General features: G+C 43.3%; 1 protein-coding gene across 2 annotated transcripts; it reads left to right on the forward strand.

Moving 5' to 3' along the window:
- Positions 1 to 33,928: 33,928 nt before the first annotated feature.
- Positions 33,929 to 59,644, forward strand: LOC136632246 (stabilizer of axonemal microtubules 1-like). Of its 2 annotated transcripts, none has more exons than XM_066606991.1 (10): positions 33,929 to 34,050; positions 36,495 to 36,604; positions 49,300 to 49,439; positions 50,710 to 50,932; positions 52,108 to 52,230; positions 53,830 to 54,049; positions 54,723 to 54,870; positions 56,512 to 56,694; positions 56,804 to 56,946; positions 58,690 to 59,644. In XM_066606991.1, exons 1-10 carry the CDS (start codon positions 33,953 to 33,955, stop codon positions 58,775 to 58,777), a joined length of 1,476 nt encoding a protein of 491 aa, XP_066463088.1. In that variant the 5' UTR covers positions 33,929 to 33,952; the 3' UTR covers positions 58,778 to 59,644. The 2 variants fall into 2 exon arrangements, with proteins under 2 accessions (XP_066463088.1, XP_066463089.1); XM_066606992.1 differs by having other exon boundaries at positions 33,970 to 34,046.
- Positions 59,645 to 63,371: the final 3,727 nt, after the last annotated feature.

The raw sequence follows: 63,371 nt of genomic DNA on the forward strand, positions 1-63,371 counted from the left end.
AATCAACTTTTTGGACACCACCATAAAAATTTCGAACCACTCAATACAGACATCCCTATACCGGAAACCAATTGATCGATCCACATACCTCAGGTGGGACAGTTACCATCCTAAATACATGAAAAAGTCCATCGTTTACAGCCAGGCCATCAGATACAACCGGATCTCCTCCAACCCAACAGATAGAGAGGAATATTTACACAAACTCAAAAAGACATTTTTAAATCAGGGCTATCATCCTATCTCAATTGATGACCAAATCACCAGAGCCAGCAGGATAACCAGAAATCAACTACTCCAGTAGAAGGAGAAAGAAAAAAATCAGACATGTGCCTCTAGTAGTGACCTACAATTCACAGCTAGAGGTACTAAGGAAGACTGCAATGAAACTTCATGATATGCTACACAAGGATGACCATCTGAGAACTATATTCCCAGACTCTCCCATTCTGTGCTACAGGCAAACTCAACTCCTAATTTGAGGAACTGTATAATCAGGAGTGCATTGCCTTCTGACACACAAAAAGGAACTTATCCCTGGTAAGGTAAGGACCTGCAAGACCTGTTCCCATGTACTGACCACGGACAGAATACAGATCCCAAATAATGATATCAGAGTTAGTCCGCAGCACTCTTCTGGTCTATTGTCTTAGACGAATGATCATGCAGATCCTTCATGCCCGTCACTTTAAGAGTCTTGAGCCAAAAGACTCACGTATACAGTCCAAAATCAATCAAGATTGACAAAGACCCCAAGAGGGTCGAAACGTCGCAAATGAAGGAATAAATTTTATGTCTATCATACGCCTGGCATGCTGTCACTCACCTGATTGATTTTGGACAGGATACTGATCCCCAACACACAGCAGGACTATAAGATCTCTGGGACATTCACATGTTCCACGTCAAATGTTGTGTACCTGATCCAGTGCAGTAAATGTCCTGTTGGGGGGCTTTATATCGGGTAGACAGGACAAAAACTGAGAGCCAGGATGAGATCTCATTGCCACTCAATTAGAGAGGGAAAGACTGAACTACCTGTAGCAAAAAATTTTTGTGGTCAGGGACACAGCATAGGGCAGATGGCAGTTATTATACTGAAGGGCAATTTCAAGTCGCAGCATCACAGAAGAATTTGGGAGTACAAATTTATGGCCATGTTTGATACCCTCAAGAATGGAATAAATCTCAGCCCGGGATTCTTGCATAAGTAGAAAATATGAAAAGTCTGGAGGAGGTCAAGAGGGATGTCCTCTTCCCAATCATTTTTTTAACTTCATAAAAATTCAGAACTTGACTTGTAATAATGTTGCCTTCAATAAGTGGTGCTGCATCTCATTCTATGTGCAGGTTGAAGGAGAGATAAGACACATCATAAAACTGTCTGAGGAAGGATTAATAGAGGATCCGAAAGCTCGCTGTAACATCATGTCTTTTTGTTAGCCATTAAAAGGTATCATATCTACAAGATTACTTGGTTTCACTTACTGAGAACAATCATACTTTGCTCTACTGGCTAACATGGTATCAAACCTTTTTTTGTGTTTGGAGACTATGGGATGAGCACCTCAATCCTGCTTTTCCCATGGAGTGGCACACTTCCCCCTGCTGCTGTGATGGTCTTGGGGGGCCATCATATATGACAGTCGGTTTTCCCTAGTAGTGGTACAAGGGACAATGACAGCTCAGCAATATATTCAGGATATCCTGCAGCCACATGTGTTCCTCTCGTGGCGGCTTCCAAGAGGCATTTTCCAGCAGGATAATGCTCGGTCGCACACAGCAAGGATGTCATAAGAATGCCTCTACAGCATTGTCACATTTCCGTGGCTGCCCGGTCACCAGTTTATAACCAATAGAACATGTATGAGACCATCTGGGACACCAACTTCAACAGCCTACGAGTTTGCACGATCTAGAGGCTAAGTTACAGCAAATGTGGACTGATATGCCACAGGATGCCATACAGAAACTGTATGCCTCCATGGCCACTTGTATCACATCTTGCATCCAAGCTAGAAGCAGTAAAACAGGGTACTAGAGCCTCCATGCCCTCCCTATATCACATCTTGTATCCAAGCTAGAGGTGGTACAACAGGGTACTAGAGCCTCCATGCCCTCCCCATATCACATCTTGTATCCAAGTTAGAGGGGGCACAACAGGCTACTAGAGCCTCCATGCCCGCCTGTATCACATCTTATATCCAAGCTAGAGGCAGTACAACAGGGTACTAGAGCCTCCATGCGCTGTTATAATTGTGTACTAAAAAAAAAAAGTATTATTGTTTCTCGTTGTACATAAGGTATTAATCGTAGGATTTAGTAAGTGTGGTTTCACACCTGCATCAGGGTTCCAGGTTCCAGCTCCATTCAAGGAGCAGGAAAGGAGAATCATCGTGGCCAAATGGTTCCGTCTTAGGTCGGAGCTGAACAGCGCCGAACAGACCCCTTGACTATAATGGGGTCCATTCGCTTTATGCTCAGTCACCTGGCTTGTAGCCAGAAGAAAAGGCACTGCATGTAGCGCTTTTCCTTCTGGTATTTTGTGCCAGACCTACGATGGAACCTCCGACTGGAGGTTCCAACGCAGATGTGAAACCACCCATAGTTGTAGCTAGGAGCAGGTGAATGTACAGTAAAAGTTGCCTGCTCGCTTGTTATTGTAGCATTACTCATTTTCATTTATTTGTTAGCAACTAAATATTGTTTTGTAACTCCTTCTACTGCATCGTATTCCAAATCTGAGTTGTGACACCAACCACCCGTAACAAAAGGGCCATTGCCTCCAATAAAGTAGCCATTCAGTGTAGCACAGTATCAACCTTCCACCCAAAAGTTGAAGTTTAGAAATTCTGATCACTTTTTAGTTTCTAAAACATAGCAGCAGAACAAATTCTTCATCAGTATTTAATTAGCTTGCGTTTGATGTGCAGCTGAGGAGTCTCTCGTCTCCCATTGTGAACCTGGGTGTATGTTTACAGCCTACAACAAAGCGCAAATAGAGAAAATCAGTGCTTGCTCTGAGGTCCTTATGTTCTGTTGATATTATCCAGGTATTCGGCTTAGCTAAATGGGTTTTCAGCTCAGGGATGAGCCTTTGTGTTGAGCTCCAGCTTTCAGCCCATTGTTTTATTATTTGCTGATTGGTGTTCCACAATAATAAAGTTTAACCATTTGTGATTTCACCCGTTTTTGCCAGAATCCCTGCAACCATATCTTTATTTATACGCGGAGACTGAAGCCAGAGCACAGCACCCAATGGAGGCAAAAAGATTATCATGACAAATCATGAACAATTCCAGTCTGTCACAATATGCCGAGTCCCCACACTGACAGCTGTTAATTACTCTTAAGCTAGTCCCTGCCTCCATTCACTAAGTGTAATCGACTGCCAAATATCCGTGTCAGCGGTTCCCAGCTATACCCACTGCAGGCGCGCCAAGATGACTTGTTTCATAAGAGAGACATTTGTCTGTTTTGGGATTTCTTGCTAACATTTTGATTAAATTAGCTTGGTCATAATTAATTACATTAAGAGGCGCACTTCATATTAGTTTATTAATCGAGTCTAAGTTAATTAAGTCAAGAAGTAAATGACAAACCCTAAAGCTCGGTTCACTCAGGACAGTTTTGGGGTGCTTATGCCCTTCCTGCAGCGTTTTAAGTTTTTATTGTATTGCCAGATGTGCGTTGTTAGTAAATGAGTTCTAATTACTTGTAGTCACACATTGCAGTTTTTGTTCTGTAATTTTTCAGACTGTCATAGACATAACTTCCAGGATAGCAGGCAGAGCAAGTATCGTATTACCTAGCCGACATAGCCGAATGCTGGTACTCAGCTACTTTATCTCAAGTAGTCTCATAGACATAAATGGAGAGGTAGTGCACAAATACTGTATATCCCCCATTCCATTCATTCCAGAACACTTGGAACCCTTGTTCTAATAATTATTAGAATTATTAGATTATAGATTATAATTGAAGGGGGTCCAAACTGTTGGACCCACATCAGTCCAGTACTTTTCACTTAACCTACGGATAGGTAATAAGTTAAAGGGGTATTCCCAAAATACACTTTTATCACCTATATATAGGAAAGGTGATAAAAGTCTGATCAGTCTGGTTCTCATCGTGGAGTCCCCCGCCGATCCGGAGAATAGGAGTCGTGTGTTCCCGTTTTCTCTTTACTGTGGGATTGCTTCTCCCACCCATAGTGATATCAGAATGAACGGAGCTGTGGTCAAGCATGCACCACCACCGTTCCATTTATTTCAATGCAGCTGACAGAAGTAGCCAGGAACTTGTACTGGGCTGTTTCCGGCAGACCCATTGAAAATTAACGGAGCAGCACCACACATACACAGCCATAGCTCCATTCAGTATACTTCTTACCGTGGGGGGGGGGGGGGAGTGCAGAAAGCCTACAATGAGAGTGATAGGAGAACTAGGACCATTAATTTCAACATCAGTGGGAGTCTTAGCGGTGAGATCCCCACTGATCAGACTATGACTTCTCTAAAGGGGTTTCCCAGGAGTTGAATCTTGATAACCTTACCTCATGATAGGTCATCAATATCAAATTTGTGGGGGTGCACTACCTAGGAACTCCACCCAGATCAGGTGTTTGAAAAGGCTGTAGTGCTCACCCACTTTACTACATATCAGGTATAGCATTGTACATTTTGTAGTTGCTGTGCCTGGTTCCAATTCCAATTCTAGCCGTTCAGTCATGTCCGAGTCTTTGATACTCTGTAGGCCAGTCTTCTCCATGCTTCTCTATTCTTTACGGCTACATTCAATTGCCTGTACATCCCCGTGTCCTCCTTGATGGTGTTCAACCAACATGTCTTTTGTCTTCCCTGTTAACCTTTTACCACTGACCATTCCAAGTACAATATATTTTTCCAGCGTATACTAAGTCAGTCTCTGTCTTGTGATATTACCTTCCAGGGACATCTCTTGGTTGATATGGTCCAGGACAGCTTTTTAGTGACCCTAGGTGTCCAGGGGATTCATAGCAGTCATTAATTTTTCCTATGTTTACTATCCTCATTGTCTGCGCCTCACAGCCATATGTTGCAATTGGGAAGACTATGGCTGGGATTTACCTTTGTTTGATGGTGACTGGGACATCCTTATACTTCCATATTGGGTCCATTCTCAACATGGCCATACACCCCAGTGCTAATCAACCTCTTATTTCAACCGTCGAGCTGCAACTAAGAAAGGACATTATCTACACCATGAGGGATTTCAAGTTGGAGAAAGAGAGGCTGCAGGAGTGGTCAGCTAATGCGGCCAAGGGGAGAGAAATGACGCTGGGGACTGCTTTGTGCAGTTCTACCAGGAGAATAAGTTTAGAATTACCAACATCTTCTTTACCCAGATGAAACAACAGCTCTACACCTGGACATCCCCAAATGGGCAGCATCGCAACCAAATCACCTGTATCCTCTTGCAGCAGAAATGAAAAGGTTCAAATTTTTTTGCATAAACACTATCAGGTGCAGACTGTGGTTCCGATCACCAACTCCTTATAACCAACGTCAGGGTCAGACTATGTATGCCAGCTCAAGCATCCTGCCATACAGAGGAAATTTGATGTCAGCAAGATCCCTGCACAATACACAGTTCAGGCGAGGAACAGGTTTAACTTGCCCAGTCAGGAAAGTGGGGACCCAAATGACCTGTGGGCAAAAATAAAGGAAAATGTCACTGAAATCACTCAAGAATATGTGCCATGCAAGAAGCCAGTTGGCAGTGAGAGATAGGTAATTGCCACCACCCTCCAGATTGCTGATAAAAGGAGAGCGGCTAAGGCTAAGGGAAGGCTGGACAAGGCAAGGTAACTCAATGCCAAATTCCAAAGAGAAGCCAAGAAAGACAATACAACTTCCTGAATGCCGATGCATGAGCCTTAAATTAGCCTATAAGAAGGGTTACTCCAGGAAATTATTTGCCACTGTGAAACAGGTGAAGAAGCCTTTCTACACACGCCAAGCAGCCATTAAGGACCATGATGGGAATGAAATCAGCAACCAGCCGGGTATCAAGAGGAAATAGAAACAATATACAGAAGAACTATATGCTGGCGCCAGCAGTGACCACACAGAATAGCATGGGGGCCAAGAGGATTTGGAACGCATCCTTTTAAAAAAGCTGATCGGAAGGGATCCTAGATAGTGGACCCTCACGATTGGAAATTGTTGACCTATCCTGAGGATTGGTCATCAATATCCTCTTCCCAGAAAATCCCTTTCATTTTGTGAGAAAATATTTTTAAGGGCCTTCTAGTCTGAGATGCAGATATATACCTGTGGAACTTGTATTGCAGACCCTGCCATGGTTTTTAATAATGAGGTGAAGTAGGTTTCTGGCATAATTTACACCAGTTTTTAGTCAAAATTATAGTTAAATATGTCTGCCCAGGGCAGTCATGCTCCCTACCAAGACACACCTACTTGTAATAGTGCCCCCTCCCAGTGGTCCCTATAGTAATAGCACATCTCTCCATGGTCTCGATAGTAATAGTCCCCACACAGTGGACCTTACAGTAATAGTGGACATAATAGTAATAATGCCACGTCTCAGTGGCCCCAGTTGTAATAGTGCCCTCTCTCAGTGGCCTCAATAGTAATAGAGTCCCCTTTCAGTAGCCCCAATAGTAATAACAACCTCTAATATTGGCCCCAGTAGTAATAGTGCCCCCTCTCACTGGTATGGGCAACATAAAAATTAAAAAGCTACAGTTTTTTAGGCAAAAACCAACAGTGCCAAAAACTGTAACTTGTTATTGCAATTTTTAGCTTGACAAATTCCACTCAATGCAAATCCTGTGTTTCCTGATGCTGGACATCTCTGTTTTCTTCAAGTATTCAGTACCAAACCACAGTGAAACAAAAAGCAGTTCCTCCCTTATGCCTCGTGAGGCGCAGAGTGTTATGGCAGCAGAAATGGAGTCCTAAGCTCTCACTCATGACCTGAAGGTTGTGAGTTCAATCTCCATGTGGTTCAGGTAGCCGGCGCAAGGTTGACTCATCCTACCAAGGTCGGTAAAATGAGTACCCAGCTTGGTGGGGGGTAATAATTACCTGAAAGCGCTGCGGAATAAGTTGGCGCTATAGAAATACCAAGATTTCTTTTATTTATTTTCGTTTATGCATCCGGTGCACTACAAGAAGGATTTACTAGCATCGGTGGTTCTTTTGCTATAAGTGATGCCTCTTCATAGCTAGGGAAAGGTAAATATGTCATCTCATAACCATAAAGCAGGCCTGTCAACACTCAGAAGGCAGGCGCTTACCGAGGATGTGCTAGTCTCACAATTTACCAAGGAATATTTTTAACACTTTCGATATATTTTAGATGTTCGTGAAATCCATTATGTTCACACATTAGTCGTGCTGTTCCCTCAGTTGCTAACACAAACTGTTGCCTCTTCCCATAAAATGATAGTAAGGTGCTACAGCGTTACCTATTTCTCTGTATATAAAAGAGCAAAAGCTGCTTCTCTAGGGATCCTTTATATGGCGCAAAATTGTCACAGGACGCAGAGCAGATTCAGATTTCATCAATTAGTGCGGATTGTGTTGCATTTTTAACTGCGAAATGCGTTCTAATCTTGCAGAATTTCTTGCAATTTGTTTTCCGCAGACTTTAGGAATTACATCTGTATGTTAGAAATCCGCAGGAACAATTCCACAAGACGTCCTTAATGCTGTAGCAGAAGCTTTTAGGAAGTGGAGTGGAATCTTGCAGTTTTGAAGTAAAGACACGTGGATTTTAACAAATGCGGAATTCAGGGCACATAGGGACAAAATGGTGACACAGAAATGTCCATGCAGACTAATTGTATCCTGTGTGAAAGGACCCTTCAAGGGAACCTGTCACTATAGAAATTAGAGTTGAGCGAACATACTCTGCCGAGCTTGATGCTCGTTTTTAGCTTTAGCGTACTCGATGGTGCTGGTTACTCGAACGAGGATCAAGCCGTGTTCGACCCCGCCCCAGTTTTTGGCTCCTCCCCACTGTGTCGCGCCTGTTTTGGCCCCTCCCTGCCGCGATGCAGCGTGCGTCATTGGCAAATATTTGGCTGACTGGAGAGAGAGAAAGAACGAACCTAGGAAAAAAAAAAAAAAAAAGCTCGGCACCCGGCGTCCCACATACAAAAATGCTCGAGTCTCCCATTGTAGTCAATGGGGTTCATTACTCGAGTAGAGCTCTTGAAGTTTACGAAAAGCTTGAATCGAATAACGCAGACCCGAGCATTTGGGTGCTGGTTCATCTCTAATAGAAATACTATCCAGTTTACTAGATGGAGGAGCTGAATGGATTGATATATAGCTTTGTTGGAAAGGGTTCAGTATAACTTGTTATTTGCTCATTTAGGCCGTTTTTACACGGGGGACGCAATATCGCCGCTAGAAAAATCGCAGGGATATCACATCGGTGTTCTGTGCGATATCGCTGCATTTTCTTAGGGTGATATCGCGATTTTGTGTCACTACAAAATCGTGCGGGTTACTACAAAGTCATGCAACTTTGTAGCACTTTTCTGCCATGATTTTCAGGGGGTGGGGGTGGGGCCTTGAAACATAAGCCCTACCCCGAAAATAAGCCTAGCTGTAAATCAGTGGACAGCACCGTTTAGGTAATGTATTTGTTTTGGGTTTTTTTTTTTACAGCTTTTACATTAGAGACTTCATGCGATGCGATGCAACAAAAAGGAAGGGCCCATAGGAAGACACAGGCTACAAAAAAAAGAAGAGAAAAGAAAAAACGCAAATTTAGGCTGAATAGGGCATGCCACAATTTTGTATTCTAGCTATGTCGCAGGCTACAAACCATCGCTCATGTGAAAGAACCCATTTAAAACCATTGGCTTCACTACATGTGTTTTCTTGTAGTGTTGTTGCATATGATTTTGTAGCCCATGTGAAAGCAGCCTAATAGTCAAAAGTAGCCAGCAGAAGTTGCACGCCAACTCAATGATATTACAAAATTACCTTTTACATGCACATGAAATAGCTTAGTAACTCCCACAATATTCCTCTGATACGTTGTTCTCATGTCTCCCCATTACACCAGAGCAGCTTCAGAAGGATTCTGTGGCTCTGAGGTGGAAGGAGCCAACCAACAATGGAGAGGACACTGAGAGCAGAGATCAAAAAGTTTGTCTGCAATGACTTGTAAGTGAGGCCAGCCTCAGTAAAACTCAAAGGCCTGCTATAAGGAAGGCTAATATGATGGACACTAACATTGTGCAACTTTCTGGCATTTCATTGACAAAAATGGTCATAGTGGCATCCGTCTGGTTTCCGTCACACTGCCTGGCATTTCAGCAGACACAATAACACTACATTCTATGCTATTTCATATGGGATTTTGTCCAGAATCTGCACTGGAGGCTCCAAACTGAGCTTCAACGCAGATGTGAACAGAGCTTTAGCAAAGTTTTTTCTTTTTGCCTTGGTTTAGCTACTGGTGTAATACTCATAAATAGTCAGGACACCAGACTTACCGCATAACTCACCATATGTCTCTGCTATATAAAGCTTTAATGATCACATTGAAATATTAGGCACCTCCAGACCCAGAGATCATATCAACAGTGTTGAGGAAAGTCGCTATAACTTTCAAATCGCCATCACCGGGAATTACATGACCATGAATCAGATTTTATAGAACACCGAAGAATATAACTATTTTTACAAGGCTACACTATGAGCTAAAAACTGAAATGTGGGGGGAAGAAATCTATATATATATGGATCCTATTGACCTTTTGTCAACTATATAAACTACGGCTGCTGCTGAGTTAATTAATTGTTCTCCATTAATACGAGTATCGGCGGCAAGAACAGATAAGATGAAATGCATAGCTCTGCCTCAGCAGTAATCATATCTGAAGATTTGTAGGTACACAATGCAGTTGGGAGCCGCGGATGCCGGCGCTCTGGAGTCTGGATAAATACAGTTTTTTGCCCTATCTGGTTTCTGTCAAGTCAGAATTTATCTGTCTGGAAGTGATAGTGATAAGCAATGAGCTTCAGATCCCAACTGATTGAACAGGCAGCAAGTAAATTATTCACGTGGATGTAATGAGTGTTTGACATTAATGCATGGAAGAAAATACGGCAAACTGTAACTTTGTAAATGGCGCTTAATAACAACCGTATTTTAAGAGCTAATATTAATAGATGCCTAATATCAGTGCGAATGATTCTCTAACGTATACAGCGATGTTATACTCTAGTAATAGGATGTTCAATACTGTTCATAGAAGGCAAAGGGGATTTCTTCTATTCCCAGCAGTATGGATTGTATTGTAAGGACTTCTGGGGATGGTTAATTTTTCATTTTTGCACTCAATTTGCACGCACACGAAAATATAAGTGATATACGTGGCTCTGTTTTTGTAAAGGCACCATAGAAGTCTCTGGGGGGGGGGTACACAAATGCACAGCCCATCCACAGAAAATCGTGCACTGAACTGCGCAATTTTGTGGGGTTAATCAATATCATTGGCGACTAATTAGGCTGCATAGCCTATTTATGCAAGGCGCGGGTGTGAATGGGCCAGGCAGAGCAGAAAAAGACAGTAGAGTACGTGGATACACGTGTGCTAGCCAGCTATAGCACTCTCTTCACAGCGCTACTACGTCACGCCAACCCGAGCCTATGTAAACCTAAGCTCATCTGCAGGAGCCCTAATAGACAAAAAAGGATAACACTTGCTCCATGGATAGTGATTGCAGGTAGTTCTGCATCTATTAGGGCTTCGACAGATGAATGTACGTGCAAATATGCTTGCCGCAACGCAGCGTGTTGGTGCATTAACAAGGTTTGAAAAGGGCAATAAACAGGCTGTTGCGTGCGTATCACCGCATAGTAATGTCATTTTTGCCTTGCAGGGCATGTTCACGTGTGTGAGACTCCTACATTTTATTCAGGCATGTACAGCGATTGAATGTATTTTTCTCGCAAAAAGCATTGCAATCACAGGAAAAAAATTTAGGGTGCCGACCTACTTGCAATATTTTTTCTTGTGATGTGAGAGCAATGATTATGAAGCCAATGATTTTCAATGGTTTCAAATTCATTTGCGATTTTTACTCTCAAGCGTCGCAGAGCACAGAAAAAATATGGCAGCAGCGCCAGCCCCATTGAAAACATAGGGAGTACATCACAGACTTCTGCCCTAGCTGTGACAGCTATGGGAGTGGATTCCTGAGCGCTGTCTGTGATTGGCTGAACGCTCAACCAATGAGAACAGTGCTTTCTGGGCGTGGAGATTTTTCAATCTCCAGCCTCCAGAAGACGGCAGCCGGGGCCGGAGAGAAGAGCCGGATGGCTCTTCTAGGTGAGTATAATTTTTTTTTTAACTTTTTTTTACAGCTAGGGATGATTTTCAGGGAAGAGCTTATATTTCAAGCCCTTCCTCAAAAATCATTGCTGCGGGGGTTGCAGTGCCGACCCCATTGAAAGCAATGGGATAGCCTTACGGACTTCTGCCACGGCTGTGACAGCAATGACAGCTGTGGCAGAGCATTCCTTCATCCCCGCGGTTCTTTTTTTTGTAGCTTATGTCTCCCTATGGACCCTTCCTTCCTGGCTAGTCTAGCACTGATGACCAGGCTCGCTGGAAAATACTCAGATTGCTTGATTTTCCCATTCTAATGTGGATTCACACTGAGAATGACACACGGAAAACTTGTCAAGTGATTTTATGCTTAACTCTAGGGCTACAAGTCTAACTTCTATAGAGGGAATCATGAAAGGGTCGGTGTTACTAATAAATTGACCATTCAGTAAAAGTAGCCATTGACAAGTTCACACACTTACTACACAGGATTCTAGCAACATGATATGTTCATTTGTCCTGGCGATGTTGCTATTCGTTCGCTTGCGCTGAACGTGTATGTGGCTGCTTTCCCTTTAAGAATATTTAATCCATTAGTTGTCTCCACTACAACAGCTGTTAGATAGAAATTCCAAATATTGGTGCTGGAAAACATGCTATTAAAAATTATGCTAATAAATAGCAGGATAACATTAGATCTCAGTCACTTGTTCCATCTCACAAACATCTGTTCTGGAGTGGAGCAAGTAATAAATACACGATCATTCCGAAACACATGCAGAGACGTGCATCTAAGGGCTTAAGCAGGCGACCGGGTTTTCACAACATTTTGCAGGCTTGAAAATCACACCCACAAAACGTGATAAAGCGAAACCATAGATTTTAATTGTTTCGTTTCCGTAGCAGCGAGCGTATTTTCTCATGTGCTCGTCTTTCGAAGCCCTTAATGTGTGGGGACGCATTATGTCACATTGCCAAGTTTGCTTGGTCTATCTCATGTTAGTTCTTTTTTATAACATATGAAGCACTGATACATTGACATGTCGAATACCTGTATTTAGCTACTTAAGCACATGGCCTATTTGGGTGATTTTTTGGGATACATATAATATATTGGGGGAGAAAAAGCACATTAATTCTGCCATTGCTTTTTCTTTTTAACCCTTTCCAATCCAATGTGTATCCTGGTTTTTCTAGGGGGCTTACTCTTTTTCTGCTGTTATACAATGGCGCTATATGCTGGCTAAAGCCAGTACTGCATGAGGTGACACGTTGCATAGGCTCCGACAGCAGAGAAGCTGGCAATATACAGTAAGAGAACCCCGACGGACGTCTTCCAACATCGGAGCTGTACAGTCTTAAATCATAATGTCTTCAGACGTCAGACAGTGGATTGAAAAGGGTCAAAGCTTTAATTATGCACCATTAATAACATGATAAAGTTTTCTGCGGGCTGCTACAATTACGACGATACCAAAATATATATACATTTTTTTTTTAGGTTTTCCAGTTGTGCACAATCAAAACCCTTTTTTTTTTTTAAACAATTCTTTTACATTGTTGCATTTCTTATTTTTCTATGGATGGAGCTCTGTGATGGCTTGTTTTTGTGTTGTAGTGTCCCAGAACCCCATCCTGGACCCCTCCATAATTGTCATATGTGTTTTGTCTCATGTGGATGCAAAGTATAAGCTGTCTTGTCATTTTCTGTATGTGTGTTGCACAACTGCAGTGTCTGAAGGGTTAACGTCCATACAATTATTGCCTGTCAGCTCTGTCTGCTGAATGTATCTATTCTCTTGTGTCATGTGGTATAAGTGAGGTTAAAAATGTGAGACTCTGAGAGCGGGAAAGGTTGTTGATGATTATCCATCTACCCATGCTGTTGGAGGACCCACAGTGATGCAAGGAAGCACCTTCAGCTTCCTTGAGTCGAAAATGGAGAAGGAGAGGCTCCCTTTGCAGAAGTTGAGGATCTTTCCTCTTCCCTGATCCATTGGAGAATCCGCAGGGGCACACTTCTGTTTTCCCTGTATTTAATATGCAAGAGAAGGAGAGACGCCCGTACCGCTTGTGAGTTGCATGGGATAAGTTGCATAGGATAAGTGAATGAGTCCCAACCAGAGAGAGAGAGAGCAACCCCAGTTTACTAAAACAGGCACCTAGTCACAAGACAGGCGTTTTTCCTGTGCGGCCATCCGCCATTAGGATCACCGCACAGAGGTACTTAATTGTGACACCCATACGGTTGGTGTGCGGGGTGTATCTAGGCTAAGCCGTCTTCTTGAGTAATTTGTCTGCCAGAATATATGTGGAGTGACCCCTACCCCTTTTCCTACTCTGGAGTATACCCAATTCCAGGACCGGTGACATATAGATAATGTGGACTGTAGGGGCCTTTTTGTACCTGTGTATCCTCCCTACCTCTAAGCTATAGCCTTTAACTGCTACAAGTGAATTATACCTGTAATTACCTGTTATACAAAGTTTATTTAAGTAAAGTTTTACCGGGCCTTAACCGTTCCTGAGGACCTGAGGTACTACATGCAAGTCTCCGCGTTATTTACTCTGCCACATTGAATAACGGTGTGTGGGAATGGTGGCGTCACGAGTGATATCTACTACAACCTCCCTCATCCCCTTTATTGGCACTCCCAGTCAAAGGAGTATTGAAGCTTGGCTGGCAATCTACACTGGCCTTGGTTGCAGGTTATCCCTCCGGGACCAGACCATGGTAAGTGCCACCATGACACGTCAGCACTTTACCCTCCCAGCTCTTCACGTTAACCAGGTGCCCAGGGTCACCCCTCTGGGGTGTTGCATATTCGCATGTGCTCGTCTGTCAAAGCCCTAAGTGAGTGGGGAGTCATTATGCCACATTGCCCCGTATGCTTGGTCTATCTCAATTTTACTTGTAGAACTTTTGAAGCACTGATACATTGATATGCTGATTACCTTTATTTAAAGGGGTTCTGTCATTAGAAAAAAAATCAATACTTATTCCTTCCCCGTCAGTCTTCTTACTGCATCTTCTCCCCGCTGATCTTCTCCCGGCTCTTGCAGTCCTTCGGGTCACATCACCTCCAGCCAGCTGGATCCTCTTCCTCCTGTTAAAGAGCATCCATTCTCTGCATTCTCCTTCTGTCAGGTCTGTATATGTTACGTCACTAGTGACAGCGTTCACTGCCTAGCAGGGAATGCCGACTCCTATGCCGGGCTACCGAAGGTAGGCAGAGTGTTAATAAGTCCCAGGGTTCTCGCTATGAGCCCTTTGGGGGACATAGGAAACACCCCTCCAGGGAAAAAGATTGTATTACATGAATATCAGGGCAAACATAATCTGCCTGGCAACAATGTGCCTGTTGATTGGCTGCGGTCGACCTATTATCTGATTGGTCCACCGCTCCTCGGGTAGGTTTTAGGGGATTGGATTAAGACTAGCGATGTAACCTCAGAGGCAGTAGTCGAGAGACGCCCAGAAAAGGAGTCAGTGTGGCAGAGGAAGTGTGTCAGCAGGGGAAGAGGGAGTGAGGAGATGAAGGAGAGTGCGGGAAGCGTGTGGAAGGAGGGCTGAAGAAGTGCAGGAGCGTAGCGCCTTGTCCCAACAGCACCCGTAGCAGGAACGGCTTCATTTTTAACCTTGCCGGATTGAACCAGAGCCAGGACAGACCCTGCGGAAGCTGGACAGAGAGTAGCTGGCACAACTGTGAGTCAGTCTTGCCCCTCTGCAGTTAGCAGTCAGTGAGCCCTAGGAGAGCCTGCACCATCCCCTCAATTCCTCCACAAATAACCTCTTAATACCGCAAGCATTTAACATAGTCTGTCAGTATTATCCCCCAGGAGAAAGAGAGTCAAGGAATCATTGTATGCTATTTTAAAAGCATGAACAGAAATTCAAGATTCTATTGCCGGCTAAACTGCCAAGTGTGAATATTGTATTCAGTCCACAAGAAATAAGTAAAACTGTGTGCCTTCGGTTTCACTAAAGCTCTTTGGACTTGTCTCGTTCTTTTGTCTTCACTAAGACACCATCACTCAAAGGCACTGGCGTCACATCAGATAGTATACGAACCACTTATTGTTGTTGCCAAAAAAACTAAATTGCAATCTGCCTGCTGCACGAGTTGCCATCTTCGACAGAGTAGCTATCACCGGGACCCAAGCCACCTAACTAGATGTCCCTGCCAGCAGCATAAATACTCATTGTCCCAACACCCGGGACCCCCAACACCAACATGGGCAGGAAAAGACCAGCCAGAGAGTTGGCTAATAAGCCGAAACAGCTCTACACACTCCGCCAGTGCATGGAAATACCTGATGGTTACTACAGGGAAAGAGGAATAAAAACTTCACCCCTCAGCATGTCTTCCACCCCTGTTGGAACACGTGACTCAACCCACTGCCTTGGAATAACTGTAGATTGGCCCACTGAAATCTCTCCCCAGTCAGATTGCTCTATAGCTACCCCCATGATCCTTAAAGAAATTATTGATTTTTTTTAATCCCCCTGTTGGCCAATGAGGTTGATTTTTCTGGGGCGAGATGCACAGGAAAATGGAGTTAGTTCAGTGTTGGGTAAAAAACTTTTTCTTTATTGAAAAATCCACACACACAGGGAGGAAGAAAGTGCCATCTTACATGTTTCAGGCAAACATGATGCCCCTAGTCATAGACATCAAAGCACGTGTGAGTAGACAGCCAATGGGCTTCAAACAAAGACACATGACAACAGAGATAAGATACTATTACAAGGAAACAGAATAAAAATAACTAATAGATTTTTTCTCCCAGCATGATCAATATCAGATATATGTCTCCTTATTCTAGTTTTTAAAATGCATACAGTACACCCACTGGATTCAGATGGTTTTGACAGATTCTCTTTAAGTGGGTTGTGCCAAGTTATGAAGTTTTCCCCTAACCACAGGATAAGGGATGACTTTATGATTGGTGGGGACTGCTGGAACTTCCACTGATCTCGAAAATAGGACCCCAAAGGTCCTCACATGAATGAAGCAATGGTCGCACGTGTGCACTGCAGCTCTATTAATTTTAATTACAAATCTGGAAATTGGCAAAGACTTGTGCGTGCCAATTTTTGATGCCCCCATTAAAATGAATTGAGCCCCAGCGTTCTTGCGTGACCTCAGCTCCATTCTTGTGGGGACCTTTGAGACCCCTGTTCCCAGGATCGGTGTAGGTCTCAGCAGTCGAACCCCCACCCATCTTAAAGTTATCCCCTATCTTATGGATACCCTATAACTTGGTTCTATCCCTTTAAGTAAACTGGTCCTTTGCAATTATCTGAGGCGGAAAGTCCCCATCCTGGGACCTCGTACGATAAACCTTGATCTCCAGAAAAGCCATGATGCCATGGGTTAAAGAAAAGCATCATACAGATGAACAGATAAGACTGTGTTCACACAGCTTGTGGCTAAGACTCTGACCTTATCTACAAGATTGTTCAGCCATTGGCTGCTGCAGCTGAGTAGAGTCTTAGTCGAAAGCACTTTTTGCTGAGTGGGATTGTAACACAATAGTTTTGCTCCTGTAAAGGATCTGGTCTTTGCAAAGGCTCTTGCTCCTAGAAGGGGGATATACCATTTATTCACAATTTATAGAACTCTGTAAATAGACAAGAGGAAAAAAATGTATTTAGCTGAGTATTCAGATCTCCCCAAACCAACAAATAAATAATCATTGCTAGTCTGAGCATTCAATGGAATTGAGCTGTGCACTGAAATGGTATTATTGATTCGGAGATTGAAATATTCCTCAATTTGCAAATGAAACTAATGAAATGGACCCACAGGGAAGACTCATATGTTAAATATAATAAATGACAATATGTTATGAAATGAAGCTTGTTAATTTAATTGAAAAACCTGATTGGAATTATAAGCAATCAAAAAATGCAGATGAGAACTTGATTTTATATAACGCGAGCAGCGCCAGTCTGGACTTATTCTCCAAGTCTTTCTTTGTGGCCTTTCTTAAAGTGTAAAATTCAGTACTGCCTACTTCCTCTATACATAACAGCTTCATTGTCTCCATACGATCCAGCAGAGAAGAAGGTAACATAGTAACATAGTTTGTGAGGCCGAATGAATACAATTTCCATCTAGTTCAGCCTGTTTTATCCTACTGTGTTGTTGATCCAGAGGAAGGCAAAAAACCCCAAGAGCAGAAGCCAATTAGCCCTTTTGGGGGAAAAATTCCTTCCCGACTCTCTAATGGCAATCAGACTAATCCCTGGATCAATCCCTAACAGTTCCTTCCTGCCTGTATACCCGGATTAACAATTAACCTAAGATTTATATCCTGTAATATCCTTCCGCTCCAGAAAGACATCAAGTCCCCTCTTAAACTCCTCTATGGATTTTGCCATCACCAGATCCTCAGGCAGAGAGTTCCACAGTCTAACTGCTCTTACAGTAAAGAACCCTTTTCTGTGTTGGTGATGAAACCTGCTTTCTTCTAGACGTAGCGGATGACCTCTTGTTTCTGTGGCAGTCCTGGGTATAAACAGATCATCGGAGAGATCCTGGTATTGTCCCCTTATGTATTTATACATTGTTATTGGATCGCCCCTTAGACGTCTTTTTTCTAGAAGGTGTTTCATTATACACGTGCTGAGGCCACTAGCGGGGTCTATGTTACTGCTAGGGCCACTAAGGGGGTTACTAATATTACTGGGGCTACTAAGGGGGTTACTATTACTACTGGGGCCACTAAGGGGGTTACTATTACTACTGGGGCCACTAACGGGGTTGCTATTACTACTGGGGCCCCTTAAGAGGGTTACTATTATTACTGGGGCCACTAAGGGGGACACTTACTCACTTCGGACAAGTTTCAATGACTTAAATATGTGTTGGGTATCTTGTGTATTGGAGCTTTCAGTGCCTGTAAAATGAGTGGGTGTTTTTGCCTCAGGTGGTACCATTTCGCACTTCGCCTCAAGCAACATAAAGTCTTTGGGCACCCATGGATATACTATAGTTATACAGAGAAACAACATTCTTCTAAAGATATATTCTTTATAAACAAGTCTTTTTTCCTAAAGCATGCTTCTCGCACATCGACATGTAATTGTATTCATTTTCTACACATCACGATAATGCTGCTAACATTAGGTGATATTTTAATTACTCCTATTTGTTGCCCAGGATCCGTCTAGCAGCCCACATGGTTAACAAGCTGCAATAGATTAAATTACTTCAAATTAGCATAAAACTGTCTTGTTTTTTTTCTGAGAGATTAAGATAATGTTTGGTCTCTGTGGTTTCAATTAATACGCTTTAGAAGGTGAAACATTTCATAAACTACATATGTTCTTGAAAGGGGTTTACTGAGAATAAACTATTGATGAACATGCCGTTAGGGTATGTCATCAATACTTGATGGGTGGGGTGTGCCACTTGGAATCCCCACTGACCAAATGAGTGACAAGTTGGTGGCACCTGGGTGAGTGCTGGGGCCTCTTCTCAGGCCTGTGATGTCTTATTCATCACCTAATAAAACCGCAACGACTCTCACAATGTTGCATGGACCAATTATACCTCTCCAGGTAAAGATGGAAGGACACCTGTCCCTTACTAATCAGGGAAAGTGGGGAACTCCTGCCTAAAAGCAGGGTGATAGTCCTGATAAGGACAGCCCCACTGTCTTCATCTGGGACCTGGCTATCCCTGATTAGGAACCTGGAGATATGTACAAAACACAGGACACGACACTGTTGAAATACACTGAACATAGAATACGATAGCTCACACCTAGAGATGAGCGAGCGTACTCGGAAAAGCACTACTCGCTCAAGTAATGTGCTTTATCCGAGTATCGCTGTGCTCGTCCCTGAAGATTCGGGTGCCGCTGCGGCTGACAGGTGAGTCGCAGCGGGGAGCAGGGGAGAGCGGGCGGGAGAGAGGGAGAGAAAGATCTTACCTCCGTTCCTCCCCGCTCTCCCCTGCAGCTCCCCGCTCCGTGCCGGCACCCGAATCTTCAGGGACGAGCACAGCGATACTCGGATAAAGCAAATTATTCGAGCGAGTAGTGCTTTTCCGAGTACGCTCGCTCATCTCTACTCACACCTCATGTCTGGCCACCCGCAGAAATACGGAACAAGTCCCTGTTTATACCAACACACAAGGTTATACATACCACACAGAAGAGGAACCCCACCCAGAACTAACATGCATACAAATAGAAAACTATAGCTAGTCCAAGTGTCACACCAAGGGAAAAGAGAGTCAGCCACTGTGTTGACATACAGGGAACAGTGTAAGGCATCACCCATCTGACACACACATAAGTCATCAGATATCTGGAGGCCGTACTTGTAAAGGGATAGGGAGAAACCTTCGTGTGTATGCACCTGTGCGGTCATCATACCACACTACTCGATGCACGCACCACAGAACGCAAGTATGGGAGGGATGACAGGTGTCCAGACCGTCCTCAGGGAAGGTAGAGGCACTACAGACAAGCATGCATAACACCAGCTCTGAGTGGGTTTACAACAGGGTAAAACAGTAAAATTAGTAAAATGACCAGCATCTTCTACCAAAAGAAACTGGTATTTATGTGCAGTAGACCAGGGGGATTGGCTGGAAAAACACTACACCCAGCCAGCTCAATTAACCCTCACCTGTGAAGCTGCACTCATGGAAACCTGTAGAACCACAGGTCCCAGACGCACAACCGAACAAATGACTCTCACTGTGGTTTTCTGGAGTCTTAACAAAGGCTTTGTAACCCTTTCCAGAATGGTAGATTTCAATGACTATTTTGTATCTGTATTTGGTTTCTTTAGAAAGTGGCATTGACTGCTGATTTTTAAGACCTTCTAGCTAGCTTCACATTGCCAGACAGGTTGTATGTAAGTGATGTTTAGATTTAGCGGGTCTGGAAGTAACCATGCATGGGTGCGGCTGGTGAAAGTAATCTGATTATCAATGCAATTTGGTTAACTGTCTGATTTATTAGCTAAGGGGACCTTACCTTTTCACAGGGGGCCAGACAGGAATGAACAGCAGTTTTTCTTCGGTAAATTCAAAAACAGCATTTTGTGATTACTGCATTTGATGATCTGAAACATCCAAGTGTGACAAAAATGTAAAGTTTAAACAAAGTAGAAAAGGGGCAAATACATTTTCATTGTGTTTTTATATTTTCACAACCCATGTCTATAGGCCTCTCACTAGCCAAGCCAGAAACCTAATGCACACTGATGAGGGGCAAAAACCCTGAAAAAGTTGTCTCTGTATGGTATTCTAGCTTGATTTTTAATTCCCAGTCATTGTCATAAGGCTTGTGTAAAGAGTCTGACATTGACTTGCAGCAATGCTGTCTTCCAATAGGTGTTCCATCTTCCTTATTTGCATATTTCCCAGAGAAGCATGGATGACCTTACAAGTCTCCTCACTCACCATCTAGGTGCTCTCCTTAAGGAGAAACGATACCCTTCCTGGCCCTTATATATATCTCCAAACAAGAGCTGGCATTCAGAGGCCTTTGGATACAACAACCCACGGTACTACAGACAAGCTGCTAGATGTAAATGCAATGTTAAAGCCATAGAACATTAAGGCACAATAGCAGATGATCTCATTGATTGCAAAAATGAATTGAAGCAGGTATCTTAACTCAGAACAGAAAATAAATGATGTGCTCCACACAACAGGTCTAAAGCAAAGACGCGGGAGCCTTTTTGTAAAACCAACCTAATAAAACGAAGCGCTGTGTAGAGGGGATGCGTGTCGTGTTCTCATGGTAACTTTGACAACATGATCTTAAGAAGCAGAACATACAGTAGCAGACGCTGCTTATTTCTATTCTGGGATTCATAAAATGTTTTTTTCTTTTGCTATATGGTTATACAAAACTAAATGTCAGCAACCAAATATAATTGCACTTTGGCAGGAGAATGTGATTATTGACTGTGAAAACGAGAGCGAAATGCTGGTTGCCATTTGGTGACAACAAAATGTAATATTATTCTCAGGCTAAAACTGATTTAGAGTAATTTTCCAGTTTATGTACTTTCTAGATTAGAAACTACAGTTTAGTTTTAAAAACTTTCAGTGGAACAAACTGAACATTTGCTAATATACACTCAAAAAAAATCCAGCCCCCAGAAAAAGTTGCCGGAATGGAATGAAACTTTATAAGTGAAATTCGTCAATATGACCATCCAGCTTCTCACATTCCAATAATGCACCCTCTCTTAACCTCTGTTTACTGGGCAAAATCTCTGGGATTGTGTTGTACTGGCGTCTAGTGGTCAACAAGCTCTACACAAGCGGAAGAAGAGGTCACTACAGACAAGGAGCCTCTGAGAGCCTTTTTATAGGCCATGGGGGGAACCACTTTTAGGGCCTCAGATGGCAAGATCGTTCATCTAATCACATGACAACTCTAATGATTTGCATATCTGCCCGAGATGTAACTGCATGCCGAATTTTTCAGAAAAATGATAATTTCTTTTAGGTGCTTTATTTTAAATTTTTTCAAAGAGCGCATATAAGCATATACAGTCTATATCCAGCAATCCACTAATATACTTCTGTAAGGGTGTTTTTTTCTCTTCTACCTTTTGGAAGATAAAGTTGGCATCGAGAGCGGATAAGAATTTGTTGGATCCATTACTTTTGCCTGAGAGAGATTCCCAACTAATGTCTGGATAGCTAAACTCTCCCATGATCACTATGTTGTGCTTTTTTGAGAGCTTGGACATCTGATGTAGAAAGAGTTCATCCATACTTTCTGCTTGGCCAGGTGGCCTATAGTAAATGCCTACAATGGTGTCCTTTCTGTTGTTCTCTCCTTGTATTCTTACCCAAACAGTTTCTACAGAACTACTGCAGCATCCGAGGAGCAGACCCACAGCCGAGGAGATGGTGGGGTAGATAAGGGCCTTGTCACGGTGGCTCTGCCATCTCCTTCCCTGGGAGTAGCCCGGGACCCGTCCAAGTTACTGCTAAGGAAGGTCACAAGGAAAGTGCAACGGGAGGTTACCTGAAATTTTCTTGTCACTCGTGACGCCACCGTTCCGACCTCTGCATTGAATATGGATGCCATCAATAACTCAGTCCACACACAGGGATACTTTCTGGACAAACCGGGAACGGTCCGTAATGTCCATCAACTGTAACTTCACTAATGTACAACAATTGTCAGGCACAAAGTACACTTCTGCAAGCTGGTGTGACAGGAAGGACCGGATGATCTGCAGTCCTAGTTATCTGTGAGATCCCAGTCATGACAACTCTACTTCTCTCTCCAACTCTCTACCAGTCAACATTCACACTTCTGAGGTCTCTTTCTCTCTTAAGCGGCGGTCCTTCTTTCTCTGTCTCTCTCTCTCTCAGTGCTTAGGAGTAGCATCGGAACATCCTGGGTAAAGTAGGCCCTGACCAAGCAGAAGAGACTCGTTCAGCTTCTTCCATACTCCTCTCACAGACCAATCTGTATCTGTGGGGTTCACTCAGCACTGACTCTTGACTTCCACTGATTTCTGCTAACTCCCTTAGACTCCAACTTTCTTTTACAAGAAGCCCTTTGCATCCACCTTGCAAACACACACACACATATATATATATATATGACACAGTCACATGACATACAACAAGATACATTTCCCAGGCATAACCTAGACATTAACCCATTCAGTGCTGCAGAAGTGCAATACACATTGCAAATGAGCACTACATGTAAGACACTCACAATACAAATGCACGAGACAAACATTTAACAATATGGAGGGTCCCCACTAACTTCGGGACACTACACTACCATTCTCTGAAGCGTGAATCTCTGTGGAGATTAATGTTTTGCTAACACACAAAACCTCCTCCTCTTTTATTAGGTCTGTTTCTTAAAGGAAAGTTGTATCCTTCAAGGCTTGTATTATAATCATGTGTATCATTCCACCAAGTTTTCGTGATGTATATGACATCATATTTCTCTTCCTGTGTTAGGAGCTCCAATTCTCCTTGTTTGTTTCCCATGCTCTGTGCATTTGCGTAAAAACATTTTAGTTTATGATCGGTGTCTCTTGCTCCTCTACTTTCCTTCAAAACTTTTTGTCATTGTTCTTTCTTTCCACTTCTAATAGCAAGGTTGTCAATTGATTTCATTAGCTGTATATTGTTGTCTGGCCTTTCTCTTGACTTCCCATATTGCTCTAATTTAAAGCTTTCCTGATGAGTGTAAGGCGACTCGCAAATATATGCTTACCTGTCTTTGTAAGGTGCAACCCTTCTCTAGCAAGGAGTCCATCATACAGGTACTTCACTCTATGATCTAGAAATCCAAATCTTTGCTGACGGCACCATCGAAGTAGCCAGTTGTTCACATCTAGAATCCTGTTCTATCTCTTTATTCCATGGCGATCCGCTGGGAGGATGGATGAGAAGACTACCTGTGCTCCTAGTTCCTTCACTTTGCTGTCTAGGTGTTCAAAGTCTCTGTAAATACCACAAGGTCCTTTTCTGCAGTGTCATTTGCCCCTACATGTATTAGTAGGAATGGGTGGTGTTCTGTAGAACTGAAGAGTCTTGATAGCCTATCAGACACATCTTTGATTTCTGCACCTGGAAGACAGTACACCTCTTATGAGGTTATGTCAGGTCTGCAGACAGCGGCCTCTGTTCCTCTCAATAGGGAATCCCCCACAACCACCACTCTCCTTTTCTTCTTCACAACACTTCTTTTTCTCCATCCAAGAGGTCTCTGAGTGCTTATTAGACTGTTCTTTATGGGTAAAATAATTTCTTGATGTACCTCTTCATTGCTTTTCCTGCTTGTGAGCCTGGTACCGATTCCTGAGCAGTATGGGTGCTGGCTGACTCCTGATCCTTTTGCTTGTTTTGGTCACATGCTTCCATTCCTCTGCTTCTGCAGGTACATTGAAATTTTCTTTTCCTTCAACATAAGGGCTTTTACCCACTAAGGTTTTTTTTGCTGCGAATTCGCAGTTTTTTTTCCCAAATATCAATGGGACTTTCTAATGTTAAATCCGCATCGCACAAAAAATGCAAGTTTGCGTTTTTGCATTTTTTGTGCGACACGAATTTAACATTAGAAAGTCAATTGATGTTTGGAAAAAAACTCAGCAAATTTGCAGCGAAAAAGAAACGCTAGTGGGTAAAAGCCCTTATAGAGAGTTACTTCTGCTCGATCAAGGAATTCCTCATCTTCCCTAATGAGTTTCAATCCAACCTCATCTGAACCTCACCTAAAAATGTCTCTCTTTCTTTTTTAGTGCATGAACTGCCCTCCGCACAATATCTCAGTCCAAAAGTGGCAATTTGCTCGACAGTACAATTTTCTCAGTGCAGTTGTGGAGCCTTTAACAGGCCTATCGACTACCTAATAGTGTGCCTAACTGTGTGCACACCTAATCTATGAATTGAGGCCGACCTCACTTACAATTTGTTGTGTGAGAGTTGCAGCTGCTACTGGCCCAGGCTTAACCATGGTCAGGAGCGCAACTCTACCACAGCCCCCTTGGATACTTGTTGCAATTCAGATACCCAATGAGTTGGGGACTTTGTGTGGACAACCTCTCTCTCCCTCTTTAGTGGCTCCAGGCAGTCTTGTTTCCTCAGTTCAGAGCCCATTGTTCTCTTCAAGCAGTCCCTTCTCTCCATCAGACTCAGTCTCTGCAATCCTTGCCAACTACTCCTAGTCTGCAGAGCTCCAACAGCACCTCCAGCTCACTGTGCAGTACTCTGTGCTCTCCGCATTGCAATACAGAAATTCCTCCTTTTATGTGACAGACTCATCCAATAACCTAGGGTATATTAGGGATGTGTAAGAGAGTATGGGCAAGAAAGGTGGAGATGAAAGTGGGGGCAGCATGCTGCAGGGCAGGGAATCAGAGTTACCCGTTCATGTTGTGTATTCCGTTCCCAGGAGCCTCTGAGATAGGGGACATGCATAGCAGAGATTATTAGAGTCAACTACTCTGATATACAGAGAAGGGGAAATCCAAATGTGAGGAACTTTAAAATCAGGAGTTCATTGCCCTCCGACACAAAAAATGAACTTATCCCTTCAATGTAAGAAGCTGCAATACCTGCTCATATATACTGACCACAGACAAGATATGGATCCCTAAGACTTCATGTCCACAGGCGGATGTGACTTGCAGAATCCCCGCGGGGCACCTGCATGGGAGATCTGCAAATCAAGCTACCCACAGGGATGCATGAGCATCTGCAAATTAAAGGGGTTGTCCCACGGCAGCAAGTGGGTCTATACACTTCTGTATGGCCATATTAATGCACTTTGTAATGTACATTGTGCATTAATTATGAGCCATACAGAAGTTATAAAACGTTTTTCACTTACCTGCTCCGCTGCTGGCGTCCTCGTTCCCATGGTTGCCGTCTAATTTTCGCCGTCTAAAATGGTCGAATGGCCAAATTAGACGCGCTTGCGCAGTCCGGGTCTTCTGCTTTTCTGAATGGGGCTCCGTGTAGCTCCGTGTAGCTCCGCCCCGTCACGTGCCGATTCCAGCCAATCAGGAGGCTGGAATCGGCAATGGACCGCACAGAAGAGCTGCAGTCCACGGAGGAAGAAGATCCCGGCGGCCATCTTCAGCAGGTAAGTATAGAAGTCACCGGAGCGCGGGGATTCAGGTAAGCGCTGAGCGTTTTTTTTTTAAAGTCCCTGCATCGGGGTTGTCTCGCGCCGAATGGGGGGGGGTTGAAAAAAAAAAAAAAACGTTTCGGCGTGGGACAACCCCTTTAACTAAAGCATGCAGATTTGATTTGTGGACCTTCTGGTCTGGAAAAAAAAATGGAAGCATATTCCATTTCAGTGTGGATCCCGCACATACGGCTTATATTGAAGTCAATGGAAGCCGTCCGATCCACAGCACACCCATAGTTGGCACTGCAGATATGCCGCAGATCCGCAGGGAAAGCAGGAGTTTTAAAAAAAAGTGTACTGCGCATGCACACGGCGCAAGTTGGCCGGCGTGCCTGCACGCATCCTCAGTGCAGGAAAAAAAAGATCCGGAGAAGAAAGAGAAGACACGGACAGGATCGAAGAAGATCCGGACAGGTAAAAAAATGTCCTTAGCCGCCGGCAGGATCGGCTCCCAGCGGGCTTCCGTGGGCGGAATCTGACCTACCCGTGAAAAAATGAGCACAGAGCAGGAGTATAAGATCCTGAGGACATTCACATGTTCTATGTTCAATGTTGTGTACCTGATTTTTTGCACTCAGTGTCCCGTTGGCTGACTTTATGCTGGGGAAACAGGACAAAAACTGAAAGTCAGGATGAGGTCTCATCGCCACACGATGAAAGAAAGCCATTACCTGTGGAGGAGCATTTTTCTAGCAAGGGACACAACATAGAACATATGAAAGTTACTATATTAAAAGGCAACTTCAACATGATAGAAGAATGTGGGAGTACATCTTTATAACCATCTTTGCAACTCTCAAGACTGCAATCAACATTTCAAGAGTCTTCATGCATCATTGGAGAATATGAGAAATCTATAGCAGAGATAACACACAGGCCTGGTGACCCCCTAACACCAATTTAGAGACCATAAAACTGTCACATCCTTATCAGTGGACTAATTTGAGTATTTACTCCTCTACTCATCCCGTTCTGGGATTGTTTTTAGTGCAAATATACATATGACAAGACACCATGTCTGTGCCTTGACAAATATATATATATATATATATATATATATATATATATTAGATTAAGCTGATATTCGCTATGCAAACATAAAATGTTTGGAAAAATGGTCGTAAATGTTTTAAAAAGTGATCATTTTAATATATGTATATATGTGTATATATGTATGTGTGTGCTTATATATGTGTGTATGTGTATGTGCATGTATGTGTGTGTGAGTGTGTATGTGTGTGTACGTGTGCATGTGTGTATATGCGAGCATCTACGTGTTTGTGCATGCGTGTGTGCATGTGTTTGTGTTTATGCGTGTGTGTATGTATGTATACATGTGTGCGTGTGTTTATGTGTGCGCATGTGCATGTATGTGAATATGCGTATTTATGTGTGTGTGAGTATGTGCATGTGTGTGTGCATGCATGTATGTCCACAGGCGGGTCGGATTCCATGGGCAAGAGCCCGCCGCAGAATCCCACCCTGCCAGCAGCAAGATGACATTACTTACCAGTCTGGAGTCTCTACTTTTTCAAATCTCCTGCTTTCCCACGGGATCCGCAGCACTTTTGCAGTGTCAGCTGTGGCTGTGCTGCGGATTAGACGGCTTCCATTGACTTCAATATAAGCCATCAGTGCGGGATCCACTGAAAAATGGAGCATGCTGGGATTTGTTTTCCAGACCAGGAGGTCCGCAAAACATATCTGCATGCTTAAATTATTTTGTGGTTGCTCATGTCTCCCTATGGGCGGCTTGATTTGCGGATCTCCCACACGAGACACGAGGCCTATGTGTGTGTATATGTGTGTGTACATGTGTGTGTATATGTGTGTGTACATGTGTGTGTATATGTGTGTGTGTATTTATGTGTGTATTAGAGATGAGCGAACGTACTCATCCGAGCTTGATACTCGTTCGACTATTAGCGTGTTCGAGATGCTCGTTACTCGTAACGAGTACCACGCGATGTTCGAGTTACTTTCACTTTCATCTCTGAGACGTTAGCACGCTTTTCTGGCCAATAGAAAGACAGGGAAGGCATTACAACTTCCCCCTGCGACGTTCAAGCCCTATACCACCCCCTTGCAGTGAGTGGCTGGGGCGATCAGGTGTCACCCGAGTATATAAATCGTCCCCTCCCGCGGCTCGCCACAGATTTGTTCTGACATAGAGGAGGGAAAGTGCTGTTGGTGCCGGAGCTGCTATAGGGAGAGTGTTAGGAGTATTTTTGGCTTCAAGAACCCCAACGGTCCTTCTTAGAGCCACATCTAACCGTGTGCAGTACTGTGGAGGCTGCTTTTTGCAGTGTTGCACTTTTTTTTTTTTTTGTATATCGGCCGTGCAGAGCATTGCGCCCTGCAGTAATTATACATACTCCAGGGCCAGTAGTGGTGGTGAGGCAGGGACAGAAGACATATATTTATTGAATATAGGCAGTGGGCCTTTGCAAAAACATTTGGGGAAAAAAATCTATTTGGGCTGCCTGTGACTGTCCTCAGTGTTCTGGGTCTGTGCTGGGTGTAGTTGTCCTCCTAATTCATACGCAGCCAGCTAAGTGTTACAGCAGGCTTGCGCAAAATTATTTCCTGGCGTTCCGTAAGCGAAGTCAGCCTCCAACCACAGGCCAATAAGCGGCACATTTAATTACAGCGTTCTGTTTCTGCACTACTGGTAATACACCATGCTGAGGGGTAGGGGTAGGCCTAGAGGACGTGGACGCGGGCGAGGACGCAGAGGCCCAAGTCAGGGTGTGGGCACAGGCCGAGCCAGTGCGGTGGCCAGGGGTAGAGGCAGGGCCAGGCCGAATAATCCACCAACTGTTTCCCAAAGCGCCCCCTTGCGCCATGCCACCCTGCAGAGGTCAAGGTGCTCTACGGTGTGGCAGTTTTTCACAGAGACGCCTGACGACCGACGAACACTGGTGTGCAACCTTTGTCACGCCAAGATCAGCTGGCGAGCCACCAACACCAGCATGCGCAGGCATATGATGGCCAAGCACCCCACAAGGTGGGACGAAGGCCGTTCACCACCTCCGGTTTGCACCACTGCCTCTCCCCTTGTGCCCCAACCTGCCACTGAGATCCAACCCCCCTCTGAGGACACAGGCACTACCGTCTCCTGGCCTGCACCCACACCCTCACCTCCGCTGTCCTCGGCCCCATCCAGCAATGTCTCGCAGCGCAGCGTCCAGACGTCGCTAGCGCCACTGTTTGAGCGCAAGCGCAAGTAAGCTGCCACGCACCCGCACTCTCAAGCGTTAAACGTGCACATAGCCAAATTGATCAGCCTGGAGATGCTGCCGTATAGGCTTGTGGAAACGGAGGCTTTCAAAAGCATGATGGCGGCGGCGGCCCCGCGCTACTCGGTTCCCAGTTGCCACTACTTTTCCCGATGTGCCGTCCCAGCCCTGCACGACCACGTCTCCCGCAACATTGTATGCGCCCTCACCAACGCGGTTACTGCCAAGGTCCACTTAACAACAGACACGTGGACAAGCACAGGCAGGCAGGGCCACTATATCTCCCTGACGGCACATTGGGTGAATTTAGTGGAGGCTGGGACAGAGTCAGAGCCTGGGACCGCTCACGTCCTACCCACCCCCAGAATTGCGGGCCCCAGCTCGTTGGTGGTATCTGCGGCGGTGTATGCTTCCTCCACTAAACCACCCTCCTCCTCCTCCTGCTCCTACGCAACCTCTGTCTTGCAATCAAGATGTGTCAGCAGCAGCACGTCGCCAGCAGTCGGTGTCGCGCGGCGTGGCAGCACAGCGGTGGGCAAGCGTCAGCAGGCCGTGCTGAAACTACTCAGCTTAGGAGAGAAGAGGCACACGGCCCACGAACTGCTGCAGGGTCTGACAGAGCAGACCGACCGCTGGCTTGCGCCGCTGAGCCTCCAACCGGGCATGGTCGTGTGTGACAACGGCCGTAACCTGTTGGAGGCTCTGCAGCTCGGCAGCCTCACGCACGTGCCATGCCTGGCCCATGTCTTTAATTTGGTGGTTCAGCGCTTTCTGAAAAGCTACCCACGCTTGTCATACCTGCTCGGAAAGGTGCGCCGGGTCAGCGCACATTTCCGCAACTCCAAGACGGACGCTGCCACCCTGCAGACCCTGCAACATCGGTTTAATCTGCCAGTGCACCGATTGCTGTGCGACGTGCCCACACGGTGGAACTCTACGCTCCACATGTTGGCCAGGCTCTATGAGCAGCGTAGAGCTATTGTGGAATACCAACTCCAACATGGATGGCGTAGTGGGAGTCAGCCTCCTCAATTCTTTACAGAAGAGTGGGCCTGGTTGGCAGACATCTGCCAGGTCCTTGGAAACTTTGAGGAGTCTACCCAGATGGTGAGCGGGGATGCTGCAATCATTAGCGTCACCATTCCTCTGCTATGCCTCTTGAGAAGTTCCCTGCAAAGCATAAAGGCAGACGCTTTGCACTCGGAAACGGAGGCGTGGAAAGACAGTATGTCGCTGGATAGTCAGAGCACCCTCCTGTCTATATCTCAGCGCATTGAGGAGGAGGAGGAGGGGGAGGAGCATGAGGAGGAGGGGGAAGAGACAGCTTGGCCCACTGCTGAGGGTACACATGTTGCTTGCCTCTCATCCTTTCAGCGTGTATGGCCAGAGGAGGAGGATCCTGAAAGTGATCTTCCTAGTGAGGACAGCCATGTGTTGCGTACAGGTACCCTGGCACACATGGCTGACTTCATGTTAGGATGCCTTTCTCGTGACCCTCGCGTTACACGCATTCTGGCCACTATGGATTACTGGGTGTACACACTGCTCGACCCACGGTATAAGGAGAACCTTTGCACTCTCATTCCCGAAGAGGAAAGGGGTTCCAGAATGATGCTATACCACAGGGCGCTGGTGGACAAACTGATGGTAAACTTCCCATCCGACAGCACTAGTGGCAGAAGGCGCAGTTTTGAGGGCCAGGTAGCAGGGGAGGCGCAGAGATCAGGCAGCATGTACAGCGCAGGCAGGGGAACATTCTCCAAGGCCTTTGCCAGCTTTATGGCTCCCCAGCAAGACTGTGTCACCGGTCCCCAGTCAAGGCTGAGTTGGCGGGAGCACTGTAAAAGGATGGTGAGGGAGTACGTAGCCGATCGCACGACCGTCCTCGGTGACGCCTCTGCCCCCTACAACTACTGGGTGTCGAAGCTGGACACGTGGCCTGAACTCACGCTGTATGCCCTGGAGGTGCTTGCTTGTCCTGCTCCTCCTCCTGAAACCTCACATAATCACGCCGAACGGGCAATTTTTCTTAGGCCCACAAGGCTCAGTCATATAATTTTTGTAAACAATTTTTATACGTTTCAATGCTCATTAAAGCGTTGAAACTTTCACCTGAACCAATTTTTATTTTAACTGGGCTGCCTCCAGGGCTAGTTACCAATTAAGCCACATTAACCAAAGCGATTAATGGGTTTCACCTGCCCTCTTGGTTGGGCATGGGCAATTTTTCTGAGGTACATTAGTACTGTTGGTACACCAATTTTTGGGGGCCCTCGCCTACAGTGTAATCCAATTAATTTTTAGCCCACCTGCATTACAGCTGACGTTACATCAGCTGTGTTGGGCACTGCAATGGGATATATTTATGTACCGCCGGTGGGTTCCAGGGAGCCACCAATGCTGTGGGTCCACATGGAGTTGTAACTGCATGTGTCCACTTCTAAAGAACTCCAGTCTGACTGGGGCATGCAGTGTGGGCCAAAGCCCACTTGCATTAAACATGACATTACCTCAGCTGTGATGGGCACTGCAATGGAATACATTAATGTACAGCCGGTGGGTTCCAGGGAGCCACCCATGCTGTGGGTGCACATGGAATTCCCATTGCGGAGTTGTACCTGCCTGTGACTATTTATAAAAAACCGCAGTCTGACTGGGGCATGCAGACACCTTGACAGAATGAATAGTGTGTGGCACATAGGTTCCCCATTGCTATGCCCACGTGTGCAGCTCATGATGGCGGTGGCACAAGATTATATTTCTCATTGCTTCTGTACAGCATTGTGGGCTATCGCCCCGCCCCTTTTAAAGAGGGTCGCTGCCTAGCCGTGCCAACCCTCTGCAGTGTGTGCCTGCGGTTCCTCCTCATGGCAGACGCACTTATAAATAGACATGAGTGTGGCGTGGCATGAGTGCAGCTGAAGGCTGCGCAGGGACAATTTGGTGTGCGCTGTGGACACTGGGTCATGCAGGGGGGGGTTGGGCAGCATGTAACCCAGGAGAAGTGGCAGCGGAGTGTCATGCAGGCAGTGATTGTGCTTTGTTGGAGGTAGTGTGGTGCTTAGCTAAGGTATGCATTGCTAATGAGGGCTTTTCAGAAGTAAAAGTCGTTGGGGGGGGGCCCACTCGTGCCGCTATTGTGGCTTAATAGTGGGACCTGTGAACTTGAGATCCAGCCCAACATGTAGCCCCTCGCCTGCCCTATCCGTTTCTGTGTCGTTCCCATCACTTTATTGAATTGCCCCGATTTTCACAAATGGAAACCTTAGCGAGCATCGGCGATTTACAAAAATGCTCGGGTCACCCATTGACTTCAATGGGGTTCGTTAGTGGAAACGAACCCTCGAGCATCGCGAAAAGTTCGTCCCGAGTAACGAGCACCCGAGCATTTTGGTGCTCGCTCATCTCTAGTGTGTATGCAAGTTTGCATGAGTGTGTGCATGTGTGTGTTTGCGTGTGTGTGTCTAACTCATATGTGTGTGCAAGTACAGGTGTGTATGCATCTCTCTCTCCCCTCTTCCTCCACTCTCTGTCTCCCCTCCCTAAGGGCTCCTTCACACTGGCTAGGGCGATATCAGGCCGATATAACCCTCGCCATCCATGTGAAACCCCTGGATGCGAGGTGTTTTCATCTGAAATCAGCCTCGCATCACTGTGGGGATTCCATTCATCCCCGCCACGGTAGTCACAGCTGCGGCAGAGGATCGTGGAGTTGTCCCATTGCTTTCAATGGGCGATATCACTGAAGTGCCGTACGTCGCGAGACTATCAGCGTTGCTTAGAAATGGCTTAATCTCCCTAAGGGCTCCCACCCACTTGCGAGGGCGATGTTGCGTTTTTAAAATCGCTGTGATATCGCAGTTGCCAACGTGCGATTTTTGTGCGATTGCGCTGCGATTTTCCCCCCACTAAACTCGCATTGCTAAGCTCTATGCATTGTGGCTGTCCTGCGTTTTTTTATCGCAGCGTTTTTGACACTTTAAACTAATTATAGAGCAAAGCAACGCAACACAGTTGCGCATACGATTCTGCGATATGCGATGCATTTTTTTGCCAACCATTGACTTGCATGGGCGAGAGAAAAATCGCACTAATATAGGGCAGTTGCAAGCGAGAAAAAAACGCGCCCGCGCTGCGAGAAAAAAACGCAGGTGCGCATAGCCACATTACAACTCATTGGTTTCAAACAAAACGCAAATCGCTAACCCAAGTGGGTGGGAGCCCTAACAGCTCTGCTCGTGACGCTATACTTAACATTGAAGCTTTGAGGTGGCTTGACAAGTCACTCAATGTCTCCAACTCGGGTCTCTCAACTTTAGGATTTTACAGCAGTGGTCAAGAAATATATATATATGCATGCTTCTTCGGATCTATTTCACTCGCTATGACATCATGTGTGTTTATTAGCCATTAAAAAGTATCATATCTACAGGATTACTTGGTTTCTCCTACTGAGAACAGTCCCATTTTGCTCTACTGGCTAACACAGTACCAACCCTTTTTGTCTTTTAGCCCTTGACCTATCATTGCCCCTTCTCTTTCGCTATGTCCTGCACCATTGTAATATTAACTTGTTTGCTTGGAGGTTGTCAAGCACACAAACCACAGGCCTCCAGCCACATAATCAGCTGCCTCTCTGGTAAAACCGGCTTTTTATATTCTAAACAGCGAGGGGAGGAGAAAACGAGGGACCATGGAAACACAAAACAGGCATCCTGCACTCACAATAAGTGCACTTGAGAACATGGATCCTTCATCAGTGTCTTGCATCTGTGAGCTGTGCGACTGTGGGTGAGCTTAATAAACCACCTGTCTACATTATATGATACAGTGATCTGTTATAGTCTATATAATCTATATCCTATTCACTGCAGTGATCAAATGTTATAGAAGTTACGGACATTCTTCAAAACTTTGTATCAACTTGATTGAGACTTTTTTATAATGTATTTTGCTGTAGGAAGAAACAAATGAATTCTATATTGTGCCTGTATTATGCAAACACACAGATGAAGCAGAGATGAATCTGTCATGTGGCACAGCGCATTGCGATATTATGATATGTAGATTCATATAGGACTGCACGTATACATATTGCATCAGGTGAAATGTGTTCGCTCACGGTAATGCGGCTGTATTTTCAGTTCACATAGTAATTGTAACCTTTTTTTTTAACAAAAATACGACAGATTCCATTGGAAAATAGTTTTTTTACATTTTTCTGATGGGATCTGCCCCCTCAGGCTCAGGGGTTAGCACTGTTGTCCCGGGTTCAAATCCAACCGAGGACAACATCTGCATGGAGTTTTCTATGTTCTCCCAAGTGTTTGCTTGGGTTTCCTCCCACATTTCAAAAACATGCTAATAGGAGAGCTTAGACTGTGAGCCTCAACGGGGCATCAAGTGATGTACAGCGCTTCGGTATAGGTATGCACTATATAAATATATAAAATGAATATATGTGTATGACAGATTGAAAATGTAATTCTGCTCCGTGTGTTTGAGTCTATGTGTTGGTAACCAAAGAGGGACATAAAGATTTCCACTCACTTGTATTCACCCAGGCATTTGCTTTTTGGGTTATTTGTGCCCGTCTATGCGTATTTTACTGTATTTTTTGCATGCGCATGCCCTACATATTTGTGCACACAAAATGACATGCACCCATGCTCCCTTTGATTTCACCAGGCAATTACGTTTAAGATGTGCTATACACAAAAATAGAACATGCTAGGTATTTTTTGTGCAAATGCAATGCACGCAGTAAATACGCTCATGTGAACAAACCCATTGAAATCAGAGTTCTTGTGAATATGCCCTAAGAAAGTTATTACTGCATGCCCAATTAGATTCACTCTTGTTTTGGAGTTTTTGGAGCTCCGACAAAAAGGGCATCCGCGATATTCAAAAACTGAATTCAAAATAACACAAACAATTATGCAGCTTCCAACCACATTAGGAATGGGGCTCCAACCCAGCAATGCAACATCCAACCGCTGAGATAAATATAAGACTATAGGGCTAGATCTACACATTGCACTTTAACATGTTTCTCGTGGCGGTTTCATTGGCTCTTTTTGTTACTATATAGTCTACAGCAAAATATAACTCTACATACATCGTATTTTTGTTTTTTACATTTTGTAGCCCCACCATTCCTTTTAACTCTAATTAAGAAAAGTGCACTGTCCTATTTGAGAACTCTACAGATATAGTCACAACTAGAGTTGAGCGAACATACTCTGCCGAGCTTGATGCTCGTTCGAGTATTAGCGTACTCGATGGTGCTCATTACTCGAACGAGCATCAAGCCGTGTTCGACCCCGCCCCAGTTTTTGGCTCCTCCCCGCTGTGACGTGCCTGTTTTGGCCCCGTTGCAACGCAGTGCGCGTCATTGGCAAATTTTTTGTCGAGAGAGAGAGACCGACCGACACCGACCCCCGGCGTCCCACATACAAAAATGCTCGAGTCTCCCATTGTAGTCAATGGGGTTCGTTACTCGAGTAGAGCTCTCGAATTTTACGAAAAGCTCGACTCGAATAAAGCGGACTCGCGCATTTGGGTGCTCGCTCATCTTTAGTCACAACCAAACATGCTGAGCAAACTTTGGAAAAGTTCAGTTCTGCCGGTTTACCTTAATTAGACAAAAAGTTTGCTTTAGTCCAAATTAGTTTGGACCAAACCAGAACTTCACCAAAACAGCTAAAATTATCTAAGAACCATTAAATTACTTTTCCTTCTCAAATATGGCTCAGTGGTTAGCACTGTTGCCTTGCAGCACTGGGGTACTAGAGTCAAATCTGACCAAGGACAACATCTGCATGGAGTTTGTATGTTCTCCCTGTGTTTGTGTAGGTTCTCTTTCGTAATAATTAGCAGCTTTTATAGTGCATACATTTATTGACTAGAAGAAAAAGAGGGTGAAAATACAAACTCCATGCAGATGTTTCCTTCGATCAGATAGTGCCAACCACTGAGCCACATTGGAGGAGGAGGAAGAAATTTTAGTGCGTTTAGTGTGTGAAATTTTAGTGCGTGCCCAACCCTACTCCTCGCTAATGCTTTCATGTGTTCATAACCTGTGGCTACAGCAGCATCAACTGTACATCTAAAAGTGACACAGTGACAATTACGATGCAGAGGTTGATTGGATGACTGCTTTGAACATAAAAGGTCGGACAGTTTGTAAACCTTTCTGGTTTTTTTACTGATTTATCTCCACTCCACTTCTACAGCCGCCACAAACATCACAAGGGATGCAAAAAGCAGCAACATGTTCAGCGCAGAGGGACAAATGGTGAATGTTATATCTCCCACTATAAGGCGACATTCAACGTACCAAAGAGTGAGTGATGACGTTTCTTTTATATGTTTGCACCGCACTTTGAACAAACGTGTGCTCATGTGACACCAATGTGATAGCCAGCAAATGTGCAAATCCCTTTATTTACTTCAAATGTTTTTGTGCTTCAAAATTACTGTAAAGAGCTGGCCACTAGGGGTCACCCTTCCTTCTAATCCATCTGCAGTGGGCAAAGAAGCGCAAAAACTGCATTACTGAGCAGTGGAAAACATTACCTGGTCTAATGAATCCAGATTTCTGTTTCAAAATACCTACAGAAGGGTCATAATTTGGCGCAATCAGCAAGAATCAATGAACCCTTCCTGTCAGCTGTTCAGAGCATGTCACTACGTCCATCTAAGTTGCAACAACTGCAAGCAGCTTCCTGTTCGCGTGGGCCAAATTTCCTGTAGAATGATTTCATCACCCAGTCGAATCTGTGCCATGATAAATTGCTGTGGTACTGAAAGCCAAAGATGGTCCAACAGCCTATAAGATGGGAGTCTCTAATCAGGTTGATTCCAGGTTTATATGGGTTCTTGGGAAACAAAGTCACAGTGGGCCCACTTAGTAATATATAGGCCCCGCTCTACCCCCTTACTAATTTTGCAGGCCCCTCTGTGCCCCTGTGTAATTTATAGGCCCCATTATGAACCTGGCAATAAGACAAGATAAACTCTCACCTCCATCACACTCCCACTGCATCCGCCATGCTCTTCCTTGGCCTCTTTTGACCAGGATTGTGGGAAACAACGCAGGTAACAGTATGACCTCATCTTTTTGCCCGAGTGACACAGAGGGTACCAGGTGGCAGAACAAGACAGGCTTGGCTTTTTGCAATGCCACTGTCATTGTCAATTGTATTATCATCTTAAAGACGTGGATACAATTGATTTCAAATAATGAAGACCGGATCAATGCTAACCGTATGTGGACCTCCCCAGGTGCAGTAGGCCCCTGTACCTGTCTATGCTTGCTGAGTGCTGATGTCTTTAAAGGGCCACTCCGACAAAAACAAATTTTTCCATGCCTGCCCCCGTCACTTGGTTGCCTGTCACACTCTAGAGGTCTCCTCTATATTCTAGTCACTTCCCTGCACTGCAGCCTCCTGTCTGATGCTTATCAGCCACCATCTTGGTGGTGAGATCTTTTTACTTTCAGCCAATCCCATGATTCATCAGCCCAGCAATAGTTAAGGCTATACCGTTTTTGCCTGCAGGGGGGACAGTTTATCATTACCTTCTATATTTACCTAAATAAGCTACAGACCATAAGTATACAGTCAGGAGGATGAGCTGTGATCCCCTCTATTATAATTATGTGACAGGAGCTGTGTGATAATTAGTATCACATTAATAACCGTCACAGGAGATTCTGTATCCACTTCTAGGCAGTTTATATGGTAGATCCATGTATCAGGGTAATTCTAAGTACAGCACCAATCGGGCCCACCCCACTTGCCCGCTGCCGGCAGTAAAGAAAAAAACACCACACAGGGAGGTCTGGTATCATTCCTCACATGGGACATGGCTGCGCTGTGCCGACGTGCTTTATTACAGATTACATGAGATCTTATACCCTTTGTCCCCTCCCCAACAAGGGGTGATGGGCTTATAATCATATATGGGCAGTTCGGATTTCCGGCCTTGCTACGGCGCCTCTGGCTTATGTACAGAAAATCACGTATTCAATTAACTCCAGTACAAAGAATCACCCACTCAATTCTAAGAAAACGGCCAAACATGCATTCTCCATATATGGGAAGTCCGGATTTCTGGCCTAAGACAGTGAAAGTTATGTACATTTGAACATCTTGATATCTTGTTCCAGCGCTTCTGGGAAAACAGCCAAGTACATGCGTCCTTGTGTCTGGTTCCGTATCTTCTCTGAATTTCTAGAACATCTCTCTCAGCCTTCTAAAGCCTTGGAATATCTGATGTTAAGGCGACATATAAGTTTTTTCATTTGGAATTGAATAGAACTTGCATATAGGTATAAAAGTATAAAGAACATATGGCAATATATATATATACCCTCACAAACCCCCCTAAAAAACTTAATATGGAGATCAAGCATCAGACTTTGCACTCTTCCTCGGTCGTCTCTCCCTTGCGTCAGGGTTTCTCCACTGCCCGTAAGTCCCTACTCCTAAAAGGGGAGGGATCCCTACCTCACCTCAGAAGGAGGCCATGGATTCCCTGGGCTTATTTCCGGGCATCCATACCCTCTATCTGTACAAGTTAACACCCCGCAGGGTGTGCCCTCGCCGGAACCTAAGGTCTTCTGCACTTTCCCTAGGCAAATGGGAAGTCCACTGACAGTCCATCTTATGAGACCGAGGCAGGCGCAGTACTAGTCCATCTCTCCATTCTTCTGGTAACGTACCTGGTTGTCATTATTGGAACTGACTCTTCATCTTTTTTAAACAAGGGAAATGTTGGCGTCATATTAAAGGAATAATACACAAACAGGAAATTACATACCCCACCTCCTTCTGCTAAAATCATATCCAGGGCCACTCTATTTTGGAACGCCATGGATGCAGTGGGCCCTAATTGGTCAGCTAACCCTTGTAAAGCATCTCTGGTGTAGTTTACAAACCTCTGCTGATCGTAATAGATATAATTCATCCAATCTACATTATTATTAACAGTGACAATAGCAAATAAGGACTCAAAACCTGCTTTAACCTGATCTCTAGAATTAAATTCATCTGGCACCCCCCTTGGCACTCCTATTGTATTTATGTATACATGTGGATCAAAGTTACCACCTGGAGCGTCAACTTCTCTCTTAGCACGATGTGGAGTTGGATTCTCACCCTCAGTGTACTCTTCATATTGCACATTTGATTGTATTAATTTGTTCTGAAACAGGGGGCTAGTGTACAGTAGTCAAAGGTGTGTGTTAGAGGAATTGTACCACATTATAGCATGTAAAGGATATACAGGATCATGAGTTCTTTCAGTGCGAAGTGTGGATCCAAGTGGGCTTTCCTTCAAGCTTGACTGCAGTTGGGGTGGTGAACAACATCTGGTAGGGACATTCAAACAGGGTTTCTCTCAAACTTTTTTACATAGACCCTGTCACCTGGTTTTAGATTGTGACACTCATCTGTAGGACCTGGGAAAAAAGCAGAGACTACAGAATACATTATTGACAATTCCTTGGAGGGACCCATGACAAAATTAACAAGAAAATCATTCCCCAAACTCTGCTACTGTGACATGTATCCTCCTGGAGAAAAAAAAAAACTAATAGAAGACACTCAATTCAAGATTTGCCCATTTTCTTCATTGCCTTTTGTATCTACTTTCCCACTACTCCGCGGATGGTAGGGTGTGTGAAAAGCCTGGAATATACCCAAAGCAGACATGATGTGTTGCATTATTTCACCTGTGAAGTGTGTACCTTTGTTTGAGTCAATCACTTCCGGTACCCCATATCTGCAGATTACCTCATTCATGAGCTTCTGTGCGATTACCTGCTTATTTACTTTAGTAACAGGGTAGGTCTCCAATCTGAAAAACATCAACAACAACAAGCACATATTCATGCTTCCCAACAAGTAGGAGCTGAGTGTAGCCAATTTGCAATCCCTGAAATGGGTAGAGTGGCCTAGGCAAGTGTTATGTGGCAAATTTACTTCTGCCCTGTTGCTTACGGCAAAGATCATGCAAAATTGGACAAATGATGCAGCAGCTACAGAAAACCAAGGAGCCACCCGTCCTCGTTCAAGCGTCGACATCATTACTGCTTTGAGAGGTGTGTCTTTCCGTGCGTCAGCTGGGCCATCATGGGGCACAGGGACTATGGTAAGCAAGTTCTGTTGACTGTTCACCATACACCGTCCCTTTTTTAGTCAATTTTTCCTTTTTCTTCCTTGCTGGCTTGTAACTGTAAAGTCATTAGCATATCAAAGTCCAAGTTTTTATCAAAGTCCAAGGTTTTATCAAAGTCCAAGTTCAAATCAAAGTCCAAGTGTAGTCAAAGTCCAAAGTTATTGTCGAATTCTTCTTTTCTTCTTTCTTCCACGGCTTGAGGGCCGCTGCTTTTGTTGTGTGGCCTGTGATGGCGTTGCCTCTTGCTTCTCCGGTGTAGGAATTGGTGTGAGCTTTCCACCTTGTCAGGTAGAAGTAGGGCCTCCATGAGACTGCACCGCTGCAACATTCTCAATTGGCTGTCCTGCTGTGGTAAAAAACTGTCTGGCCTTCCATGTTGGGCCGTAATCATGAGCTATGCCAAATGCATACCGGGAGTCAGTGTAAATGTTTGCCGTCTTACCTTCCTCCACTCTACACGCCTCCGTGAGTGCTTTTAATTCCGCTTCTTGTGCTGCGACATGCGGAGACATTCTGCTTTTTAGGACATCTTGTTGTGTAACCACCGTATATCCAGTGTGGAGTCATCAATCACCCTGGTACCATCTATAAAAAACAACTCAAAATATGCATTATTAACAAGGGCTTTCAGTAACTTTTTTAAAACTTAAATTTTCTTGTTGCATCAATGCTAGACAATCGGGCTGATATTCTATTTCAAAAAGATCAGAACCTTGTTGCAAAAAATTTAAAAATTTAAAAATGGCTTGCAAAAAATTTTTTAAAAATGGCTGAATTTTAAAATGGCTGACCTGCAATACCTAGATCACCTATGCCTTCTCCTCCCCCCCTTTAAACCAGGGTACTCAATTGGAAGAAATAGTAGCCGGGTTTAAGTTAGTACAACATTGTAAAAAGATTTGATGGAAGCAGATAAGGCCTGTAAAATGTTAGCACCAATAACAGAAACATGAGTTACACTGGGACAGAATAATCTACAAACACCTATTAATATTGGAAATGTGAGATCCCTTTAACCCATTTACGACCAGCCACTGTATATATACGGCGGCTGGTGCTGGGCTTAAAGGACCACCGATTGTAAAAATACGGCGGTGCTCTAAGCCTCCTGCCTCTGCAATAAGTCAGAGGCAGGTACGGGTTATCAGCTGTTAGTGACAGCTGATAACCTGGAGCAGAAGGCAGGAGGGGTTTTTAACCCTTCCTGCCTTCTGCTTCCCCGATGTACAGTGCTCAATGAGCACTGTCGGGGCAAAGTGAAAGTAAGAAGTTCTTTCACTACGGGAGCCTCGGGGGGTCATGTGACCTCCCGGGATTCCCTGCTACTGCAGAGCTGGAGGGTCAGACTTAGACCCTGGCAGCTCTGCAGGTGACTAATGTCACCACAGGGGTTGCTTTCCCCTGTAACTGAGGGTCTTATGGACTGCCCAGCTACAGTGGGAAAATGTCAAATAAAGTTAAAAAAAAAAAAAAGTGAGTGTCCCCCAGAGGTCTTATATGACGTCATGGGGGACACAGATAGTAAAAAACACAATTACATAAATAAGTAAAACAAAACAACAGAATAAAACAACAATACATACATAAAAAAGAGAATAACACAAAGCAGACGCCAACAAAAACCGTCACCGTACGCGCCCTATAAACCAAAACCATACATACTATATATCAAAACGTCCGAAATAAATAGAGGAACCCATTTCCATACTTTATTTTAGTGTAAATATAAAAATAATTTTTAAAAAAACTATAAATGTTAAAAAAATCATTTTTTTTAGCATTTTACCCCCAATAAAACTAAAAAACGGAAAAAAAAGTCAGTGAAAAAGATATTTAAAAAATAGTCCTATATGTCACGGAAAAAAAAACGCAGCAAAAATAATTTTGATAGCTAAAGGAAAAAAAATAGAGCAGTAAAACCGCCACATGGGTAAAATCCCTAAAAAGTGTCTGGTCCTTAAGGTACAAAACAACCTGGTCCTTAAGGGGTTAAGTGAATTCATTATTAGTCTGATCCTGCCTGCAATATCTTATAAAATCTGAGACGGGAGACAAAACAAAACAAAAACTTTTACTAGCTGCTCAAAATCCTCACCCCCTCCCTTGGACAAGAAGGATGAAACATTACGTACTATTACATCATCTAGCTCCACCCCTTCGATATTGGCTCCGTGCGTCCGTCTTCTCAGAACCCATTTCAGCTTAACAGTCCAAGCATCCACATCTCACCAAGCAAAGTCCCATGCATGGGGAGGACTTTTATCTCCAGTCATTATCCACATCACACATTCCACCACAGCTTGAACACGGGTCACTAACTCTCATCCATCCATACTCTCAAGTCTGCTCCGTCACCCCCCCCTTGGAGGTGTACCAGTCCATACAGATGCACAGAAAAAAAAGTATGACAAACATACATACATCAGCTGAAAAACACCGAGGTGAGTGCTATAATTTTATAAAGTACATAATTCTATTGAGATGAGATTGTGAATGAACGCTATTTATGACAAATTATGTGAAAAAGTTTGCTGAGTGACTGAAATATTCTATATTTCTTATTTACTGAAGCTATTATATGCTGTATTAAACGCTGAAGTATTTTAGAATCTCTGGGTATTTTTCTGCCCCCCTTGTGACCCTGAGCTCAGAGTCAAGTCTGAAAGCCCCCACCTTTTCAAAATAAATCTCTGAATATGCATTCACTGACTGAACAGCCCTGCATTTGAACTCATAAATACAGCACAACATGTTCTTCATTTTCAACCCCTGTATAAGTAAGAATATAACTTAGAAATTGCTATATTTCCCTGCCTACTAAGACAGTATAACTAATTAAATTCATTTCAATTCATTGTAAGCAAGCAACGATATTAACCAAGGTTGTTATTGCATTTTCTCTCTCGCTGTTATCTTCCTGACCTTGGAAGGCTACACAGAGACTCGCAGCTACATGTCAACAAGCCTTTTCTCCCCTAAAAGCAAGCTCAGTTAACTATTTGCACTTACAGTATATACATATATACACATATATATCCATATCTATTATCTATCTTGTATTATACACATTTTCATCTTTCTTTGCCAACAAATCACATGCATTGTAACTTCCTTATCGACTTGCTTGTTACTCATACTTCTCTCCCTTACCTAGCTGCCAATATAACCTTTAATAGACACTCTCCTGACGCCCTCTTGATCACTTACTGTACTTTTCAACATTTAACTTACGGATACTTTCTTAAACAAATAATGTGTACATACCTAACTTACTCTGACTATCTATCTCTCTCCTCCTCCTCCAGCATTTTCTAGCAAACCTTGGTCTTCCAAGGCACCTCTCGGTCCTAAAGACCTCCTCCCAGACACCATTTTGTAATCTGCCGTGCGGGTCGGTGTCACACATTTTCATTAGAGTTTTCTTATATTCTACAAATTCATCCACACGGCGGCAGCCCTTGAGGGGCTCTGTCTTCTTTAATAAGATCTTACGCATATTACAACAACAACAATAATAATAATAATAACACGCTCCATAGAATGCATCCCTCTTAATTTTCAAATTGTCAGCCCCTTATATACCGGCAGAACAACCGAGGGTCCCTTCTCCTTATGGAACCAGCCCCATAAAATGCATCTCTCTGAAATCAAATCGCTAGCCCCATATATAAGGCAAAACGACCGAGAGTCCCTTCTCTTATGAAGCCTTATCTCACAAAATGCATCCCTCTCTGCTAAACCATTAACAACTAACTAAACTAAACTGAGGGTCCCTTCTCTTGTGAGACTAAAATGAAAAGAAAGAGAGAAAAAAAAAACTTCTGCAGATACAACAATCTCCACTATTATTAAAATGTTAAAACTTCAAAGTACAAATAGACTACAGACTAGTTTCTGGGTGACCGATTGGTGCGCATATCACGGTCAGTGGTCCATGACGGCAAACCCGGAGCCCACACGAGTTACCGTGTAGAACTCTTAACCCAACCCGTCCGGTCACAAACCACAGATAGTCAGTCCTGCTGCAAGACTCTCAGCGTAAAACACAACATAAATATATGTTTGTCTTACCTGGAGTTCTAAGTGAGTTGATCAGGCAAGGTTTGCAGCAGGACGGCTTCTCAGTAGCGTGGATCCGGGTGAATTGCGCTGTAAGCTCCGATTTTACCGCCCCAGTTGGTTGCGCCATTTATCAGGGTAATTCTAAGTACAGCACCAATCGGGCCCACCCCACTTGCCTGCTGCCGGCGGTAAAGAAAAAAACACCACACAGGGAGGTCTGGTATCATTCCTCACACGGGACATGGCTGCGCTGTGCCGACGTGCTTTATTACAGATTACATGAGATCTTATACCCTTTGTCCCCTCCCCAACAAGGGGTGATGGGCTTATAATCATATATGGGCAGTCCGGATTTCCGGCCTTGCTACGGCGCCTCTGGCTTATGTACAGAAAATCACGTATTCAATTAACTCCAGTACAAAGAATCACCCACTCAATTCTAAGAAAACGGCCAAACATGCATTCTCCATATATGGGAAGTCCGGATTTCTGGCCTAAGACAGTGAAAGTTATGTACATTTGAACATCTTGATATCTTGTTCCAGCGCTTCTGGGAAAACAGCCAAGTACATGCGTCCTTGTGCCTGGTTCCGTATCTTCTCTGAATTTCTAGAACATCTCTCTCAGCCTTCTAAAGCCTTGGAATATCTGATGTTAAGGCAACATATAAGTTTTTTCATTTGGAATTGAATAGAACTTGCATATAGGTATAAAAGTATAAAGAACATATGGCAATATATATATATATACCCTCACACATGTAACAGCTTCACACAAACTGAGAAACTGACTAGAAAATGCACACATAAACCCAAGTAGATCTGAGCTGGTCAGAACAGACATCACATGACCATTGGAGGTGAAAGAGGCCAGGAGTTTTTGATAGAAAGAAAATAACAAACCAAGTTAATCCTAGTTTACTAATATATACTGAAAGAATAGCTACAATATAAATGAATTTTAAAAAATCACCAGAGTGGCCTTCAGATAAAATAAGCCTATTACTTTAATTCTATACTAAACTTTTATGCCTCCCAAACCAAAACTTTATTAGCAGATTGGCTTTTGGAAGTTATACCTTCAGACGCCCAGTACTGGCAATGTCCAGGCAATATAATCATATAAATCCAAATTTATAAATTACTTTTTACGTTATGTCACAATTCAGTGTTGTCTGAAATGTTCTCTCATGATAGATTCTTTGTATTTACTAAGGACTAAGTTCCAAAAATATAATCCCTCTATTGAGCATGAGCGATAAATCCATCAGCAAATCAGAAGACAAATGTTATAGATGTATGCCATATACTGCCAGATAAATAGAAGAGGCTGCCTAAGGGTGAGAATTAATCAGTGTTGTATAGTAGTATTATTTCCTGTGATTCTTCCCATCTTCTATTCTTGGCTATAACATTAGGAAAGCAGGCATCTGAAATTTTAATGTGCAGATGAAATCTGTCATAGCTGAATGTTCGTTGCCAATGATTAAAATTACTGGCTGGTATTGGTGATACAACTCACATTAGCTGTCTAGCCATACAAATTAGCCTTAGGCATCATACACATGGCCGTATTATGGATCTGTGCTGTGAGAATATGTGATGCTGTACCTATATATCTCTATGTGCTTCCAATTTCATATCCAGGGTGTCCGTTTCATTTCTGATGGCATGTACTATCGCATTCAGGTACCACTGGGTTGCATAAGGTGCCGATGCATTTGAATTAAGTAGCATGTGCTGTTTTTATCCATTTCACAAAAATAGCTATTAAAGTCCATGTAGAGTGTTAAAAATACAAATGCATACATATCACACACAAAAGTCCATACTGCCTCCCTTGGCATCACAGACTTGACACTTTCCTGGCTCTCCTCGTACATCACTGACCAAACATTTAGTGTCTCCTATTCATACACCACCTTATCACCTCTCCTTCTCTCTGTCCCCCAAGGCTCTGTCCTAGGATCACTTCTCTTCTCCATCTACACTCAATGGATTTTAGTACCACCTTTAGGCTGATGACACTGAAATCTACCTCTGTGGCCCCAAATATTACTTCTCTCATAACCAGAATCCCAGAGTGTCTATCAGCCATATCCTCCTTCATCTGACTCAATACTGCCATTGGACCTGCCACTCACAATCAGTGACTCCATACTTTCACAAGTCCACAAGTCCACTGTCTGTGTAATATTTTATTCTACCCTCCTTCAAACTGCACATACAAGCCTTTTCCACCTCCTGTTGCCTCCAGCTCAAAAACATCTCTCAGATACAATCTTTCTTCAGCCCCGAATCAACAAAAATGCTAGTGCATGCCCTCATCATCTCCCATCTAGACTACTGCAACATTCTTCTCTGCATCCTCCCTTCAACACTCTAGCAACCCTCCAATCCATCCCCAACTCTGCTATCTAACTAACCCAACTCTTCCCATGTTACTTCTCTACTTCTTCTCTCTGCCAATTCCTTCTCTGGCTACCCATCATCTAGAGAATCCAGTGTAAAGTATTATTAATAAAAAAGGAAAGCTGTCCGCAACCTGCTCCCTCCATATATCTCCTGACACCTCCCTAAATATGCAATGTACAGTTCTCGGAAGACCTCCTTTCTGCTCCCCTCTGGTCTACTCCTCACACATTTGTCTCCAAGATTTCTCTCGTGCATCATCTATACTCTGGAACTCACTACCCCAACACATCAGACTGTCCACCACCTTGGAAAGCTTCAAAAAGAACATGATAACCATCCTCTTCAGAAAATCCTACAGCCTACTATAGTCCTGCTGCCCCCACTGTGAATGTGTCAAATGGGCGCTCTCCATCACTTACTGTAGGTTATGTCTGATGTCACCCATTACCAATGAGCAATGGTGGCCGCCCCTTAACCCATTGACAGCTGCAGGAGTCAAATCTAAGAAAAGAGCCCATACTGTGGACTGGGGGTGAGTATAAATAAAACAAAGACCTTGTTGGAGCTAGAAGGGTAAAGGCCCATTTAGACACAACAATTATTGCTCAAATTCACTCAAAAGCCACCTTTTGAGCGATAATCGCTGTGTCTAAACGCGCTGCCATCGTGCACTGTTCGTTCATCGCTGATTTTTTAGCAAGATAAAAATCAGTGATGACTCTTATTAGCGCCGCACACTGAGTTCTCAGCGGGATACCAGCTGATAGCGTTCTTTCAGCTGGTATCCCGCACGGAGCTCTCAGCGATAGCTCCGCGAAAAAAGCAGCTCCTGCTGGTCTCGGCGCTATTAGCTCAGTGAGATACCAGCTGACAGCTTCGAGAACAAAGCAGCTGCTGTTCTCAGAGTTATCAGCAGTGCCTGGCTCCACCTGCATTTAACTCTTACGTAGCTAATCTATAGGTCTAATAGGCTATTTCTTAATGAACCCTAAATAAATAGATCCTACTGGCAAGTAATTAACTACAGCATCAGCTCTAAATGGGGTTGTCTTCTGGTGGACCTCTGGGATCCATTATTAAGGCAGATCCCTGACCCATCGGATTATTCCATGATAATGTGGTGGGCTAGTTTGACCATGGTAGAGACTGGGACAACCTTTCTTTTTTGCTTTTGTGGTACCAGATACAACATCTTAAACAAAATGTAGAATGTGCTGTAAATTAGCATATAATACGGCATTGATGTCTTTAGGTAGCCGCCAGTCTACCACAGAGGCTGGTGCTGCTGCCTTTTTTTGTTTTTGCTCCTGCTATCTTTGGGGGGAAACTGGGTGTATTTATCTTGATCTACCTAGTGATAGAATTGTCTACCTCCCTCTCACTAAAGGTTATGATTTCCCAATCTGGGGACTAACTGTTTAGCTGGAAGCTATTTTTCTTGGGGGGAAACTGGGTTCATTTACGTTGATCTACCTAGTGATAGGATTGTCTACCTCCCTCCTCCTAAAAGGTTATAATATCCCAATCTGGGGATTAACCGTTTAGCTGGAAGCTGATTTGTTTGTAAAAACTCTCTTATGGTTCCTGATGAGGCTACGTAACAGGTAGCGGAAACGCGTTGAACCACTGATTTTTGAACCTACAAAATAATTGAGCTGGCAGTTTGGTGTACTGCATTATAACTTTTGGTGGCTACAACTCGCAAAAAAACGTTGGCAAGCTACAGCATTCTGATATCAGCTTTATATCTGATTTCTCTGAAACTAGCCAAAGTAGCGTGAATATTCTCTCACCTACGGCATTTTTTGACAGTCTATGCATCTTTCTCTATATGGGAGGAATAACGCACGTGCTCTAAAAAGCGGATACAAGTCCCCCATCTATTGAATATCTATAGCTGTCTATACAAGCTGGAACACCATTCTTAACGAGCCTATCCAACTAGCTCTAGGATATATACCACGGAGAACAAAAATAGAAACTTTAATTCCGTTGGGAGAAAATATCGGTTCCTAGGCAACGTATATACTGCTTTCCCCTCATTTGACATAGGGGTGCAGTTTTTTATTTATTTGTGTATTTGTGTCTAGAGTTTAGGACTGTGTTACAAACTCCTTTTTATTTAGTTTTTCAATAAAAGCTATGTTTTAGAGACTTAACTGAACCCTACTGTGACATAGTTTGACCATGGTAGAGACTGGGACAACCTTTCTTTTTTGCTTTTGTGGTACCAGATACAACATCTTAAACAAAATGTAGAATGTGCTGTAAATTAGCATATAATACGGCATTGATGTCTTTAGGTTGGATTTTCTTGCTTCAAACTTTAGATGCTGGACATGAGTTTTTTTAAACTAAACGGCACTTTTTCTTCACACAGTTGTGTCTCCGAGAATCAGCAAAAGACATCTCCATACTCTTGTCCCCCGCAACTTACCGCCTATGAACTTGGATACCACACAGAGGTCTGAATTCATAGCAAGGCCCTTAGAAGGAAGGCCAAAACCATATATACCTCCTGTAAGTCTTGTTATTGTAGCATAGATATGCATATTATACATTGCATAAATGCAACCAGAACACTTTTCTGTATACTAATAGATTGCAGCCAAAGCAACTGTAGGTATGTTATACTGCAACTGTATGTGAGACATACAGTACTGTTCAAAAGTTTTAGGCAGGTGTGGAAAAATTGCTGCAAAGTAAAGCCCCATTTACACAGGACGATTATCGCTCAAAATTCACTAAAATGATGTCTTTTGAGCGATATTCATGGTGTGCAAATGCTACCATTGTTTGCTTTTTGGGCAAACAATGATTTTATGTTGAGTTGAAAATTCATTGTACGGCCGGGCAGCTGATAGCAGGAACCGCATGCTGTGATTCTCCGCGGGAGCGCTGATAACATTGTTTTCAGCTGCAGTCCCGCAGCAGAACAAAGGATCTGTATGCAGCTTATGCAAAATGATGGTTCAAACTGTCATTCTCCCTATCTTTTCAGTGAATTCTGAGTGATCATCTTTGCATATAAATGGGGCTTAAGAATGCTTCAAAAATAGAAGTGTTAATAGTTTATTTTGTCAATTAACATAATGCAAAGTGAATGAAGAAAAAAAATCTAAATCAAATCAATATTTGGTGTGACTGCCCTTCAAAACAAGAAGCCAGTTTGTTCTCTGAAGGGCTGGAGAGCAGTACAATTAGTGTTCGCAGCCAACAGTGAAGCATTGCAAGTTTGAGGCTGCTTTTCAGCAAATAGAGTTGGGGATTTGGTCAGTATTAATGGTGTCCTCATTGCTGAGAAATACAGGCAGATACTTATCATCATGTAATACCATCAGGGAGGTGTCCGATTGGCTCCAAATTTATTCTGCAGTAGGACAACGACCTCAAACATCCAGCCAATGTCATTACATCTCCAGCATAGAGAAGAACAAGGAGTCCTGGAAGTGATAATAAGGCTTCCACAGAGCCTTGATCTTAACATCATCTGGTCAGTCTGGGATTAAATGAAGAGACAGAAGGATTTAAGCAAGCCTACATCCACAAAAGATCTGTGGTCAGTTCTCTTAGATGTTTGGTGAGTTCCTTCAAAAACTGTGTGAAAGTGTAGCTAGAAGAATTGAGGCTGTTTTGAAGGCAAAGGGTGGTCACTCCCAGTATAGATTTGCTTTAGATTTCTCTTTGCATTTTGTTAATTGCAAGTAAAAGAAGATAATATTGTAAGGAAATCATTACTGTCTTAAAAACGATCAAAACTGTTAAGAACTATACTTCATTTTCTACACAGGATGGCTACTACCAGAGTCCAGAGGAGCCCCTGCTGAACCAGACTGTTTACAGCCTTCACTATACTCCCAAAGAGGCAGAAAAAACCATATCCACACGTCCCCCGGATAACCTGCACCTATTACCTCCTTCAAATATTCAACATAGCACAACAAACAAGGAACAGTTCAAGCAGTGGAAAGCAGAGCGTCAACCACAATATGGAGAACGACCAACTCTTGCAGGTACCAAGATACCAGTATGGCGTGCCCAGAATTAGTGGTGCAAGTTACATCCAAGGCAGAAACTGTTTGTTTTTTTACCTGAGACATCACCAGAAATCTAGTTGTTGGATAATAGGTTCATGAAAAATGCCCTCGAGCCACAGGTTGCTCCGAAATATAAGATGATCATCCTAGTTCTATATGGTTTGTGTGCGGCACAATGTAAAATATATGCCAAGCAGCTATAACATTAAAACTACCTGATTAAATATTGTGGACTTCACCCTTGTGCCACCAAAACAGCTCTAACCATTGAGGCATGGACTTACAAGACCTTTGAAGATCTCCTGTGTATTGGGCACCAAGATGTTAGCAACAGATTTGTAAAGTTCTGTAAGTTGTGAGGTGCGGCCTCCATGGATCAGTCCTGTTTTTCTAGCACATCCCACAGATACTTGATTGGAATGAGATCTAGAGGATTTGGAGGCCAAGTCATCACCTTAATCTTTGCCATGTTCCTGAACGATTTTGCAGTGTGTTAGGGTCTACTTGGTCTGTACAATGTAGGTACAAGATAGACGGTACATGTCACATCCACTTGAATGCTAGGATCCAAGGTTTCCTATAAGAACATTGCCCAGAGTATCAAACTGCCATCGACTGGTACATACTGGTGCCATCTCTTTCCAAGGTAAGCAATGCACATATATCTGGATGTCCACATGATGTAAAAGAAAATGTTGTTCATCTCACAAACGACTACATACCAGGTACAACTTGTAGGACCTACCGTATTGGAGATGCTCTGACCCAGTCGTCTAGATATTTTAGTTTGTCCCTTGTCAGAGTTGCTCAGATCCTTACATTTGCTCATTTTTCCTGCTCCCAACACAACAACTTTAAGTACTAAGTGATCACTTACTGCCTAATATACCCCCTGACAGGTGCCATTGTCACCAGATAGTCCATGTTATCACTTTTTCAATGGTTTTAATGTTATAGCTGATTGGTGTGAAGAGTATGGGGCATCTGAATTAAATGACTACTTAATTGATGGGCTTTACCTCTGTAACTACCACCTGTCACCAGGACATGGGTGGTAGTGGCCCCCAAAAAGAAGAAAGGCGTTGGTTTAGTTAATATTTCAATGACTGAGATTGTTTCTACCCATCTCTAATGTTTCATCTTCGATACAGGTTCTCTGCTCTTTCCCGGAGATGTCAATGACATGAAAACGACAACCCAAGATCATTTTGTAGAGAAGAAACTGAAGAGAGTAGAACCAGTGAAAGCTTCACAAGATCATTTGACCATGGAGGGTAAAGGAAAGAATATAATCTGCATTAATATTAGTGTTCCCTGAAAATAAGACTCTGTCTTATATTAATTTTGGCCCCAAAAGAGGCACCGGGTATTATTTTTGAGGGAGTGTCTTATAATACTCACCTAGCAGCCAGCGCTCGGGTTCATCGTGCTGGGCAGCAGCGCTGATGCACGCTTCCGTGTTCTCCTGACAGAGCATTTCTTCCTGATAGCAGAGCTTGAATATCTTGCCTCCAGCAAGCAATTGCTATGATTGGTTAAACGAGCACTGGCTCTGAATGACTGACATGGTGCTCGATGAACCAATCACAGCCATTTATTGAATTACATCATTGAATGGCTGTGATTGGTTAATCGAGTGTCAGCTCTGATTGGCTGATGGGGCGATTGATAAACCAATCAGAGCAATCACTTGCTGGAGGCAGGGTATTCAAGTCCCGCTACCAGAAAGAAATTCTCAGTTAGCTTTCAGGAGATCATGGAAGCCTGCAGCCCAGCGCCATGGACCCAAACGCGTCTACTAAGTGAGTATTACATTTTTTTCATGTAGTGTAGCTAGGGCTTATTTTTAGGGGGCTTATACTTCAAGCCAACCCCCTCCCCCCCAAAAGGGTAGGGCTTATTATCAGATTAGGTCTCATTATCGGGGAAACACGGTAATATTAGAATGCATGCCATATGCAAATGATTGTTGCTTTAATGATTTTAAAGTGCCATTAACTCCAGAGCACTGTACATATGAGTAGGGTTTTATTAGATAAGAAGAAACAAGGCAAGAACAATAACCATGACTTAATGAGTGGCAGACTGATACAGAGCGAGGGAGCCCTGCAAGGGCTTACAAACCAGAAGGCATTGGGAATGAGACAGTAGGTAAGGGTGGAAGCTGCTCATTTAGTGGTGGCAAAAGAGTTACTGTAAGATTTCAGATTTTCTAAAGAAATGGGTTTTCAGGTTTTTGTTTTTTTTTGAAGATTTGGAAAGTGGTGGAGAGTCTGGGTTATAGACTAGAGACATTTGTGTGAGGAGCCAATTAGAGGAGAGCAGAAAATTAGGTTGTTAGCCCCTCATCACTATATGGTGGAATCGTTGTTAGAGCCCGGGGCAGAAGCTCCTACTCAGCAGGAAATTCTTTCTACTGCTGGTGGATTCAACTGATTGCTGATACTGTTTGCCATATTTATACGAGTAATGACACCAGACACTGAATTCCAAACTAAATAACTTCTTTAATGTCGCTGGTTACACTGGAAATTCATGGTTTTAGGACAAGTACAGTTTTCTCTACATAACAGGAAGTGTCAGACTATTATTAGGCTTAGTGGTCACTGTGAAAACTGCAGGATTTCAGGATTTTTAAAAAATATAGAACATCACATTGAAAATTAGAAAAAAATGAAAACATTCTTAAAAGATATGTTTGATATAAAGACTTGATTAATAAAATGTGTAATTTTCTGAGGACACATTCCCTTTAATAGTTAGACTTATAGCATTATTTACTGTTTGGCTAAAGTTGCTCTACCCAGCTACTTGGTTCTACTGTATATAATACGTGAGCTAAACACAATACAGACAAATATATCTATTTGTAGGTGAACACTTCATGACTACCACACATCAGTCTACGTTTCATCCTCTACCACTGGAAAAGAAACAATTTATTAAGAAACATCTTCCAAAAAATGTAATCAAACGACCTCTAGATGAGCTGATGACTAAGTATCAAAGTGACTTCTCTGGCAGCCATACCATGGAGCCCGTCAGGCCAGCCCATCCGCCCTCTGACAACCTCACTGTGCATCCCTTTTACAGGTATGAAGCTGTAAAATGTGTAGCATCAGATTATTTTTTATCCTTATACATTTATATAAAATCTTTGGAGAAGCTTTATCAAGAGAAAGGTAAAGTCCCCTGGTGCAAGCGCCAAGTCATGACACATTATGACATTTTCTAGGCAGACTGTTTTTGTGGGGTGGTTTGCCATCGCCTTCCCCAGTCATCTTTTTACCCCCCAGCAAGCTGGGTACTCATTTTACCAACCTCGGAAGGATGGAAGGCTGAGTCAACCTTGAGAAGGCTACCTGCACCACATGAGGATTAAACCTGCAACTTTCTGGTTGTGAGCAAGAGCTTAGGATCACATTTCTGCTGCCTTAACACTCTGCGTCACATGAGACTCAAGAGAAAAGTGGTGTACAAAAGTCACAAAAGTTTTGTGAGTTTTTGCCATATATGCAAGTCCATAGCGCTTTTTAGGAAAAGGGGCAAGGTTTGTGTGGAGGGGTTACAGCCGCCATTGACCTATACATTTATGTATATCGTGTTCCATAAACTGGTGTAAACTACTCCGGCTCATAACTGGCATAGATTTCTGTCTATCTGCACAGAGGTGCCAAGATCCGTATCTCTTCACATATTAAGACCAGCGTTTGTACAACAAGTCTAAATAAATTCCCCTCATTGTGTCTTTCTTCTTTGTCATTAGTAATGACTTTCAGACCGTTCAAAGAGCGACCTACCCTGGCTGGAATACTTTGTTGCATCCTCGGCCTCAGCTGGCTCAGTTAAAGGAAGAGTTGACAGCCATGGATAGAGAACGGGGAGGACGGGTGGATGGAAATACCGTTACAAAGGTTCGATTGCGTTCTCAGCTTTTCTTTCATAATAAAGGAGGGATTTTTGCAATTCACACAAAATGCGACTAATGTTCACTTCACTTCTGGACTGTATAAACCAGGAGAAAAATAATGAATAGCTGTATGGCTTTGTTTTTCACATAAAATACAGAAAACCTACGAGGAGATGACTATTTTTTCCTGAAAGGATCGGATGCTTAGATCCTAGTAAAGGCCATCATTAAAGAGACTGTCAATACCTTATGGTGTTCTCAGTGCGGACTGCAAAAAGATGGTGACAGAGTCTCTTTAACCGTTTCATGAATGAATGAATGAAGTCCCATTGACATTTGCAGTAAAAAAAAAACAAAAAATGCAGCGATATTGCAGCATTAAAAAAAAATGCTAGTGGGTAAAAGCCCTTAATTATTCAGGATCAATAATATATTTTAAGGAATTAGACCTTTACAGTTGCAGCCATATCAAGTTTTAGATTCAAAAAATATTTTTAATAACACAATGACTGGGAAAAGGGTTTTTTTAACTTTTAATTTTTTTCTACTAATTTAAAAAATATTTATTTGACCTATTTTTACTTATTTTTATTAGTTCACATAGGGACTTGAACTTGCATTCATTTGATCACTTGTACAGTATAATGCAATACTGTGGTATTGCATCATGCTGTATTTTTATAGGGTGCCTGTTAAATTACAAGGGAACATCCCTAATAAGCAAATGATCATGGCAGTCCTGGGGGCCTACAGAAGTCCCGAGGCTGCCATGACACCCAGACGGGGGTTATTCGGAACATTAAAATCCTGATCGATAAGGACATTTAAATTCCACTGTAAAAACTGATAGTAGCATTGAAAGGGTTAACAGCCTCAATAATGTCTGGGATGATTTAGTGAATCCTGCACTGAGCAGGGGGTTGGACCCGATGACCCTGGAGGTCCCTTCCAACTCTTCCATTCTATGCTAAGAATTATCTGCTATCACAGTTGTTATGGGCGAGTGTCAACAGTCAAAGACAACTGATACCAACCGTGTATGGAGTGGTTTCAGCTCCCAATCCTTCTCCATACACAGCATGGGGTATATGCAGCTTGGATATAGATTGCTGTATGCATGATTAGAAACGGTTAAAGAAGTTCTCCACTTTGGACAATCCCTACATGTTAAAAGAGTCCTTCACAATAAGGTGATCACAAAGTGTCCTCCTAATGGTAATGGAGCTGTAATCTCTGGGGAAACCTGGCAATACGTGTTCAATTTCTTTACAGCGCCATCAAAGGGAAAATGAACAATTACATGTTGCAAATTCATATCAATGGGGTGTATGTGTAGTAGAGAACAGGACAGGTTCTCCACAGCGACAGACGCTATTTTTGACCATCCACTCTGGCCAAGAGAAGAGGATCCTAAACAGAGTACCCTCCCACCAATAGAAGTTATCCCCTATCCACATAATAGAGGATAATTACCGTAGCTAATCTAATTAGCTAATTCTATTATGGTATTTCTTAGTGAGCCTTTCATTCTGTTAATATAGGTGCATTCGTAATGCGGACCTCAAATTGAAATCACCGGTTGATAGTGAACCTTCTATCTAGTGCTCTATATATACCTTTTTGTACACCATTTGTCATTGTGTAGCTGGCATTTCTGCCTCATGAACCACAGCCCAACGAGCCAGTGAAACGACCACGATCAGTTCTCCGACCACTAAATGCTAAATTCGATGGCACCACACACAACAGATGTGTATTCAAGGATTGGGGCATTCAACCACGATGGCGTTACGGTGATCCCATGGATGGTATCTCAATGAGGCCTTTGGTGAGCCGGCATGCAACACATCAACATTTAAAATCCCCTTGTTAGCTTGTTAGATAAATCAATTATATATGAATTCAGATAAAATGCAGCATCTTATTACCATCCTTAGGTGAAGCTGGACTCCGAGACCACAACCGGGAGCACCTTCATACCGAAAAAGGGGGAGCCTATGAGGAAGCATAAGCCCACAAAGGACAACTTAGAATTAACTGGGAACCAAGACTTTTCTACTGTTCACAAGGAGACATACAGGTATAAAACTGAAGGAAGATAGTAGCGGAATGCTAAGCTGAACGCCTTGAAGCAGCAGTACAGCATTGTAAAGGTGGTACAGCAAGCATGCTCCGCCCTTTCCACAATTTGCATAGACAAATGAGGAGAAATTAAGGGCATTTAGATGGGATGAATGTTGGGCAAATGATGCCCGACGCTCGTCCCCACAGATACTAGCTCTCATGCTGCTGCAACAGAGCTAGTATCGCTGGCTCACAGCAGGGCGGCTGGAGGAGATTTATCTCCTCGCTCTCCCCCTCCGCTCTCCATTGACTTAACATAGCGGTTGTTCAGTACTGAACGGCTGCTATTTAAACTGAGCCCTTATCATTCAGCTTACTGTCCATGCAGCATAAACGTGGGCTGATGAGTGGACGGCTCATCGTTCAGTGTAAATAGCGGCCATTCAGTACTGAACAGCTGCTATGTTAAAGGGGTTGTCCCGCGCCGAAACGATTTTTTTTTTTTTTTCAATAGGCTCCCCGTTCGGCGCGAGACAAACCCGATGCAGGGGTAAAAAAAAAAAACGGATAGTACTTACCCGAATCCCCGCGCTGCGGCGACTTCTTACTTACCTTGCTAAGATGGCCGCCGGGATCTTCACCCACGGTGGACCGCAGGTCTTCTCCCATGGTGCACCGTGGGCTCTGTGCGTTCCATTGCCGATTCCAGCCTCCTGATTGGCTGGAATCGGCACACGTGACGGGGCGGAGCTACGAGGAGCAGCTCTCCGGCACGAGCGGCCCCATTCAGAAGGGAGAAGACCGGACTGCGCAAGCGCGTCTAATCGGGAGATTAGACGCTAAACTTAGACGACACCATGGAGACGAGGACGCTAGCAACGGAGCAGGTAAGTGAATAACTTCTGTATGGCTCATATTTAATGCACGATGTATATTACAAAGTGTATTAATATGGCCATACAGAAGTGTATACCCCCACTTGCTTTCGCGGGACAACCCCTTTAAGTCAATGGAGAGGGGCAGGGGAGAGTAAGGAGAGATATCTCCTCCAGCTGTGAGCCACCAATGCTAGCTCCCGTGCAGCAGCACGAGAGCGAGTATGAGCGGGGACGAGTGTCGTGCAGCATTTGCCCAACATTTGTCTAAATGGGCCTTAATTTATCCTCATTTGTCTATGCAAATTATGGAGAAGGCTGAGCATGCTTGCTGTACCACCTTCACAATGCTGTGAACACCTATGAGTTAATACCCAACCTTTTAATAGGCCTTGCAACATGACTAGCAATGTACGCTAAACATACAATCCTTTCAGGATTCTTACACAGTATGGTTCTGGTTGGCTAGGTGAGAAGTCATGCGCATCCTACTATGCACCGATGAGGGGCAATAACACCACAACACTTGTCTGCACATGGATATTCCGGTTTGGCTTACATCGCTAGTCATATTGTAAGACCTTCTAAAAGGGTGGATATTGACTCATAGATGGTGCTTTGGGAGATTATTCCATCACTGATATCTAGGGTTTACATTTGGAGAAAGAAATTTCTTTAGATCTCATCCTGTCCACCGAGTTGATGATCTTGTTACAATACTGTATATCAGTCTGGACAACAGCTATCTGCCTGGAGTCCGGTAGAGAGCACATATTTACTAAAGGTCAATATTTGGGCTGAAGATTGATAGCACTTTTAGATAAAATACATGTTACATAGAGTATTTGCTAGAAGAACACAGTATATTTTGTCTCTAAATGCAGAATACCAGAACTTCCTCGGTGCCGGATGCAGGCTTTTCTAGAGCAACAGATGGGAATGAAGTTGTCTCCACCACAGAAAAGCCACTAAGAAGAAGAACCCTTAAGTCGTGTCACCACTTACATTGTACATTTAGGTCTGAAATATAGGATGCCCCATATGCCAGTGTGATATTAAGTAAACCTGAGGGATGTTTAACCTTTTTAATGATTTACAGGTATCTGTATGGCCATTTTAATTTCTGATCAGGAGCTACCATCATTAAATACTAACATCATATGGTTTTATGTCCTTGCATGTTATAGTGTGACAGTCATTCCACTGTAAATTCCCATAAGCGATTCCAAGTCTTCAGAAAAACAAACCATTTGTGTTTTCCAACAGACCCTTCCTTCTGTTTTGCCTTAGGAACAGGGCTGGCTTTACCCATTGGCAGAGTGAGCCTATAGGCAATCATAGGGAAAGGGTGTCTACTGGAGCAAAAGTGTACATAGGAATACACCGAGCGGTGTGCAGATATGTCCTTCCTTACCTTGCCTCTTGGCTTGACATATCCTAAAATGTGTGGTGTGAGGGCTCTTACCCACTTGGGGTTTTTTTAACGCTGCGGTATCGCTGCATTTTTTTAACGCGATTGTCAATGGGACTTTCTAATGTTAAAAATGCATCGCAAGTTTGTGCTTTGTGATTTTTGTGTGATGCATTTTTAACATTAGAAAGTCCTATTGACAATCATGTTAAAAAAAACACAAGTAGGTAGGAGCCCCGAGATGACAGCTTTGAAAAAAAATACATGAATCTGCAATACTCTGTTGGGAGATGTCTATTCTATATGTGTCTGTATGGCCACCCAGTGGATGTGATGTAAATTGCAGCCTGTTGAGGGTTTTGCTTGCAGGTCGTGATAATGTATTGAATTTGTATTGTAATAAATCGGAGTTCTTAACAAAAGTCAAAGGGAGATAAAATATGTATTCAAATGAGATGTATGTACTGTACTTGTAGGTTTATGGGACTGAAAGAATGACACCCAGCAAGGGGCAAAGGTAAGGCTACAGAGGGCACTTGATGTTGTGAGAAGCGTTCTGCTTTTTATTATAGCCATTTAAAACCCATAAATATCTTAAGCATGGCTTTCTTGATGGAAGAAGTGTAAGGTAGTAGACAATCTGCCCATACAGGCTATAAATGCAGTACTGCTTGGGAGAATAGAAATTTGGACATATTAGATCTATGAGGTGTCTGCAGTTACTTAGACCTTTCTCCGACCATAACAATAATGTTAAAGTTCAGCTCACACAATACGGATATTAACAAGATATGTGTATATGTATATATATATATATATATATATATATATATATATATATATATATTTATTTGTCCTGACTTAGGTTGGGTTCCCATATGCCTGACCATCTAGCTCTCTTTTTTTACTTTTGGCATTACAGTGAGATGCCATAGGGAAACTGATTCCAGAGCTGCTCCCATAGTATTCTTTATAGTTCATTGCATCAGGCACATCAATGCTGGATGCCTCCCTGTGCTGGACAGAAGAAAAATGTTGTATAAAGTGTTTTCCTATCTAGCTATGGATGACGGAGCAGTGCATCAAAATGGCATTTGCGGAGTCTAGCTCCGGCATGAAAGAATTGGTCGGACACAACTGATAAATGGGAACTCAGCCCTAAAGGGGCTTTCGTTTTACTAAAACTCAAAATGCTTTAGGGCTTACCTTGGAGTTTCCATTATGGCCTCTCATTTTATCTCCCAAAATTATGTGGCTATTTTTTCAGTAAATTTTGCTAAATCTGAATGGAGACTACTAAAGGAACTTCTGGTGCAGATGTGAACAAAACCCTTAACAATGGGCAACCAGGGATGTGTGATTGTGCAAACTAAGGTAGCGTTTTAGTATTTGTCATTACACATCACTGTATGGCATTTGTGAAATTTAAGCAGTAAACAGGTAACCCCTTTAACAAGTTTTCAGAATGCTATTGTCTCTGGTCAGCTTAAAGGGGTATTCTCATCTTGGAAATCCTATTTCAATGCGTTCTAAATCACAAAATAATGCACTCATCCATAAGATGCTTATTTCCAAAATGCTCCATTCTCCAGATACTGCAGATATTGATTCTTCTGCCCTCTTCTTTACTGCTCATTGCCAGGAAAACAGAGCACCACTTCTATGGACAGAAATAGCAGAGAAGGCCAGCACTTGTGCTCTTATTTCATCTCAGTCTGATGGCCGGCATCTCAGGAGTGCAGTAGCTTTTGGCCCAGCTAACAGGTACCGTTGTGCTCCGCTATTTCTTTCCATTGAAGTGGTGGTCTGCTTTCCTGGTAACAAGCAGTAAACAACCAGAGAGCAGAGGAATCAATATCAGCAGTATCTGGAGAACGGAGCATTTTGCAAATAAACCTCTTATGGGTGATGCATTGTTTTTTGATTTCAAACACATTGAAGTAGGATTCCTGAGCTGGGAATACCCCTCTAATGCTACAGAGATCCATACACATATCACATTAAAGACACACCTAACATGAGTGAAATACCCAGGGGTGCACTTAGGAGGGATTGCTAATTGCTCAGAAATGCCGCTTACAGGCAGGGCCATACTTTTGCCCTACTAGATTGCACAATGTGGTTTTATCATGGGTTTTGCCAGGAATCAGGGGTATTCATTTTGGGTGCAAATCCTCATTATCATGTGCACTACATAAACAAATCCTGCCTTTTTAATGACATATTTGCAAAAATAGGACATTTTATTTTTTTCTCCTCTAAATTGTATTAATTCCTGAAAAGAAACTGTGGGGTTGAAATACTCCTGACACCCCTCAGTGAATACATTAAGATGTGTATTTTTTTAAATGGGGGGGTATATATCATTCTGACACCTATGAGCCTTTGCAATCTTGGCTTGAAAATGCGAAAACATGTTAATTTTTTCAAAATGTTCCCAATTTTAGCGCTCTTAATAAATATACACAAATTCTATCAGTCTATAGTCACCACCTAAATGAAGTACAATATTCGGCAAAAAAAAAACGATGTCAGAATCATCTGGATATGCAAAACCTTTACGGAGTTATTCTACGTTAAAGTCACATGTGAGATTTCAAAAATTTGGCCGGGTCATTAAGGCGCAAACAGGGTTAAGGGGTCCAAATTTATTTAGGGGGTCTGGGATCTAAATTTATTTAGGTAATCTGGTCTCGGTCTGTCCCCCAAGGGTCTATTTTTAGTGGACCTGAATATACTTAGGGTATCCCCCCCACACACACACATACACACACACACTTTAAAAACCCTGTGTTTGTCCCTCATTCCGCTTTAAATAATTTTAGCCATAAACCAGAAAATTATTTTTGCATGCAGGTGAAAATATTCCTGTGGTCAGGTATAACGGATGCGATGGTGACTGCTCGCTGTGAGCTCCAACTATTAAACACTGGGAATCAATGAAAACAAAATTGCTTTTAAAAAAAACACCTCATTATAGAATAGAATGAGTCTGGCAGTAACAAATAAGGTTATAAGGTAGTCTAGCGGTGGAATAAAACATGTGTGTATTAATACCTATAAGTTATGTATCCTGCAGAGTCTGGCACACTGACAAGAAGTGCCGCTGTACAAGGCAATGCCAGTTCTTCTAACAGCTCAAAAACTGATGTGCAGTCAATGTAGGAAGTCGAACGCATTCTACCGATGTGGGGAAGAGCTAATAATGCTAAATGTGTTGTCAAAATGTGATGATGATCTTTTAGTTTAGGTATTTTGGTTCCTAGAAACCTCACTAAATTACTGGATACACAACACCGGAAATTCAAAGAAATGTAAAAATGGTCTACAGGATGTCACAGCTTAAATCAGACCTGAGTTTAACATGTTTTCTAAAATACACCAGGTTCTCCTTATCCGCTCATTTGCTGCTGTTTACATCCTGCCTCATGTCTGTAAGTTCTGATTTTCATATGTTCTTCCCCATTTTTTTGTTCTGCTGTTTGCAATCCACCTTCAGGGAAGGGACATGTAGCAAGCCTAGGATTCGGCCAGTAGTTCACTGTCCTGTACTTCTTTGCCCTACCTCTCATACTGCATTGCACTGTCTCTGATCCAATCAGCAGAGAGGCAGTTTCTGAATGCACACCCCTCTGCTTTCCTAGGATAATCAGTCATTCAGATACATTCTGGCCAAAGGATTAGTAAACCCACTATAATGTTTGTGTCTAATGTTTGCCCATACTCACACAGACATACATCCACATGCTGTAACAGCAGGAGAGGCAGAGACTGTGGAGAACGTCATCACAGTGTCTGCAGATCTATCAGCCTGCAGCCTCTGAGTGCATGGTAGCTGTCTATAAAATAACACCATCCCTTGTTACTATGAAGACATCCCTGTGTACTTTTTACTATAGAAGCTCTGTACCTAACAAGAAAGAGTGGACTACAGAGAAGCTGGAAGGGCGACCCCTTGTGGCAGCCACTTCAATTGTAATTTATATAGGTGAAGCAAAACATTTTTAATCTAAGTATAACACAGAAATAATTAGACTAAGACAAGCTAGTAGATGAGCGGCTGTCTGAAAAGTTAGTGCCGCTTTAATATTAAAAGAAATAAATCATATGTATCACTATCATTTTATTTTGTATTTTTCCCTCATAGTATATTTC

The sequence above is a fragment of the Eleutherodactylus coqui genome, chromosome 6, assembly GCF_035609145.1.
Source record: "Eleutherodactylus coqui strain aEleCoq1 chromosome 6, aEleCoq1.hap1, whole genome shotgun sequence".
NCBI classification, from domain to species: Eukaryota; Metazoa; Chordata; class Amphibia; order Anura; family Eleutherodactylidae; genus Eleutherodactylus; species Eleutherodactylus coqui.

Coding starts and splice junctions, on each gene's coding strand:
- LOC136632246 (XM_066606991.1), top strand. CDS start 33,953: ATGGAAACACAAAACAGGCATCCTGCACTCACAATAAGTGCACTTGAG. Junction 54,050..54,722: donor ACTGTGCATCCCTTTTACAG/GTATGAAGCTGT, acceptor CTTTGTCATTAG/TAATGACTTTCAGACCGTTC. Junction 56,695..56,803: donor GTATCTCAATGAGGCCTTTG/GTGAGCCGGCAT, acceptor TACCATCCTTAG/GTGAAGCTGGACTCCGAGAC.